Source organism: Lynx canadensis, chromosome A1 (genome assembly GCF_007474595.2).
Source record: "Lynx canadensis isolate LIC74 chromosome A1, mLynCan4.pri.v2, whole genome shotgun sequence".
NCBI lineage: Eukaryota > Metazoa > Chordata > Mammalia > Carnivora > Felidae > Lynx > Lynx canadensis.
The window spans coordinates 189,231,401-189,303,489 of NC_044303.2; the positions used below are offsets into that span (position 1 = coordinate 189,231,401).

Below are 72,089 nucleotides of genomic sequence, written 5' to 3' on the forward strand. Positions count from 1 at the left end.
CGTCCTGGCAGCCGGCCTCCGCGGTCGTGCGCAGCCCCTCCTCCTAGTGCAGGCCAGTGTGTGACCCGCTTCAGGGCTCTGCAGATGCTCGCTAATCTCCCCTGCCTCCTTTGGAAAGGAACACAAACCGCCTCTCCCCTGCCCATCGCCCCAGCTGACCAGGGGTCTTCCCTGGCTCTTTGCAAAAGGACCATTGCTAACCTCAGCATGGGGGGGTTCTAGAGAGCTGAGTGTTGTGTCAGTGACCCTGGGGGGTCACTTTGGAGGAGAGGGAAAGTTAGGGGACAAATCATAGTGTCCAGTGGGCTTCTTCCTTCCCACACCATCATCCAACACGCGCACACCAAACCCTGGTGGAGTGGGGGCCCCGGTGCCTGGGAGGATCCGAGGCACAGAGTGTGTGTGCACCTGGCTCTGAAGCAAGAAGGCCTGGGTTCAAATCCCTGCTCCCCACTTACCAGCTTTGTGCCCTGGGGCAATTCCTTAATCTCTCTGTGCCTCAGTTTCCTCGCCTCTAAAACAAGTACACTGGCTGTGCCATCACCTCCTGGGGATGTTGTGAGAATTTAAGGAAACCAGTTCCACGGCACCCAGCACCTAGCAAGTATACCTCCAAGGCCAGTTGCAGTTTCTGTTTTCATAAAGTCAAGCCCAAAAGGGGAAGCAGTCCTAATTCCTCCTCTTCTTCCCTCCCCATGTAGATGAGGGCCGGTTTTGGGACATGTACATAAGCTTTCAGTCCTGACTCAGAAATCTGTGTCCTCCCACCCACCAGCCCGCTCCTGCCAGCACACAGCAGTGACATCTCCCCCGGATCACAGCATACAGAGCGGTACTCCATGCCAGCAACTACTGCATGGCTCTCTGCTCTGCCTTACAAAACATTCTCTAGCCATGGTTGACCCCTTTCTCTGAAATCCCTCTGTTTGCACTTTTGGGTGCCTTAGAGGCTAACCAGACCAATAGTCTCCCAACTTGTTTGAGCCAGAATCCCTTTGCTCAAGTGGAATTCCTAAATGAAGTCCCACCATACACAGGCACCTGGGAGGATGGTGGCCAAAGGGACTTTAGTTTTATCAGCAATGCTCTAATTCTTTACAAGAAGAATGCATTATCATATTTCCTGCATGATTAAAAATTAATTTTTTATAAAGTCCTGTATGTAAAGCAGACAAAAGCAGAACTGCTCTGCCTGAAGCCTCCCACCCACTCAGCCCAGCCACCCTCCCTACTCACCCCTATAGCCCTGGGGCCCCACCTCGACACCCCCAAATTCTTCAGAGCCTAGTTTGAAAACCTCTCATTTTATAAGATGAGGAAATTGAAGGCCAGAGAAGTTTGGTGCCTTGCCCAAACACCCAGAGCCTGATTCTTGCCAAGGCTCAAACTTGAACCTGAGTCTCCTGACTCCCGTTTTGGCTGTTCCTGACATGTTAAGTAATAATTCCCAGAAGATTGCTATTAAACTGACCAGCCTATCCCTAGTGAGCAGCAGCACCTGAAAACCTAGGGGTTCCCATAAACACTTGCATACTAATTAGCTTCTTAAAATAGTTGCCCAGCTCCTTGGAATGTGGTGTCTGAAACCTTAACGCATCCTCTGCTTTACTCCAGGGAGAGTAGAAAAGAACCGGCAAGGACACGCACCCTACAAGACAAAGGAAGTCATAATTTGGGCTGCCACAGCACTGCTACCAGCCCTAAAGCACCTTGATGCAAATAAGAAAAAGGTATCTCTTCTTCTGGGCAGGCACAGCCCCATACCAGGGTACGTGACTTACTGAGTAGGGAGCAGGCTAGATTTCTGCTCCCTCTTGACCCCTCAACCAGGGACCCTTGTGCAGGACACAACCTGTCCAAACACACATGGCAACGATGGTCATGGTGAGAGTGGTAGGTGCTTGGAATAAAGGAAGTTGAAGGGGAGGGAAGGCTTTCATTCATTCATTCATTCATTCAGCAAATAATGACTTGGTGTTTACTGTTCCAGGCCCACAAGTGCAGAGAAGAATACATGAGCAAGGTGGGCAGGTATAGTGCCTCCAAGATCTTACAGCCTCAAGAGGGCTGAAGACAACAGCACAGACAATAAGAGTACAGTGTGGTTGAGTGTTAGCACAGGTAAGGAAAACTGTGGAGTTATTTGTGGGGATTTGCCTTCACAGATGCTTCAGGCTGCAGGTAAGGGAGACCCCATTAACAAGTGACTTGAGCAATAAGGAGCTGTGAGGGCACCTACAAGAAGTCTGGAGGTAAGGTATGGCAGGATGTAATTGGGCAATTTGATGACATCATCAAGAACTCAGACTCTTTTCAACTTTCTTCTCCACTAGCTTCAGTGTGCAAGCTTTTGTCCTGGTATTTGCCCTTCAAGATGGCTGCTGCAGCCATCATATCCTCATGTCACCATGCCTGAGGACTGGAAAGGCAGTTCTCTTCTAAAATTTAGAGGGTTTTTAAAAAAAAATTTTTAATGTTTATTTATTTTTGAGAGAGAGAGAGAGAGAGAGAGACAGAGTGCAAGCAGGAGAAGAGCAGAGAGAGAGGGAGACACAGAATCTGAAGCAGGCTCTGAACTGTCAGCAGAGCCTGATGCAGGGCTCGAATCCATGAACCATGAGATCATGACCTGAGCCAAAGTTGGACGTTTAAACAACTGAGCCACCCAGGCGCCCCTAAAGTTTGTTTTTAATCAGAGAAGACAGTCTTTCCAGAGCCCTTGGCAGATATGCTCATGCCTTACCTACCAGGAGGATGGGAAAGCAAGAACCTCACAATTTCTCTCTCTAAAGTGGGAGGCAGGCCCTGACAGCAAGGGAGGAGCTGAGTGGGAAATGGTTACTGTTTAGGCAACTAACAGTGCATGCTACAGGACTGCAAAGGATGACCCAGAACCTAGCTTTGAAGGCGGGCATCTGTGGTAGGCAAAATTATACACCCCTCCCCCAAGATGTCCATGCCTAGTCCTCAGAACTTGTGAATATGATGAGATCATCCCAGATGATCCAGGTGGAACGAGTGTAATCACATGAGCCCTTAAAAGTAAAATACGGTAGAGGGAGAAGTCACAGATGTATGAAGCATGGGAAGGATTTGACCTTCAAGCTGTTGCTGGCTTGAATACGAAGGAGCAACGTTTCAGAGAAATGTGGACCTCATTCCTATAGCCACAAAGAGCTGAATTCTGCAAGAACCTGAACGAGTTTGGAAACAGATTGTTCCCCAGAGTTTCCAGAAGGGAACACAGCCCTGCCTTGGTGAAGCACTAAGCAGAGAACGCATCCAGGCCCACCTGGACCTCTGACCTTTAGGTCTGCAAGATAATAAATGGGTATTGCTGTAGGCAGCTAAATATATGGTAATTTGTTGCAGCAGCAGTCAAAACTAAAACAGTTCCCAAATTAGAATGTATCACATGCTGTGACTTTATGAATTAAGAAGAATTACCAGGTAAAGGGAATAACATGAGCACAAATCTGAAAGAAAGACAAGTTGGAAACCAGAAAGCTCCTTTGAACTGAAGCATAGTGTGAGGAACAAAAGGAAAGGAGTAAGATAAAAAGATAAGAAATAAGAATGGGGGGGGCGCCTGGGTGGCTCAGTCGGTTAAGCGGCCGACTTCAGCTCAGGTCATGATCTCGCGGTCCGTGAGTTCGAGCCCCGCATCGGGCTCTGTGCTGACAGCTCAGAGCCTGGAGCCTGTTTCAGATTCTGTGTCTCCCTCTCTCTGACCCTCCCCCGTTCATGCTCTGTCTCAAAAAAATAAACGTTAAAAAAAAAAAGTTAAAAAAAAAAAGAAATAAGAATGGGGAATAAGGGAATAAGTAGGAACTAAATCCTACTAAAGTAAACCAAAGTAAGAGGGTCCTCAAGTGTCAAGCTTGGGCTTCACCGTGATGGCAACAGAAAGTCATCGAAGGGTTGAAAGCAGAAAAGTGATGGAGTCAGATTTTCATTTTTTCTGGATCGTTCAAGTTGCTATGTGAAGAATAGACAGGGAGAGAAGGCAAGTAGGCAAGGTAAAGGTCACAGTAGTGGTCCAGGTGAGAGATTATAACAGATTGGACAGGAAAAATGCTAGTAGGGATGAAGATTGGAGGATTACTTTGAAAGAAATGAAGGAGAGAATTGACTGGACCTATTCATTGGACATGAGTGGTAAGAGAAAAGAATCAAGAATAAAGCCCATTCATTTATTCATTCATTCAATACACCTTTGTTAGAACCTTCCACAGTACGTGGTCCAAGGACTGAGGGAGTCACAGGATGTTGCCTAAAAAACAGGCAAAAAGAGACATAGCCCTACTTACATAGAACTTCGAGATTTCTGATTTGATCACCTTATTCACTGAGAGAGAAGCAGGGTTGAGTGTGGAAGGAACAAAGATGAGGGACTAAAGACGATGAGCTCCCCTTATATCAGTGGACATATACATGGGACAACCAATGGTAATATCCAATAAGCCTTGGATATATGGGTTCAGAGCCCATGTGTGAAATTTGAGCTAGAGATAGAGAGCTGGGGATCACTGTTATATGCAAGAAAATTCCCTTCGGTCATTCAGAAGACAATGCCTTTGAGGAGAGGGGTTAAGAATTGGGAAATGGGAATATGCCTTCAAAAGCTTTCACTTCCACCTTTTTGCCTTGGGAACAACCCTGAATAAAATCTGGGACTGTCTTCTTCAAGTCATGCTGGCTGAGCTAGTACGAGGAAGCCCAGTGGTGTTCAATAGAGGTTAATTGAGTAAGGAATGACTCAAGAAGGCAAACAAATGAACCCCAGTGGGCAATTCTCTCTGGTTATTTGCCATCAAATGGAAGACACGTTTACTCTCCCCTTTTCCTAAGTATTTCCACTGCCCTAGGATGCAGTCCCCCATGATTTGAATGGCTGAGTTTAATTCCAGTATTCACTTAAATTATTTGCTCACTTCCAAAATGGAATCTCTCCTTGGATGACTAATGCAACTTTCTTGAGAGGACTAAGATGTTGGATGTTCAGGGTTTCCAAATAAGCATTTGATTTAATCATGCTGGGGTGATTGTAGAAAAACGGGTGGTTTTTCTACATGTGTACTTTACTATTTTTCATCTCTGGAATTTATATATGAGGTATAGAAAGAAACTAATCAAAGGCAACCATTTTGCATCCCATAAGAAACCTTTGGGATTAAAAACCAGGAGCAGTAAGAAGTATGGGCAGTCAAAGGGTGCCTGAGGGCGCAGTCGGCTCAGGTCATGATCTCACAGTTTGTGAGTGCAAGCCTCACATCAGGCTCTGTGCTGATGGCGCAGAGCCTGCTTGGGATCCTGCCTCTCCCTCCTCTGCCCCTCCCTAGCTTGTGCTCTCTCTCTCTCTCAAAATAAATAAATAAAAACGTAAAAAAAAAAAAAAAGAAGTATGTGTAGTCATTAGGAATATGCCCACGTCACACTGGAGAGGTTTTCACCTACTCAGCCATGTACTAGCTGTAGTTCCTTACCACTATACGCATCAGTTCTCCAGGCTACCAATTGGAAGCAATGATAGCAGTTCCTGCAAAGGGCAGAGTGAAGATGAAATGAAATAATGCATGTGAAGAGCTCAAAATAGAGCCTGGAAAATTGTGTATTCTCAATACATGTTAACTAGTGTATTTGTTTGCTAGGGCCAATTAACAATGTACCACAAACCAGGCGGCTTAAACAACAGATTTTTATTGTCTCACAGTTCTAGAGACTGGAAGTCCAAGATCAAGCTGTCAGCATGCAAGCTGTGAGGTTGAATCTATGCCTCTCTCCTGGCTCCTTGTGGTATGCTGGCTACCTTTGGTGATCCTTGGCTTCTGCTGCACTACCCCAATCTCTGCCTTAATCTTCCCCTAGCATTCTCCCTGGGCGCCAGCCTGGGTCCCAACCTCCCCTTTTTGTAAAGACACTGGATTAAGAGGCCACCCTCCTTCAGTATGACCCCATCTCAATTACATCTACAATGACCCTATTTCTAAGTAAGGTGATACTCTGAGGGTGTTAGAACTTCAACGTGTGAACTGGGGGAGGGACACAGTCCAACCTATACCAGTAGGTTAATATACAGTATTGTATAATAATATATACAGTGTATATACAATATTATGTAATAATAATAATAATAATAATATACAGTATTATTACTACTATCATCACTCCTATGCTCAGTTCAGCGTAGTTTACCAAGTAAATACATCTATCTTTGTTTTTAAGTTTTTATTTTGAATTCATTTCAGACATAGAAAAAATTGCAAACATAGTAAAAGAGCTCTCTTATAACTATTACTGAGCTTCCCCTAATATGAATATCATCCATAATCTTAGTAGTATCTAAATCAGAAAATTAATGTTGATACAATACCATTAGCTAATGCACAGACCTCATTTTTGCCAATTGTCCCACCAATGTCCTTTTTTGGCCCAGGATCCAATCCAGGATGAACATTGCATTAAATTTCATGTCCCTGTAATCACCTCAAATCGAAGATAGTTTCTTGGGTCTTTCTTAGTCATTTGTTATCTTGACATTTTTGAAAAGCAGTGATCAGTTATTTTGTAAAATGTCCCTCAATTTGGATTTGCTTAATGTTTCCTCATGATTAAACTTGGGTTCTGCATGTTTGTCAAGAACCCCACGCAAGTGACATCTTCCTGTTCTCAGTGGGTCCCATCAGAAGGTGCATGGAGTCAAAGTATCTCAGGGCTGGTGATGTCAACCTTGATCACTTGGCTTAGGTGATGTCTACCAGGTTTTCGCACAGGATATCTTCTATTTTTTTCCTTTAGAATTAATGTATCTGGTGGAGAGATACTCAGAGTATGTTAATATCCCCGTCATACTTTTACCCACTAACTTTAGCATACACTGATGATACTTGCCACAACAATAGCTTTGCCTGATGGCGATTTTCTATTTTCATCATTCTTTCTACATCTATTAATTCGGATTCTACTATAATGAAAGCTTTCCCTTCTTATATTCTTTTTAATAAAACATCCCTAAATCTGAGGTTATCAGAGGTCATTGTATTGACTCTCCCAGGATCCTTCTTGGATCTGATTCTTGGGTATACACAGTTCTGAGGTATTTACTTATATGCCTACATAAATGAAAAAAAATCTTCCTTATTTTGCATTTAAACTTCATGGTTTTAGTTCCCATTAATAGAATCTTTGAGGGAAGCATGCACTAAATGCTTTGCAGGATAAAGAGGATGTTTAAATTATTCAAGAGAAGTGCTTTTATACAATTTGGATGTACCCATTTACACATAAAAATTAATGCTAATTAGATATAATTTCCATTTATTCATTAAAACAATCCCAAAGCATTCCAGAAATCCTTAGTTAGCCTAACGTTATTTTAGGCACTTGAAAACAAAATTGCTTTTCTTAAAAAAGAAAAATCCTGACTTTGTCTTTTATGAAAACACTATTGCAGTAACAGTAGGGCCTTCTTGCTCCTCTTTTCCAGCTACCCTCCTCATTTCCTTCTCCTAATCCATCAGGCACTTGTTCCACAACCACTTCCAGAGACCCTACTGTGCGCCAGCCTCTTGTCTAAGTGAACAAAACTGACCTGAACCCCTGCCCTGTCAAGCTTCCAGATTCATGGAGGGAGATAAACCACAAACAAAGTAACAAATCCCCAAAGTGGTGGCTGCCTCAAAGAAACATGAAGCAGCGTAAGAGAAGAGAGAATAAGGGGCAAGGGAACCTTTAATTTAATTTAGGTAGAATGAACGGGATGACCCCTCAGATGAGGTAGATGAGTTCAAATGTGACAGAGAACTGAAAGATGTGAGAGAGAATCCCCGAAGCTGGGGTAGAGGGAGTGGGGGCGGGGGCGCTGGGCAGAGAACATTCCAGGAAAAGGAGTAGCAAGTGCCAAGTTCTTTATTCACAGAAATATATATATATATATTTGTGTGTTCTTCCCTGAACTGGTCTACTTTTGCTATATGCACACAGCCTTGCTTTTACTAAGGCTTAAGCTTGCTTTTTAGTGTCTTCCAAATTCCTCACCCCCATTTAATTTAACATGTAGTTTCAAGTATCTTTCATCATCTGGAAGACTATTGTATATATTATAAATAGATAGATAGATAGGTAGATAGATAGATAGATAGATAGATGATAGATAGATAGATAATAAGGATACATATACAGAGAGTGTCCAACTCCTTTTTTTTTTTTTTGGTGATTGACAGCTGACAGATTTAAGCCTCACCCCTCCCTCTTACCTCCTGACCCATACCCACATTAGGGCAAGCTGATAAGAAAGCCTGGGTGCTCCCTACAGCATCAGAACCAATTTTTTTGTGAAGATTCACAACACACACACACACACACACACACACGCTACATGTGGCTACTGAGCACTCGAAATATGGTGAGATGTATAATATATGTAAAATACACACTGGGTTTCAAAGATAGTATGAAGGAATGTAAAATACTCCATTAATAACTTTTATGAGCCACCTTTTATGTGGCTCAGTCGGTTTAGCATCCAACTCTTGAGATCCCAGGGTCATGGGATCAAGCCCTGCATCGGGCTCCATATTGAGCATGGAGCCTGCCTGGGATATTCTCTCTCTCTCTCTCTCTCTCTCTCTCTCTCTCTCCCTCTCTTTCCCTCTGTCTCTCTCTCCCCCTTGTGCTCTCTCTCTCAAAACATTTTTTTAAAAATAGCTTTAAATACATATATATATATAATTTTTATGTTGATTATATGTTGAAATGATCTTTTGTGTACATCAAGTTAAAATACTCTTAAAATTCATTTCACCTGTTTCTTTTAACTTGTGTTAGGGTGGGTACTAGAAATTTCTAAATTACATATATAGTTCATATTTGTGGTTCACTTTCTCTTCCTGTTGGAAAGCACTAATATACCAAGGTATTAACAATGGGTATATCTTAGGGTTTTAAAAAAATATCCTTCTTTCAGCTTCTCTGTATATTTTGAAAATGTATTTAAAAGTAAAAAGGTACTTTCATGCAATTCTTGTCAGTGGAGGTAGGGGGACTGTTTAACAGCCTAGGCGTGGAGAGATTGCCCTGCTCAAAAATTCCAGAAAGTGAAAATATTTTCTAATCAGTCATAATTCTAAAACTGAAGTCCATCCCCTGTCTGTAGGTGCTCTGTGAGGGATAGGCAGCTTCCTGTAAGCTTTGGAGGAAATGACATTCTAATGGTGATTATAGAGTTTGCAAATGCATTGATGCGCCCAGGCCTACAAGCCCTAGGTCCTTAGATGTAGGACCTGCTAAATGTGATGTGCTGTTGTCATAGGAAACAAGGCGTGGCTGGCCCCACTTTTTTGTATGTGCATGCCTGGAGTGGCCATTTGTAGCTGATCCAAACTCTGGTCTGTACAAACCTTCAGTATTCAGATCCTTCTTCACCGACCAGGAGGACCAAGCTTAGGATGGCTATCCAGGTACAGACCAACCTGATTTCCTGGGTAATGTTTTGGAACAAACTGCGCATACTTAGTCATGCAAAAATGCTATTGTTTTCAAGAGGCCAGAATTCAGAACATACTCGGCTGGTCCAGTGACTGAGTTTTTTATTGTCGCTGACTCCCAACCCAGCCCTTTGTACTTAGGTGGCCAGCTCTTTCTACCAGAAGAATGGATAGTAAGAGAAGAAGGAGCAGAGGAAAAAAAAAAAAAAAACAAATGGATTTAACTGAATGATCACATAAAAACTGTAAATTTCATGTCACTTTTCAGAAAAATTCACCATCTCTTTTCAATGATTTGTGATTTTGTTATTTGTCTCTTCTTTACACAAACACATTTAGAAAATTAAATCTGAGTAATTTCAATTCTGTAAATTTTAAAACTTCACTGGGTAAGAGAACTATTGAGTACTGAATCTCAAAAGACAAGTATGTATATACAAATAAGCAATTTGTGCTTTACATTTGGCCCTAGAGTCAAAAAAGGGAAGAATTTAACTTTGAAATAATGACAAAGTTATTTGAATATATACAAACAAACTTTCACTTTTGGATTCACTTTTTAACTCTATAGACTGAAGCCATCATTAGCTACTAGAATTTGAATGCCAAGTTTTTTTTAATAGTTATAATGAGTATAATTCACATATTATGCAATTGACCATTTAAAGCATATAATTCAATGGCTTTTATTATATTCACAAAGCTGTGCATTCATCATCACAATCTATTTTAGAATATTTTCAATATTCCAAAAGGAAACCCAGCACTCCTCAGCCATCAGGCTTCAATCCCAGCATCCCTCTCCTCCCCGAAAGCCCTAGGCAAGCACTGTCTACTTTCTGCCTCTGTGGGTCTGCCTATTTTTTACATTTTATATACCTAGAATTACACAATATGCAGCCCTTTGTGACCTCCTTCTTAGCACAATGCTTCCAAGGCTTAAACAGGTGACAGCTAGTATCAGTATTTCATTCTTTTTATTGCTGAACCATATTCCATTGCATCCATATGCCACATTTTATTTATCCATTCATTAGTTGAGGGACATGTGGGTTGTTTCTGCTTATTGGCTATTATGAATACTGCTATGAATATTCATGTACCTAAGACTAATTTTAGGCTTAAGTAATCCTTGCTTTATGACATGGATGCATCCAAGGAAAGTGAGTATAGAGCAAACTTCCGCAAAGCAAACTTTGCTTACCAGAGATTGCCAGTCATAAATCATGTTTTCCCAGGAAGACATCTAACAGCCTGATTTAGAAACATCAAGAAAGCCCCTCCTAAAGTTGTTTGGTCTTTTAACAGATTCGAACACATCGATATTTATTGCATAACTTCCAGATGCAACATGCTGTTTGTGGTGGATTAATAGTTTTGAGCTATTAAACAATGTTTTTCTGTGTATTTCTTTGCACCCCCTGTCCTGCTCCTCAGTCAGTCATTCACTGCCTCAGGGAATGGATAACTCAGAGAAGAGAAGAGAACAAAGTAATTGGCTTTTGGCTTTTGAATCTCAAAACCCAGGCAATAAATTTGGGAACATAGGTGATGAGTCAGATCAAAGCTTCCTGTCCCACTGCACCCCAACCAGATTAAGTTTTTTGAGAATTGAAGAAAAAGGAGTGTATGAGGAAAAATGAGCCCAAGAGGAGAATATGAAAGAACTCCATGAAGGTTTATGAGATCGTAGAGCATGGTGAAGGTGGGGCCCACAAGAGGTGCCAAGATCTCAGAGAAGAAATGGCTTCATGGTTTGTGCCTTGGTAGAGAACCTAGACGGCTTCATAGAGACTTCCTTTGGCTCATCTTCACCTTCTGAGAAGATGGAACGGTGACCTGATGCTGCAGAGAGTGGTCCTGAGGTAGCACAGGGTTTTAGCACTATACTGAGTGTCTCAAGCATGAGGGAACCACAGTTACTCTGTATGTTCAACACAAGTACAGACACAAAAAGTTGCCTCCTTTAGACCTGACTTGGAACAAGGGATGATGTAACAGAGACCTATATGGACCAGTGACGAAGGTCCAGCACAGATTTTGGAGACCTTAGGAGATATCAGCATGGCTAAATCACAACCAAAGACCAGACACCTTCTCCATCTCAATCCTGTGTCCCCAATGTCTTGGCATAACGTTAACACCATAGCACTTAGACTCAACACTGGGGAAAGGAGAGGGAACTTCAAATTGACCAAAATTAAGTTTTTACTACTCAGAAGAATAGGAACTCTTACAAGAAATTTAAGAAAAGTATATTTCTGAGTTAGTCATCTAAGATTTGTACACGTGGGTTTTTTGCTTTTTGGGTTTTTTTGTTTTGTTTTGTTTTTGAGAGTGCTTCAGTGAAACCAGGAATGTAGCTCCCATGCTGTCAAAGTTCTTATTCCCTGGATCATATGATTTTACCTCTTTTCTAGAAGTGGTCTATCTGTTGTTCTCCTTAGTCCCCAGAACTTTGCTACCTTTCTGTCCTTGGATCTGACCTTGCCTCGCCTCACCCTCCTCCTTATTATATTAGTTCTTCCTATAATATACATCCTATATTTGGAGTTATTTAATGCCTATAATGTTTAATGGACTGTAAGCTCCATGAAGGAAGGGACCATATCTATCTTACCCACCCAGAACTTAATATAATTTTGATCCATAATAGGTTTTCAATAAATGATTGAATAACTTTTTCCTATAGCAACACACAAATGCACAGAATACATGTAGAAGTATGTTCATTGCAGCTTTGCTGGCAATAATACTAAATGATTCAAACTAAGTGACCATCAATAGGGAAAGAGTTAAGTGAATTAGAGTAATTAGAGCACCTCTGTAATATGGAATAATGTGCCTAAGCAAAACTACCAGAGAAAGAAAAGAAATCTTACAATTTATTTCAAAGTCAAGTTAGATATTATTCCTTAATTATGTCCTGCCTTAGATAATCAATGCCTTTGCATTCCTCTCCATCTCACAAAGAGAACTGGTTTGATGCTTCCTTTTGAAAGACTCAAGTCCAAACTTGACATCCTCTGCATGATTTAGGAAGTTGAACATATTTATTAGGATATCCATTGGTTGTCACCAATGATTATGACCATCATCATCTCCGAAAATTTACTCAATCCTTACTATGTGCCAGGCACCATGCAAACACTCGATAAGTATTATTCATATTGAATCTAATCAACTTGTGAAGTAGGTATTTTTATACCAACTTTACAGATTAGGCTCAGGGATTGTGGCAGAGAAACCATAAAATAACCCTCAATGATGCTACCTCCTGGTGTGCACACCTTTGTGTAATCTCCTCCCCTAAGTCTGGGAGGAATTTGTCACTTGATTCTAACAGAATACAGCAAATGTGATAGGATGTCACTCCCATGATTACTTCATACTATATAAGACTAGCAGACTGGAGTCAGAGACTCCCCTTGAGACTTGGATGAGATAAGTAGCCATATTGGAGAAGTTCATGTGGGAAGGAATTATGGGAAGCCTCTAGAACCTGAGGGCAGTGACAGCCACTAAAAAGAAGGGGGACTTCAGTCATACAATCTGCCATACAGCCTCAAGGAAATGAACTCTGCAGACAACCTGAATGAGCAGATTCTTCCCCAGGTAAGTTTCCACATGAAAGCCAGCCTGGTCCCTACCTTCATGCAGCCTTGTGAGACCCTGAACAGAGGATCCGATTAAGCTGTGCTCATACTTCTCACCATGGACATCATTGAGATAATAAATGCATGCTATTTTAAATCATTAGGCTTGTGGTAATTTGTGATGCAGCAATAGAAAACAAATGCAGGGAGGTTACGTTTCTAATCCTAAATCCCCCAGAAGTTGTGGGACTGGCTGTCCGACCCAGGCCTGTTGTCTCACAAATGCAGGTTTATGGGGGCCATACCCTGCTTTGGCTCCCCCAAGTGGTGCTTTCACGATTGTGTGAACTCCCAGCCTGACTCCAAAACATGACTTAGCTGAGTTTCTCTAATCACTCAAAACAAAGGATCATCCCTGACCTGGATCACCTAGGGGATCGAACTATCTTTTCACATATGCTGAAGCTGCCTGATGCAGCAACAATAATATGGGTCCGTGTTGGGCCCTAGTCAAGAAATGTCATAGATCAGTGGCTCTGGAAGGACTTCCTCAACATGTGGGCTCTGATACACATTCACCGCACCTCATAGTGGGGCTTGATGTATAGACGCTTAGTTAGTTACTCAGTGAGCTGGATGGCAGCAGGCAAATTGTAGCACTTCGCTTTCAATGATTTGCTGTTCAGTAGCATCAGTATAACACCTATCAGTGTCCTATTAATCAGAATGGACAATCATCTAGTCTTGAGCTCCCAGAATTCCCTGAGAATATCAATGTATGAGAAATAATTATGGCATTAGATATGGTGCTGTGCACTTCTATTATTGTCTAGTGAAGGCATTTGTAAACCACATCAATTTACTACTACACTAAAGGCAAAATGTTATCTAAGAGATGGATGAAACTATCTCTTATATATTATGGAGACCTAAAACCATAGTAGTTCACTCATCCAATATCATCATATCAGCAACCAGAACTTACAAATTTCTTCTTTACTAGAAGCTCTCATGAAAATATTTTCTTTATTTGCTATATCCTCCTATTAAGGTGGATGGAGAAAATCAATACAGGGATTGATTCTTTTGCAGGGAAGCTAAATGAAAAGGGAAATAAATACATGTATTCTATTTTGTCCTGAGTCTTGTTACAGTTGGAAGCATTTCAAGAAGCAAATGTTAAAAATAATGACATTGAGTAAGTGCATATTTTATGGCTTGTTTATTTACACATTTATTAGTTTAACTCTTATTTGCCATGTATCTACCAAGTTCAGAAGCTTACTGTGTACCTGGAAAGAATACAAAAGTAATAGAAATCTGATCTCTGTTTCTAGAGGCTTTCAAATACATGGATCTAAAAATAACCACTCAGGCTAATTCAAGCACAAAGAGCCACTGAGACACGTCTAGCCATTCTTATAGACATATTTTATCAGTACACATGGACACAGAGAAAAGCCTGGAAGTAAGTACATCACAATGTCAACCATGGTTACCCCTCGATGGTGAGATTATACGTAATTTTTAAAAAGTATTTGTACTTCTTAAGTAAATAAAAATAGTCTTTAAAAATGAAAAGAAAAGGTCTTTCAAACCATTAGGTCTACATTAACTAAACAGATCCACCAAATCCACCAAAACAAGGATGCACATTCATTCTTCTTTTAGCAAAAAGCTATTTAGGGGTAAATAAAGAATATTCACGGTGCCATATTTTGTTAAATTTTGTCTTCTTAGAACTGAGTGATATCGACAATAGTGTTTAAGCATTCCTTCATTACTTTCCTCTCAGTAGAAGTTCAGGTTTAATTTATTATTTTGTTTTTGCTTTGACTAAAATTTCAAAAATTTTATAGCAGCACATGCTATGAAAGACCTGATTGTAACACAACACCTTTGAATAGTTTGCATGAGATAAGCCCCAGGAATGCTGGAGGAAGGGGTTCTTGGGATTGAGAGTTGAGAAAACATCTGGCAGCAGAATTCAGCCACAGATTAAGGGCACACATTGTAGCCCCGTTGGATGTTGGGGAGGAAGTGGTTATGTTGAGCACAAATGTAAAACACTCCATAAATGACTTTCTCTACTGCCCATGTATGAAATAGCTAGAAGGATGTTCTACACTCCCTACAACACCCCCCAGAGAAAAGGAGAGGGGTCTTTGATCTTTCTCCCTGACTGCTCCCCTCCACACTGTCACAGGCCATGCATGCTCATGCTGGACACTTCACCACGTGTCCAGCCTCTGGACAGCAATGCCAGCTGGAATCCCAGACGGCTTTTTCACTGTGGGTGTAGGCGGAGTGAGAAGGGTTCTTTATATGTTGACTTTCATATGTTGAGTTCTCTATTGTTCGAATTAAATACCTTAGCAATGGGTGAACCCCAGAGGGCTGAGTTTGCCACACTCAGTCCCACAGCTGCTTCTCCAGAGCAGGGATCACATCTGCCTTACTCCCCACTGGAGACCTGGTACCTCAAATAGTACCTAGCACATCACAGGGGCTTGATAGGTAATTCAAGCATTTATTTATTTATGTTTTTAGTTTTTATTTATTTATTTTGAGAGAGAGAGTGAGCAGGGGAGGGGCAGAGAGAGAGGGAGAGAGAGAATCCCAAGCAGGGTCTGTGCTATCACAGCAGAGCCCGATGTGGGACTTGAATCACAAATCGTTCATGACCTGAGGGGAAACCAAGAGTTGGACGCTTAACCAAATGAGCCACCCAGGTGCCCCTCAATAGGCAGTTCAGAAGTGATGTAGTGAAGGAGTGAAGGAGTGCAAACTTTCCCTTGGTCACTTTCGAAACCTCCCATCTGGAATAATAACAGTAACCTCCTAACTGATCTCCTCCTTTCTACTTTCGCCCCCTCTATAATCCATTCTCCACACCAGAGCCAGAATGATCTTTTTAAAAACAAATAAGATTCTAAAATTCGATCATGGTGATGGCTGAACAATTCTGTAAATATACTAAAACCATTGAAATGCACACTTCAAATGGGTGAATTTTAGAGTGTGTAAATTTTATCTCAATAAGGCTATGAAAAAATTGTCATTCCCCTACTCAAAATCCTCCACTGGCTCCCCCATTTCACTTAGAATTCACCAGATTACTTACTGTGACTTGCAAAATCCTATCCCATGGACTCTGCCTACTCTCCATCCTCATTTCCCACCAGCTACCACTTCCCTGCCACTAATCCCTGAGCCTGCCTATCTTGTTCCTGCCTTAAGGTCTTGCACATGCTTCTAGCTCTGCCCACACTGCTCTTCTCCATAATATTCTGAGTGATGCCTCTTATTCAGGTCTTCCCACTCTGGCCCATGCTATTGCCAACCACCACCGTTCAATTCCACTTTTCATCATACTAGGTTTTCATCGCACTTCTTACTCTTTGAAAATTATCATATTGTTTTTTTTTTCTTTATTGTTTCCTTTACTCAAACATAAATTCTGTGAGGGGAGAGACTCTTCTTGTGTTTACCTCTGAAGAACAATGCCTGAGACACATAGTAGGTACTAACAAATGTACATTAGATGTTGACTGACTGTTTCCCGCATAGACAGTTTATTCTGCCAAGCCTGCCAGGGAAAAATTAGTATCTACCTTAGTATATCTTTATAACTGCAATAAAGAAAAAATTCTCATTGCTTTGGAGTAATTTTTAATTTTTTTACATGCATAGCAAAACTAGCTAGCTTCTGTCTGGGAACAGCATTTCCAAAGTTAAAAGATTAAAATAATGTTAATATTCCACTATATAAAGATATGTTATAATGCTGCTAAAGTTTTAAACATATGTACTTTGGGGGGTTAGGAGTGGAGTCGGCAGGTCTTTCAGTCTGGACGATTACTAAAAGCAGCTGAGTACTTACAAAACCACCTAGACCGTAAGAAGTACGTCCTCATTCTACTTTCCTTGACTGTTTAGAACTCTCAGAAAACCAAGGTGATATTTGTAAAACATATGCGCAATTACAGAAAGTTTTCCTTTTAATTCTACACTGTAATTATAATTTCAAGAATGATACAGCTCAATCAGAGCCACACCCTCTGAACCACTTTTAGTAACATCTAACATTTACATAGCTTTAGTTGCTTCAAAGAACTTCCACATGAATTGTCTCATGTGACCTTTGCAACGGACTATGGGAAAGAGAAGTGTTATTATTAGTACTTTTTTGAGGAGGAAACCCAAGTTCAAAGAGTTAAGACTTGAGCAAGGTCTCACTGTTAGTAAGAAGGGATTCTTAGCCAAGTGTTATTCTGACAAATCTCTTGCCTTTTTTCCCTAAGGCCTCATTTGGGAAACCATAACTGTTCCTACATATTAAGCAACAAAAAGTGATAGCGATCAAAAATGCTGCAAGGAATTAATAGCTTGTAATAGGATTAAGAGAGATTTGTATTCAATGGTTTACTTCATTTTAATAATCTGTGTGTTCCTGAAAAGTCACCAGTTTGGCCTCTAGTATCACAAAGTGCACACATACACAATCTAACTTGTTTGTTGTAGCCCTATTGACTAATGGAAATATCACTAATGCTTAAGCAATCTGGCTTTTATATTTTTAATGATTATTGCCACTGTTTATACATGGTTTTATAAACCATAGGTTGAACTTTTAAAGCTTTTCATGAGGAAATCAGGTTTTAACAAATAATGCTTTATATCAGGAAGTAACTTTTTAGCAGCATTTAAGAAGTGCTTGCTTACTTTCAGAGTTTTTAAAAAATCTTTAGTATCAAGAGATTTGTAAGATTTTATATTCTACATGGAACCTCATTGACATTAGGTAATTGATGGCCTTTTTTAAACCCACAGGATGTCTGATATTTCTGTTCTAGTTCTTATCATGCATTAATTTCTCATAAGTCTTTGATAAATCTGTCAAGCTAATCTTCAAGGATTTTTCCTTAAGCTGTAACTACTTAGCATTCCCATCAAAACTGACACAGCTTCTCCAAAGCAATTCCAAAAACTAGTATATCCTTACATAAATATCTAAGTGTTTAATCCCTAGAGACACCTCTTGAGCTGCTATTCTAGTTAGTAAGAATAAATTTTGACGTATAAATACCTTAGGAGAAACTGTAACAATTCTTTCTTGAAAGTTCTGTTGATTACTTGGAATGAGAAAAACCCTCAACCAGTTTATTCACTATTCACGTTTTATTATTATTCTTGGCAACCAACTGTCATTTAGAAATCAAACTATACTCTAAGTAATTTGCATTTTCTTTTTTTTCCCATATCATTCTTTCCCAGTCCCTCTCCCTGCACAGCTCCACCTCCTCCACAAAACTGACAATTATTTTACTTTCTGTGAATAAAGCACATCTCAGTTGCCCACCGTAATGACCCATTTATCTATTCTTTGCCATTAAAAGTAACTCCTATAGGTATCATTAGTCCAATAAGTCATCTTCATGCAGGACCTGAGGGGCTACTGGATCTCAAAGTGCTCTCTTTGAATCAAAGGTTTAATGATGTTCTGCAGTTTTTAGATTAAATATATTTTATCAAGAATCAATTGCTTCAAAGTTTGGAACAGCTCTATCATAAAACTAACTTGCTATTTCATCAGCATATGTTTCTGAATTAAGTCATCTCCTGGTTCTGTTGTGTGAGCCACATATGTGGAGATCGAGAGATAAATCTGTTCAAGAAGACATGAGATGCAGAAGACAAAGTAAAAGTCTAATATTCTATGAATGTATTAATCACACAAACATGTGATCTCAGTAAGCTGACAGGAACAATGTTCTCCCAGAATTGCTAAATTTAGCATACTGGCTAATAAACTTTGGTTTGGGCACCACCTAACGGCAGAAAATGTTTCGTAAAAATCCTACTTTGGTTTCTGAGGCTTGCTCATTTTTGTATTTTATATTGATTCAGAAAATGTCTCTTCTTTATTGAACTAAACAGTTTTAAGTGTTCAGTTTTCTTAAAAAGATTAAGCCCTTTCCATGCCTATTTTGGAACAATGAACCACCTCTTACAAGGGGAAAATGCCCCAGTGAAATGAATATTCCAAAAACTGCTACTCCATCCTTATTTAAATTTAGCCTCACAATTTAGAAAGATGTTTTTAATTGAATCATTTTAATTATTTAAGAGTTCTCTAACACTTCCACACTATGTATCTTTATAATAACCTGTCACAAAGAAAACAGCTTATCTTCCTGAAAACATGGTACTTTGTAGAATCAAGTGATTTAACATATCTCATTAGCTGCTAAAACCAATTCTGAATGCATGAAAAGTGATATACACACTTTTAAACCATACATGTTTAGTGTTTTTCAAGAGGCCGTTGCCTGAACCTAATGTTTGTTTCGTTTTGTGATTCCACAAAGAGGCAAAATATTGGGGGTAGTACAGACCAAAACCAATGTTTTAAGAAAAAGTATTTATTATTTACACCACTGAAATAGTCCCGTAAGAACAATATACACCATGTTTATTTGAAAGGACCGGATTCCTTTCAAATACAAGATCTGTATAAAGCAATACTGTCAACACAAACAGTGGTCACATTACATATCTGCGGGCTTAGGCATTGCAAATAATTTTTTTTTTAATCTTATGGCTAAATATTTTCACTGAAACACAGTGTTTGCATTTGACAATATACAGCTGGAACAGAACAAAAACTTTTTGTTCATGCTTCTTAGGGCTGAACCAGTGATATGTCCCACTTAAAAATGTATTGCCTTTAATTGCTTTTATGACAATGGTTTTAGGCAGAAGTGCTTCTACTTAGCCACCAAAAAGACACTTTTGTTCCTTAGTTTTATTCTTCAGTCTTATGTTTTCTATTTCTCATACTATGAGACATACTTGTATCACAGCTGATGTTTTCCAGTTTTACTCAAAGAACACAGACATACATATAGACCAAACTGAGACAGATCAAAGTGTAGAGATGTAAATAGTGCACAGTAAGAAGAGAAATTGTGTCTACAACAAAGGAATAAAAAAAAAACTCTCAGTGATTTTAAGCATACCAAACTAGGTTCCTTACGCAAAAACTTTTTTTTTTTTTTTTTTTGGTTTTAAAGGGAAAAGCAGTAGCTTCAACATGGGTTTGGCCTCAGATTTAGTTAGACAACAGCACAATGAGACAAAACGCAAAACATAACTTGTTTCCAAAGCCACAAAATGACACTGTTGAGTATATATTTTTGTCCACTTTTTTGTGTGTGTGGGGAAAAAAACTCAGTACTCAATGCTGGAGAAAATATTTTTCAAGAGTAACAGTATATTCATATAGGGGGAAAAGGATTTTTTAAGCGTATTGCTATGATCTTCAAAAAATATAAAATTAAATTTACAAAAAAACTGGAAGACCAAGTATAAGCAGTCTGATATTCGCTGCAGTGTCCAGCACTATCATAATGATTTCTAGCAGAAAAGCAAGAAGTTCGTGATCTCAAGTATCCTCGGTAACTGCTCATGTAACTGGTAACTACTGTCCTTGCTTCTTTGACAGATACCTGCAAGAAATAAAATAAAGATGTCTACCCTGTATCACAATAAATTCACAATAACAATCTAACTCCTCCCAAAGGAAGCAGTTAATTTTAATAACAAAAATTTTCCAGATGAGTAATAATTGTTAATAATCACTAATACCTGTTGACTGTTTATGTGCCATCCACTGGTTTTGTTGTTGTTGTAGAGAGAGAGAAAGAGAGAGAGAAAGAATGAGCAGGGAAGAGACAGAGGGGGAGGGAGAGAGAATCCCAAACAGGCTCCAGCTGTCAGCTCACAGCCTGATTCGGAGCTTGAGACCATGAACCACCTGAGGCAAATCAAGAGGTGGACACTTAACCCACTGAGCCACGCAGGTGCCCCCCCCCTCCCCCTGGCAATGTTTTAAGTACAGGTATTAATTCGTTTAGTCCTCACAACAGCTCAATGAAGAGCTGTTATTTATTTTGAAAGAGAGACAGAGACAGAGGGAGCACAAGCAGGGGAGGGGCAGAGAGAGAGAGAGAGAGAGAGAAAGAATCCCAAGCAAGCTCTGCATTGTCAGCAGGGAGCCCAAAGCAAGGCTTGAACCCACGAACAAGGAGATCATGACCTGAGCCAAAACCAAGAGCTAAACACTTAACTGACTGAGCCACCCAGGCAGGCCAAAAGAGCTTTCTTTTAGAATGTATTCCTATTTTACAGACATGAAAAGGGTAAGCAATTTGCCTAAGTTCAACGAACTAGAAAGTGGCAGAGCTTATATTCAAAACAAGGCTCTGAGACTGCACTCTCTCCCTTTGTACTGTAAGACTTCCTAATGTGAAAGTGATATATTAACTAACACTGCAATTTTCATAAAGAATTTCACACTCATTTAAAGACTTTATTTTTCTTGAGTAAAGGCTGTGGGCCACAGATACTAAAAGACTCTGATCAAGAGTGTAAAGATGTGAAGATGTTAATTTACTAAGTAAACAATTTTTCCTTCACATTATTTTATAGGAATCTACCATTAAATTCAAAGTTTTATCTCTATTTCTTACATGTATAAATTACTATACTTAGTAGTATTGGGTGGGAAAGAGTTCTTAAAATCAGAAGACCTGGACAAGTCTTTTTGTTTTGTTTTGTTTTGAATATTTATTTTTGAGAGGGAGAGAAAGAGGGAGGGAAGGAGGGGCAGAGAGAGGCAGGGACAGAGGATCCAAAGCAAGCTCTGTGCTGACAGCAGCAAGCCCAATGCAAGGCTCAGACTCAAGAACCATGAGATCATGACCTAAGCTGAAGTTGGACGCTTAACCAACTGAGTCAAGATGCCCCAAGAAGACCTGGACAAGTTTTTATGGTGCAAAACGTGCTCAATTTGTAGCATTTATTATCTCCATTCCTTAGTTACACCATCTGTAATTTGGAGATGAGAATAAAAATGCCTGCTTTATCTTCCTAATAGAATTATGAGAATCATCTAATAAGAAGCTATATGTCAGCACAGAGCCCAATGCAGGGCTTGAAGCACTTGAACCCACAAAAGAAAGAGCTTTCTTTTAGAGTTTATTCCTGTTTAGCCTATTTTAGCCTATTACATGAATGGTTTCTTTTGTTGCTGTATTAATGCAACCAGATCTTTTAAAGATCTAATTCCAAAAAATTACTTGCAGTACACATAATCCTGTCCACTTCTCCAGAAGTTATCCCTGGTTCATTATCTTGATGTTTATATGCAGTCTATATGTAGATTTGTGCTTATGTAGATATGTTTGTGCTTAGAAAAAAGGCTAGAAGATCATAAATCAAGATGGTAACTGTGGTTCTCTTTAGAAAAGAAAATCATTAAGTAATTGTTTCTCTACTGGATTAAAGTTTTCAAATTTTTCTGCTATACAGAGCAATTACTTGCAGAGTGATTTTTAACAGAAAAAAATTTTAGTGTGTTTTATTTTATCCTGACTTTATTTTACATATAAGAACAGGGACTACATTCTCGTATGATTTATAAAAGGACGACCTATCTAGCGTCACAGAATTAATTTCCAAGTAGCATCACAAATGTGTACCAATCTCAAATCCTCTCTCCTAGAAGTATTAAAGACCCTAAGAGATGTGGGTTTATGAACAAGTTAGAGGTTAAGATGAAAAGGAAAAATACTTTTGGGGGAGATGTCACTGGATTAGAAAACAGTTTTAGAATTCACGCATCTTAAATAAAATTCAGAATTATGTGTATACCAGGGTCACCAGATAATTTTTTCATTCATTAATGTAAATAGGAAATGAATAAGAAATTAGCACTTACCTTTCCCAATATTTGTGATTTAGGTCCAAAAAGTCATCTAATTTTGCTATTTCCTTGAGGTACTGAGTTAATTTTAAAAGTTCCTTGTCTTTATCTCGATTTAGGTGCGCTTTCATAAAAGGCCTTATCTGTTAGGAAGCAAACATCCAACACTTCACATTACAATAAGGAAACTGGCACAAATCTACCCTACCCTCTCATTAGGATTCAGTAATGAGATTAAAATATCACTAAGAGGACTTTTGCACTGTCTCAGTGTAATAAACTGACAGTCACGCTATAATGTTCCTAATGCAAGTTAAGAGTTCTTCCACCTCATTTACCTTACGTTACCTTTTCAGTCTGAACCTGGCCAACACCAGCTTTCTTACGGCACTTGAACTCTACGTGGCTTCTCTACTTTGTAAAACTGCCAGACTTTTTCCTCTTCTATCAATCCAGCTGCTTCTTACCAATTAATTCATGCCACCTAACTCATAAAATGTTAATCCAAATACAAGCTTGATCTAACAGGGGAGTGAAATAAATTTTAACAATGATGATTTCCATTTCCGTGTTTTTCTATAAAATTTTACATAGCTATTGTATATTTATATAACATATTTTCTCTCGTTTTACCGCAAGTATTTTTATCATTAAAGTCCCCGTAAAAGTATTTTTAGCTCTGCGAGAGTTTTCCCATAAAAAGAAGTCATATTTTCCAGATTTTTAAGGTTGATATATTTTATGATGAGAAGCATTCATTTCAAAAGCATGAAAGTCAGGATGGTAGATAGGGTAGAGAACTGTTAACTAGTAAGGGATATTTCTATCTTGACTTGGTGGTAATTACATGTGCTATCTTTGTATCTATTTGTTAAATTATAAATTTTATGCACTTTTCTTTGTCACAGTTCCAATAAAGTTTTGTCTTTTTAGGTTATCAGTTCAAATATCTTTATAAAACTCAAGACAACCTTTCAACAATTTTTAATTAATTTTAGATGAAACGGTATGTCTGGGATTTGCTTTAATTACAGAGAGGGAAGTAGGTTGGGTACAGAGCAAACAATCATCTAAGAATTAATAAGTTGTTTAAACTGAATCATGCAAACACAGAAGTTCATTATATAATCCTATATAGTTCTATTTATATTTGGATTTTTCCATTTTATAAAAATTTTTTTTAAAATCATATTCTTAAAACACACATATAAGGAGAACTGAATAAATCACACTTAGTAAAGTATTAATATACCCTTATCATGATTTAGAGAAAATGCAAACTGCTTATTAGTTATTAATTTTACACAGTAAACTGAAAAACAGAGGACATTTAGTTCTGTCCCCTGTTAAGTACAATGAACCCAAAGAATCCATACCCTAACAAGAATAGGAAAGGTCTTAAATATTTTATATATATATGTATACTTTTTATATATATATATATATCTTTATATATATATATATACTTTATATATATATATATATATATATATATATATATATACTTTTCTTCTCTGTTATTGGAAAAACACACCAGCTTGAAATGGACAGAAGAAAATTTTCCCTATGTTCTACTCGCATCAGAACAGCTTGGTGTCAGGACCCCCATTAGTCAGTTAGGCTTCCACAACTTTAAGGGCACCAATCAGAGCTGTCAGGGGGAGTCTGCACAGATGCAGGCAGTTGTAGATTCTGCCCCCAAACAGGTAGAGTGGGCAGTGCTGTCTCACAGCAGCAGCTATGCTTGTAGGAGATCAGGAAGATTCTCTTCAAGAATCAGACCTTGCGTAAGCCCTGGGGCTGGGAGTAAAGAGGCATGATATCAGGATGTGATGAAAGGAGTTTCTACATAATCTTGGGCAATATTATAATGTTTCAAAGTATTCCTTCATTCAAGTAAAAAAAGATAACATGCTAACTTTTAAACTATTAACATACAATGTGCCAATGTGATTCCTAGTTTAACAGTAGGAAGGGATTTTGACTAAAAGACAAAGTACAGTTTCTGTGGCTGGTAAATAAGATTTACCAAGGTCCTGCTAAGTTAGGTTGACTTTCTAAACATTTAGCCTTAAGCACTATTAAACAGCAAAACTAAAATACTCCTATGACTCTGGATCTAAAAGTTAAACTAGTTAAGTGCAAAAAAAGTCTATTATCCACCCAACTTCACTTGATCTAGCATAATCATTTCTTTTTGTACCATTCTTCAAAAATGATCTCACTAACAGGACAGGCAACATATGTGACCACTACAGTCTCATATCAAAGAAACATTTTTAGGAACTTAAGATGGTCTAGATTATCTGCATTTTCTTATATCATCATTTCCTTGTACAAATAACAATATGAAGTTTTCAGAGTACTGATTTATCCATGACCAAAACACAAGTTTTGTTAGTTCAGTACTGTATTTATTCATAATTCACAATGCCTTCCATATCCCATGTCAAACCTTAAGATTGGCAAGCTTATATTATAAGTTTGCTCTTTTAAAAAGAAGCAGTCTTTAAGATCTCTGTGAAATCTTTTTTGAGACTTCTATCAAGAGCATTATGAAACCATGACAACAAAACACAGTAAGAATATTTCTCAATTTCAAAATGGCTTCTATGTCAATGTAGGCAGATCATTAATAATTACCTTCTTAAAAGAGGTTTTCAAAAGGAGACATGTGAGAGATTACCTATAGAATGTTTAAAAATATCTCTCCTGAATTAAAATTTGGGCAGTTTGGAGACTTAGGTATTTTTAGGAATTCATTCAGTGATTCTACAGAGTACCTTGTTTAAAAAAATAATAATAATCCTGCTCTAAACTAACATGAAGAACTAGAAGTTTATATCATCTTTGCATCCAGAGAGAAGTAGGGCCCAAATGTGGGCTGGAAAAATAAAGTTTCTTCTAAACACACATGAAACTAAGGATTATGTAATTTTTTTAAGTTAAAGCTTTCCTCAAAAATCACTCCTTGAACATCATGATGACTTCACTTCCTGTCCTGAGCAGGTATTAACCACTAGTTTCATTTGGTTTAGATCAAATGAATCTTTCCTCACGAATTTATTTCTGTACAACACCTGGTAAACTACGCACAAGAAAAACACTTCTTCCAAAGCCTCAAACAGACACCATTTTTAAAGAGGAACACAACCACCAATCTACCTCAAGTACTTTTCATCCAAGTCAATAGCTTTTATAATTGCTGCAACTCACTACTGAGATCAGCATTCTGTCTCTCAGCTATCCTCATACACTAAAGAGTACATCCAGAGTCTATAAGGAAAGCTTAAAAAATGTACTTTCTTCTAAGTTTTCTCTTTTAAAGTTATCAAGAACCCAACTTGTAGAAAGGTTCAGGACTGAGAATAAAAATATCTTAGGGTTCATATTTCCATTTCAGATTGAGATTCCACTTGTATTAGTATAATATGAAGCTATCTTTTCCATTTTCACATCATACTGACATTCAGGCAACCATAGGTACCAGAAATGTAAAGTTTCAAATTTTTCTCTTACCAATGTTATGCTGCCACCAGGATTAAATGTTACCATCATATCTGCAAAACTGCATCTGACTTCATGCTAAAATCACTGGCTTAGGAATCAAGTCACTTAGATTCTAACTCAAATTCTGTCATTAACCAGTCACATACATAACTTTGGGCAAGTTACAAATTTTCTGATCCTCCGATTGTTTACATAAAGTTAAGAAGATAGACAAAATGATTGAGATTCCTAGCTCTGGCATCTTATAACTCTAAGATCTCTACTTTTCCTGTATGAATTTTCAAAACCCTTAGTTTCAGTTTAAACAGGAAAAAATAAGCTTTTACTGCCAGCTTTCAAGCTAACATCAACTAACATCAGAAATTCTAAGATTTGTATCGCTAATAAAATGTCTGATGCTTTCACTTATGATGCTAAAAGTCAACAAAAGCCCGTATGTTGCTCCCCAAAGCTGATTAAAAACACCTGGATAAATTGGCAAACTAAGAAGATATCAATGTGGGAAACAGAATGTTCAACTGTAGATGAATTTTTCTAAATATGTAAGCTTTCTTGCCTGTGACCATAATATAGGACTTCTGAAAATTTATGAAACTCAACAGTGCTAAAGTTCTACCACAAATTCCAGATTACATAAGCATAGTAACTAAAATTATGTCTTACCTTTAACCCATTCTGTGGGTTCATTAGAAAATTTCTTCCAATGTCATCAAACATAATGGTGTTTTTTTTGCTGTAAAACTCCGAAAACTTTCCCCATATGACACCAAGAGGCTTTACCTTAGAATAAAAGTTTAGATTTAACTCAATTTTATCAGTAGTTCATCCTTTCTTAAAAGCAGAGATACCTCAAAATGCCCTGCAGAACTGCGTCAGAGCACTTGCTTTCTCCTATAGGATGCTGACAGCTGGCTACGTGAAAGGATCACAGCTGAGATGCAACACATTTTAAAACACAATGGATCTCACAATGTTAACATCTGAAAGGTCTGTTCATGTCTACCTTACCTCACTGTAAGACTTTCCATAATTTTAATGTGAAGATTGGAGGTCAAAGGAGGGGTAATTATTTAAAAAGAATCTGAAGTAATTGTCTGAGTAGTCACATGACTTCCTGAGCTAATACGTGCCCCTCAGAGCCTGAATGTCACATGGGGTCTGTTTTCAAAATTAGAAAACCTTAATAATAAACAATGTACCTGGCTCTATTAATACAGAACTTAAATATTTTGTAGAGGAAAGAAAATTGATTCTGCCTTTAATTTAGTGGCACAGGTGCACAACTTCTAGGGCAACTGCTTAACTTCAAATGCACTATAATTTGTAATCTCTTGCTTTTATTTCTGAGCTGTTGTTTTTACAGAAGGAGAGTAAGAAAGCACGTGACCGGGGGGAGAGGGGGAGAGGGAGAGAGACCGTCTTAAGCAGGTTCCACGCTCAGCATGGAACCTGACGTGAGGCTTGATTCCACAACCCTGGGATCATGACCTTAGCCAAAATCAAGAGCCAGATGGTCAACTGACTGAACCACCCAGACGCCCCTAGTTCTGAGTTCCTTTTTTTTTTTTTAAGTTTATTTATTTATTTTTGAGAGAGACAGAGACAGCGTGAGCAGGGGAGGGGCAGCGAGATAGGGAGTGAAAAATAATCCCAAGCAGACTCCATGCTGTCAGCAGGAAGCCTGATGCAGGGCTTGAACTCACAAAATGTGAGATCATGACCTGAGCTGAAACCAAGAGTTGGACGCTTAACCAACTGAGCCACCCAGGCACCCCTAGTTCTGAGTTCTTAAAATAAGTCTTCAAAAAGATAATTCCTTACACATTCCTATCTGTTGGTACTTGCATATATTCTCTATAAAACCACACAAGAATGTAGGAAGAGAAGACTAACTGGCTAGAGGGCCAGGTGGGAAGAGGACTTTTCATTACATACTTTCTTATTTTTGAATATCAATTTATTATACACATTCAGAAAATTTTTTAAATAAATTAATTTTTAGAAGTACTTTTTGCTGAAGACAGGAGTCTCATTTATGGTAATATGAGATTCTATGATAATAATATTATATGAGATTAAATGGTAGTATACAAATGACAACAAAAGTTGTCATTTAAAAATATTCTTTTTCACTTTCTAGAACATATTTTAATATGGAGAAAGACGTTTTTCTTCTTAGTGTCTTAGCTACTGCAAAGAATGATATTGAAATTACTTTACTATCTAAAATACTTTAATTTTATTTGCCTTAATTACTTTTTACTATTTGTTTACTACTGAAACACCCCCCAAATACTTCAAGACAAAGATGGAACTGACCCAGTAAGCTAATTCTTCATTTTCTTAGCTAACAAAAAGACTTAAGAAAGAGGACAAGAGCTCTGGTTTATGACACCCAGGGTTAGAAATCCTGCATCCTCTTAAATAGTGCTGTCACTTTCTAATTACGTCAAGTACACTCTGTTCCCTAAAACATGGACTACTTTGTTCTCAATTAAATACTGCTGACTATAGGAAAAAAACATGAAAACACAAAAAAGCACACAAGAACAGTTAAAATTACCTATAATCCAATCATTACCAAGGATAATAATTAGCTATTCTGATAATACTGTATTTGCCTCCAGTCTTTTTTATAAACATCAACAGCTTTTGAGTTCACAGATGTTTTAAGTGGGAACCTGAACCAAATAAAAGCTAAAAACTATTTCTAACAGTCTGCAAATACTGCCCTCTAAGTATTTTTTTCACTTTAATGACGTATCATGAAAAATTTTTCATTCACTAAATATTCTATTACATCATTCCATTACATGAACAAAAATTTTTATACCCAATTCCCTACTATTGGATATTGAGGATTTATTCACTTTTTTTTGAAGTATAATTAACATACAGTGTTTTAGTAGTTTCAAGTGTACAACACAGTGATTCAACAATTCTACACATTACTTGGTGCTCCCCACGGTAAGTGCAGTCACCATCTACATCACCATACAACGTCGTTACAACATTATTGACTATATTGCCTATGCTGTACTTTTCATCTCCATGACTTATTTATTTCATAACTGGAAGTCTGTACCTTTTAATCTCCTTCATCTATTTCACCCATCTCCTCACCTATCTCCTCTCTGGCAACCACCAGATTTATTTTTATTTCTAATTTTTAACTATTATAAACACTACTATGTTTAACACTTCCCAAACTCATTTTAGTGTTTAGATTTTATGAATGTACTATTTTAGTACATTATAATGTTTTTCCCTTCGTGTATGAAGTATTTCCTTTATTGAATAAATCTCCATCACTTAAATAAACCTATATATGATTTCAATGATTTCAATACAGTCCCCACTAGGCTTTCCTAGTTTGCTAATAGTTCTCCCCAATTCCTACTAGTTCATGAGCTTCCCAAAGCTATAGACTATGTCTCCTCATCTCCAACAGTGCCTTCCACAATATGTTCTAGTAGGAGTTCAATAATAGGACTGGTTACTTGATGAGTAAACAAATTAAAGAACTCTAATCTTTTTAGCCCAACCTTTTCTTCGGACAGTCTTGTTGCTCTTCTCTAGGGCTACACATACATCATAGCAAAGTACATGCATTATGGTATCTGTTTTTATTTATCAAATTTTATATGGCGCGGGGCGAGTATGTTTTGGTTTGCTTCTAGTGTTTTCCTTGATGACACCTACCCTGTTTTTAGCAACACTGTGCTGCCATCATCATGGAATAATTATCCATGACCGTTGACACTCCTGCCTCAAGATCCTTAATTCTATCATTAAAATTCCAATCTATTAGCCCTACCTACATCTTCCTATGTCAAACTCAACTGATGCTTTCTATCCTCTCAGATATACTTCCTAATTCTGTAGTTTATTCCATCAATATAAATACAAAAAGTACGCTAGAAGGGTGCCCAGTTGGCTCAGTCAATACAGCATGCAACTCTTGATCTCAGGGTTATGAGTTCAATTCCCACAATGGATGTAGAGATTAGTTACAAAAATAAAATCTTTAAAAAAAAAAAAAGGTACTCTAGAAAATAAACAAGTCTTTAAACAGAAGATGATTTTTTTTAAGTTTATTTATTTTGAGAGAGAGAGAGAGAGAATGTGCAAGCATGGGAGAGGCAGAGAAAGAGGGAGAGAGAGGATCCTAAGCAGGCTCCTCACTTTCAGCGGGGAGCCCGATATGGGGCCTGAACTCCTGAACCCTGGGATCATGACCTGAGCCGAAACTAAGAGTCAGTCTATTAACCAACTGAGCCACCCAGGTACCTTGGAAGTAAAATGATTTCTTACATCTATTAATCCTCTCCTTGGAGTATGTACTGTTATCATAGCAGCACTGTCCAACATGAAGGTAATCTTATAATTTGCATTTGTGCTCACTCCCAGCTCCTATAAATACAAATATTCATGTGGTTAAAACATAATAATATGAAAAATTCCAAGCTTTCTGAATACTCCAGCTACAATTTCCTACAATGCCAACTTTCTACCCTACTGGCCACCACACCTTGCTCAACAACTAGCAAGTTTTTTAGTTTCATTTTACTAAGTCAATAAATGAGTCCAAAGAAATTAAACTAGAAACAGACTACATCCCATTTTGTATTTCAGAAGAACATCACTTCTTTAAGTATTACAACCAAGGCAAAAGAAGGGGCGAAAAAGGATTGTAAATGGAGGATTAAAAAAAGGGGGAGGTGTGCTGTACTTTTTTTGAAAAAGACTTAATTGTTCAATACAGTCCACTATTGAACAGACTTTAAACACACCTCTATTCCTTTTTTTTTCAATATATGAAATTTATTGTCAAATTGGTTTCCATACAACACCCAGTGCTCATCCCAAAAGGTGCCCTCCTCAAAACCCATCACCCACCCTCCCCTCCCTCCCACCCCCCATCAACCCTCAGTTTTTTCTCACTTTTTAAGAGTCTCTTATGCTTTGGCTCTCTCCCACTCTAACCTCTTTTTTTTTTTTTTTTCTTCCCCTCCCCCATGGGTTTCTGTTAAGTTTCTCAGGATCCACATAAGAGTGAAAACATATGGTATCTGTCTTTCTCTGTATGGCTTATTTCACTTAGCGTAACACTCTCCAGTTCCATCCACGTGGCTACAAAGGGCCATATTTCATTCCTTCTCATTGCCATGTAGTACTCCATTGAACACACCTCTATTCCTAATAATGGCATTTGTTTATCTACTAAATGCCCTCTGATGAGATGAAATCAATTCAACTTGGAACTTCTAAAAAGACAAATGCAATTTCAAAACATTCTTAAATGGATTGTCTAACACTTACTTTCATTTTAGCTTCAATCCACTTCATATTTGTTGCAGCTAAAATATGAAGAATGATAATATGATACAAATGAAAAGCTTGGACTTCATTTAAAATTTTTTTCTTCTCTATAAGTAAGTTTTCTAAGCAAGATTAAAAGTTCAAATGCATCACAAATAAGAATTCCTAACATATTTATGGTAATTTTAAGTATTCTTAAAAATAAACTTATTTTTAGTGTGTCAACACAAAATAGAATTTTAACAACTCTTATCTAAAAGATACAGGTCACCAATGTTCAAAAGAATTTTGAATCTAGGTAATTCATAAATTAAAACCTAAACTCCTTTTTAAAAACAGCCCTAAAACTATTTTCTTATCAATGCAAACTTAAATATAGGGTGCCTGGATCTCCAATCTATTTCCACATTCCCACTGCCATGCAATGCATTGGTATCTATGTCAATATAAGCAAATCAGTGTTATGTGCCAAAAGTTGATGCCAAAGTTGACTGCTAGGTCTGATGAAAATTAGCATTTTGCCAGGCTCAGGAAACTTAGTGCTTATTCAGTCTAGGAGCTTTTAACAATGAGTCTGAGACAACTAAATTAATAAATTCTATCTATGTATCTGCTCATTGTGAGACACCAACCAGTTTCTCAAGATCACTGATATTAAAATTCAACCCTGTTTTATATGCCCTTCTGGTCCCAAGTTACTAGACTAAACTACATTTTAAACATTTTACCTAATTTTTTTTTAATTTTAAAAATTTTATTAAGTAAAATGCTTAAAAAGGAAACAAGTTTAATTATTTAAAGTGTGTATATGTGTATGTATGTATTTTTTAAAGGCAAAAGAGGTACCTGAGCTCTCAAAATAAAAATCTTTGCACACATATACAAAAACAGAAAGAATCACCTTATACACAAAACTGGTCAGTTGAACTAGAATTTGAGAGACTGATGTATCTACAATGACAACGATCACAAGATAGGGAAAAACAATTTTTTTTTAATTCAGTATCTATTTTGGGTCTATAATACCCAAATGAAAACAAAAATATTCATACCTAATAAAAAGGGTTTCCAATTAAGTAATTACTATACGACAGACATACTGACACTTTTATTCTTGCAACTACCCTGTAATATAGGTTTACTTATCTTCATTTCTCAGACAAGGAACTTAAGCTCAGAGAGATTAACTGACCTCCCCAGTGTCACAAAGTAAGGACCAAGTCAGAATTAAAACTCTATTTAGCTCTAAAGTAAAGTGCCTTTTTTAACATACGGCCACAAAAATATCATAATTTATAAAAATAACTTATTTTAAACCTATGATGGTAAAAAGTTCTCTAAATTTCTAAGTCTAGTTTAATAACATTTAGAGGAAAACCTTTTTTTCTCAAATGTCATCTTAGGTGTCAGTTGAACAAAAATATGTTCCCAGGAAGCTCTCTTCTCTGTACGTTATAAGCCAAGAAATTATGTATTTAACTATGTATTTAACCTTAATGGCTATGAACTCATATTAATACTGAACAGAAATTAATAATTTCCTCTGACTAAAAGGAAAAGTACAAAGGAAATTTAAAGATTGAAGTAACAACTATGGGGTCATCAAAAACCCAGTACAATTAAATGCAGCATCTTTAACTGATGAGATTTTATTTAATTCATAATCAAGATAGCTCATTTCTGCCTATGACTTGCCAAGAGGCAACGTTAAATGTTTGAGAGGTAAGATATAAATCAACGCACTGCTTCCCTTAGCAATAAAATCTTACCAGAAAAAAATGTCCACTGAACTAAACAGTGTGTTCAGTATGTAATAAATTTACTTTTTGGAGCAAACTGATCTTATTATGGACCTGTAAATTCCTGGAATGGGCCACCAACCACAATTTAAGCAATACTGCTTTAGTCCATCTATTAATTTCCCTTAAGTAAATTCACATTCCTTTACTTCTGAAGAACATCACTGTGATTTTTCTACACACATCTTTCTCCAAGTGTTTTGAAACTACAGTGATAAAGGAGAAAGCAACAATATCTGGAGTCTTCAGAGATTCTACAGTAAAGATCAGAAAGAAAAGTTCTCATCAAGGTGAGGTCTTACGGAAATAAGATCATTTTTGTTCTGACAGCATCATCTACTCTCTTTCTACATTTAACTATTTCAATGGTAATGGTAAATGTAAGTTTAAATTGTGTTGCAAGAAAGTTAAATATGCTTCATTAGAAATTTGCTAAAGCAAATGAAAAACGTATCATATTTAACCTGAGGTCACGTTAAGTCACTTTATAAAGCAGAACAACTTACAGAACAACATTACTTCCATAGAAATCTAAACAAAAAATATAGCTTACACCAAATAACAATGTCATAATCCTCATATGCAGATGTGAGGAATTCGTGAAGATATGGCCGCATTAATTCTACTCCAGTCTCTGCACAAGACCTATGGTCTAAAAAAAAATCAGTCACAGATGATTATTAGTTTGTTATCATAGATAAGTACGTGATATCAACGAAACTTATAAAATGTAATATAAACATTCAGATGCAAATTACATAAGACTGAATTACATTGGCTGATAAACAGAGGTCTTTCAAAGCACACAATTTAAAATCCTTGCAATCTAATTTTAATTAATCGACTTTAATTTGTGAAGAGCAATACCCAGAATTCAGGCTTATACAGTAAACTGTAAATTTATTTTTCACATAGCCTCTAAAATATAGATGTTATTTTGTGACATGGAAAGCAAACTAGAGCCACCTATACTCACTTTTAGCCATTCACCTTCCAGATAGAATCACATTTCTCCAAAATGACAGGCCCAATTAACTTAATTATCAAATTTTAAAATAAGTATACATTAATCTATGACCTGTACTTAAAGTTTAGGATGAGAGCTAAATAAATTCATGCTTGTATCAGGAGTTAACTAATCACTTCTTAGCAATATTTTTGGATGAAATAAACATCTTCTTTCTCTTTTTTTGACATGAGAAATTTTAAATTCAAGAATCTGCCCTGAACATAATTAAATGAAAAACCAGGGATAAAATATCAAAAATAAGTTTTAAATAATCCTCATAAAAATTTAAATGTTAATCAACAGGGAATACCTTGGTTAAATTATGATGCATCCATTAACTACAGTACTGTGTGACTAAAAACTATATACATTTAATTCACAATGAGTATATTGAATGACTGCGATATTCAATATATCATCAAGTAAAAGTGAAAAGGATATACATACAAACACACCCTGGAAGATACACACCAAATATAAGAATAGTTATCTTTGGGTTTTGGGGTTACAGGTAACTTCCAAATTTTCTATAATGAATGATTTACTTTTTATAATAAGAAAAGCTTTCAATATTTCATACTGGAAGAAAAAAGTAAACAAAAGGAAAAAAAGAGTTGTTATGGGTAACAGAAGATGAAGCACAATTTCAGCTGACTTACCAAATAACGTATAATCAACATCTAGTACCAAAAGCTTTTTCCCTTCCCTGGGAGGATTCAAAATCTCCACTTTGTACTCCTTCACTCTGCGGGAAATTTTCAATAGGTTTTCTTCCCTAGTAGAAAAATAAAATCAGATGAAACATTCACCTTTTTTTTTTTCACATTATAACCCATTTCCTTTGATAGTGAAAAGCACTTACCTATTTTCTACTTCAACTACTTCATCTTCAATATCAAAGTCGTTGACAACATCATCATTGTCTGGAGGTGGACCTAAGACATCTTCCTATTAAGATGAAAAAATGGTTTTGTTTTACCAGATTATCTTTAACATAACAAATGCATGCATAGCATAAAAAGCAAATAAAAGATACAAGCTGAGTTCAAGAATCTTTCAAAGATAGACTGTGAGAAAATTTCCACATTTTATACTTCATTATATATGTTCACTGGACAGATTTAACCATGTTAAATTTGACCATTTGCACTACACTTACAGCTAACTATATACTAACAAGTTCCCTAATAATTGTTTTCTGCTGAGTTAATACCACATACATTGGGAAGCTTTAATTTTTCACTGACTGTTAAACTGACAATTTTACCACAATTAAAATTATGATATAACAGTGTAATATAAATCATAATATCTTCAAAGGGACAAATGGTAACAAAAGTAAACATTTACCAAGCTCTCCTCACGAGTTCCCATCATCATGATTTTAGTATTTGGTTTCAGTTTGAGAGCTCCAAGCTTAACATCATTTTCTGCAGGTTTGCCTACAATACAAGCAAATGACTGTTTTCTCACTAAAGTTCAGGTGCTAGTTTCACTATCCCATTATATAAAACCCTAACATTAAAAGGTTTGGTACAGATTCCACAGCAGTTTCTTTTTTCTTAAATTAACAAACTGTCACTGCTGAATTAGCAATGTCTAACACACTAAGAAGTAACAACTAACACAAGATTTTTTTTCCCCAACTCCATCTAAGAGGAACACTTTTATCCAGCTAGCTAAATGAAACAAATTCATGTTATATTTTGCCATTCAAAATGAAGATGTTTTCCAAAAGGTCTTGAACATTGAGCACCTAAGATAAAACTAAAGATTTACTGCTACCCAAAATTCACCTTTCCATGATATGATAAACACAAACACTTTCAAGCTGTGTATGAACACTGCCTATAATTTTTAAATCATCATTTTTGAAGCAGCAAAGATAATTTAGGGAGAGTAGAAGAACCAAACTGTAATGAAAAAGCTGTGCTAGAACAAAGATGTCAGAAATTACGCTGTTTTACCTGAGGCTTCTGTGCCAAAGGTTTAACAAGCAAACACCAACTGTCAGAAGAATCAAAAGTAATCTTAATAGTGATGGTATTTTCAAGTAACTTTTAAAATTCACACTTTTACTATAAAACAATTTTAGGAATATCCTTATCAAAGAAATCTCCAGGGGAAAGACTTACTAAAGAGAAAAGATAATAGCTAATATAAAAAAATCACAAACATATCAATGCAAGAAGTTTAAAGCGAAGAGAGAATTACCTTTAACTTTGAGTCCAAGTAACTTTTGGCGTTCTGGTAGCACTCCTGTAAGGGTCTTAAGAAATTGCTTGAGATCTAGCACAGTATCATCTTCTGAAAGTGTGGTCACTGAATATTCCTGTCCACCCCATTTTACAATGATAGGGAGAGCCATCCTTGAAACATATGATCAAGCAGCTTTCACTCAGAAAAAGGTTCCTAAAAAGAGAGAGATATACAAGTAAATAAGTTAAAATAGATACATCAAAGATGTAGCCAAACTTGTAAATAAATTTTAGGAGCAATGTAGTTTGAGTCTTTCTTTACAACTTGATGGTGGAGAAACAAGATTTTCTCCTTACAGAAATGCTACCAGAACACCAAAAGTTATTAGGATTCAAAGTTAAAATTCCCCCTACCCTCCCAATTTTTGGCTTAAGTTACTACTTCATAACACTCAGATTCTGCCTGTCCAACCATTAAGCTGCAATGATAAGCTACCTATACCTTCGTCTTTGACCAGGTTTATGCTACAGGCAAGTTTCTCCACGATGGACCATTCATATTTATTTAACATTTGAGAAGTGGTACAGAGAGTTGTTAAAAGGGCAAACTCTAGAGTACCTGGGTTCAGATCCCAGCTTTCCCACTTACTAGCTATTTGACTTTGGGAAGTTACCAGACTCTTAGTGTCTAGGTTTACAGACTCTTAGTGTCTAGATAATACTACCTACTGTGGGGTTCTTATGAGGGTTAAATTAGCTAATATTTATAAGTCACATAGACCTGGCACATAGTAAGCACTACACAAATTAAGCACCGGCTAAATAAATTTTCTTAAAAACTGGAACTGAAGTATTCCAGGCACTGTGCTAAATAGCAAACAGCCATTATTTGTTTCATATTTAGTAAGTCGTACAGTTTTCATGCAATGTCATTTAACAAGGTTGATAAGAATTGTCCCTCTTTTACAATTAAGGAAATGAGAGTTCGGAGAGTAATCTTCGGAGAAGATACTTCGGAGAAGTATGTAATCTTTTCATGGGCACATAGGTGGGAACACAACAGGTCTTCTGACTAAGTTTCATGTTTCTTCTCCTACATCACAACTGTGTCTCTTGAAAGATCAGTAAATACAAAACCCACAGACACAGATATAAGCAAACAAAATTATACAGCAGCTACTATTCTTATCAACCATTAACATGTAGGTCTCTTTCCTCTAAAAGCTTTCTACCAGTTTTCCTAGGTGCATTTCCCTCACATGTCAGAGAACAGAATTTCCTAATTTCAAAAGTATTGGTCTTTACAAATGCTATCACTTATTTAATGAAATATTTGCTTGCATTCTTCCTGAATTATGACCAACAGCAAGGCAGCAAACTGAATCATGTGAAAATAATTTAGAAACTTAAACTGTCTTCACCATGTCCACTAGAAGATAGCACCATAAATTCACTTAATACTTACTCTCTTATGTTTACAACCTACACTACTGAAATTTAAATAAAGTGTGTTAATTTAGGGCAATGTAATCCATTTTAGAGATAACTTGCTAGCAAATGTTATGATCGTCAATAAAGCGCCAAACAGACCTCTTGAACCAAACTGAAATATGGTTTAAATACTATTTTTCTGTGAAGGTGGGAATAAAAATGAAAATTCACAAAAGCTAGGAATGCAACCAGTACTAACAGTTTATGTTGTGTTGAGGGGAGCATAGAGTTCGGAGTGAGGTCACCTGAGCTCCAGATGAGTTTAGACAAGTCACCTCTAGACCAGCATTCTCAAAGTGTGGTCTCAGACCAATGACAGCATGACCCTACTTGGTAACTTGTTAAAAACATAATTGGGGCTGGAGAGAAAGGACCTAGCAATTTGTGTTTTAACAGTCCCTGTCCCAGCCTCCCCCAACCCCACCATTTCTGAGGCACACTTAAAGTTTGAGAGCCAATACTCCAGACTCCTCAATTTTCTCGGCTAAGAAAGAAAATACGCTGAATGGCATGGGCTCTTATGCTTAATAAAGTAGTATACAAATGTTATACATCACCTATACCACTAGTGGGAATTCCAAGTTAGCAAGTACTCTAAAGGACCAAGCATAACAAAACAAATACCATTAATATTTTTAAATTCATAATCCTAAAACTACTTTTCAACTTCATTTCTTCAATAGTGAGATCATTCACAATGCAACAACACAATGCAAACGCATGAGTCATTTTGTTTTCACATTTAACCTTTCTCACACAATTCTAATACAGGAAAACCTTGGATTCTGAGTAACTTGTTGTGCGAGTGTTCTCCACGATGTGCAAATTTTCCTAATAAACTTTAACTTGATAAACGAATGATGTCCTGCAATAGTAGTATGTGACGCTACATGATCACATTTAAATGATCCCATGATCACAACTAAGCCAATGGTTCTTGAAATTTGCTTTGATATACGAGTACTTTAGATTACAAGCATGTTTCCAGAACAAATTATGCTCCCAAACCAAGGTTTTACTGTACTTTGTATCTTTCTAGGCCCTATCAGATTTATAAACTGAAAAAGGATTTGGGAGGGGGGGGGGTCAATTAAACCCAAACAAGTAAGTAAGGTTCACACCTTTCGGGTGAACCTAGAGTCAGGAAGAGCTGTTTGGGTTAGCTCTTCTGCCTAACATACTGTGCTGACTTGCCTAGTCAGTTCCAAAATTCCTGACCCCAAATGAGGTAATCAAGATCTACTTAGCAAGAACAGTGCTAAGGATGAGATAACACCCTGACAGCACTTTGTAAACTGTAGAGAGGAAGACAAATGGTGGAGATAACAGAACAAGGCCAGCACGCTAAACAACTTAATTATATCACTTAATCTTCACAATCCTGAACAACTATTGTCTTCATCATAGAGATTCAAAAACTGAAAAAGAAAGAAAACATCTTGTCCAAGACCACACAACTAACATGTGGCAAAGGTGGAATTTTGAAACTAACAGCAGCAGAAGTTAACACCTTGGGAACTGGGAGTAGGTTAACTTTTCAACAAGCCTACAGCACAGCAGCAGCAACTGCGTGGTAGTGCAGAGGCAGCAGCCCTGGGACAACATACAAGCATAGTCCATACTCAAAAACCCCGGAGGCTGGGATGCCTTCAATAGGAAGGAGGAGGAGAGATGATCAAACCCCGGAGGAGGGAGGAATGAAGTTTGGGGACGCAAAACCCACTGGGGGACGGGAAGCCCACGACATAGACAAGGCCGGATGGGAGGGCGGTGGCCCCTGCGACGAGCGGGCCGGGGCCGGAGGCCTGGGCCGCAGACTAGGGCAGACGCGGCCCAGGGCGCCCACAAGCAGCCTCCAGCCCTCCAGGGCCGACCGCAGGGGAGGCCCGCCGCGCCAACAGCAGGGCTGAGCTTCGCCCCCTCGGCCCCAACGGCCTCTCAGTGGGCAACGCACCGAGGTGCCCCGCGTCCCCTCACCTGGAGCGCGGCGGAACCGGCAGCAGTGGACGCAAGAACCGGCCGCGGCGGAACAGAGGGTGACCGGAAGTGAAGACGGACCGGAACCGGCTAACGAACCGGAAGTTCAAGTTTGAAACGGAAACGCGCCGGAGACCAGACGGCTGCTTCTCGTGTTTGTCTTTGGTGAGGCTAATCCTATATAGCTGCTATCAGGGATCTCCTCACCTGGCGACGGAGCCAGGCCTTTCCGAGACAGTTACCCCCTGTTCAGATACCTACGATCCCTGGATGGCTGCCCGCCCTCCCCCGTTCTGCGCATGCGCCCTCTAGTGGGCGCAGAGCTGGCGGGTGCTTCAGGGATTTGACGTCTTTGGTATTGTTTCGCCAAAGTCGGAGGTGGGTCAGTGGTGTTGCGCTGGCTTCCCGGGGGGTGCTGAGACCTTCGTAGGACTCTGCCGGAGGACTCGTGTGGCTGTGTCATGTTCCGGATGAGGGCTAAAAGGTGACCTTTGATGACTGAAGACTTTAGACTCCCTCCTTGGCATCAGGGGCTACCTGCACTAGTGATTTTAGGAGCCTAAACTTCTACCCATTTTATCCAGTGTAAGGGTAAATTGAGGACCGTCAGGAATGGGAAGGGGCAAGCCTAAATCGCTCAGAAAACCAAGGCAGCGAATCTCAGTATGAGAGCTGCCATCGAGGTTACTCCAGTATAGAATTTTGCCTCCACCTGCCCATCCCCGCCCCCACTCCATTTTTCCCTCTGAATTCGAGGTAAGCCATTTACAAACCCTGACAAAAGAACTGTAGATTTTAATGGAAATTCAGAGCAGTTCCAATCTGATTCATACAATGAACTCCCAACGTGCATCACTTGATGGCAGACAGGAGGAAACAAAAAAATAAATTGCCACTAGATTGTTGTATATGGCGCCAAGCAAAACTTAAAATTTTGAAAAGGAAGGGAAAATGAGCATATTGGCCTCACATAAGCACCAGTCTTTGAATTATGTATTTTTTTTCCTTCTAATTGTCAGTGATGTAACTGATTCAGGTTTCCCTTTTGGCTGTGACCAAGAGAAGCAAAGAACCAAGTTTTGTGTCCTAACAATTTTTTAGTTAAGGCAAACACTATTTTATGTTCTCCTTACCTCTCTCTTTTGGTAATTTTTATTGCACTAGTAATGCATGAAAAGTCTCTCATTTTTAAAAATGAAACATTTTCAATAAAAGGAAAAAACTATATACCCTCTTTCTTTAAAAAAAAAAAGAGGGGGGGCGGGGGGAGAGAGAGGAAAGGAAAACCCCAAATTAAAAGAATTTGTACAAGAATCACACATTAACAGTCCAGCCAAAGAGATGGTCAAAAACCAGGGATTGAACTCTAGAATGAATTACAGTTTTCTTTCAACCCAGTCTATACCTTGTTCATGTGCTAACCAGTTGCTTGGCCACTTTATATTTTTTTGCTGTTATTAGAGAAGCTTGTTTTTGTTCATCATAAATGTCAACTAAAGCATTTTAAAGTTTAATTCTAAGCAACAGGAATCATAAAGAGATTCTTCTTTTTAATAGTAAAATAGCCATTAAATGAAAGGTCTGATAAGTTTGGTGTTCCCAGAGTGTGGATAACTTAATAATTCCTAATTGTTGAACAGTGGTATTTCTCAGAGAATAATGGTAGCAAACTATTTTGGACAGAGTCCATCTAACAGATGATTTACCCATATGTCAGTTCTTCCAAGTCCATTTCTATTAAGGTAAACATTCATGAAATCAAAAATTATGTTAAGAATAAAGGAGCTGGATTCCTGGTAACTAGGAATAAATACAAAATGGACTTTTAAAAAGTGCTCATAGCAACTCACAAGTGCCATTAGGAAGTGAATAATTAAACTTCTGCCTCTTGTTGCTCACTAGACCCTCTCTTCTAATGTACTTGTGCCTCACTCATAATTCGTTGAAGCAACTAGAGGCCTGGGAATTCCGAGAGTTTCAGTAGGTTGTTGGGTCTAAGATACTAAAAGAAACATGGAACCAATTTCATAAAATCTGATGTTAAACTGCTGGTATCACTGTGATCGTGTTTGGATTGTGAGGCTAAAGGACATTGCTGCACCCCAGCCAGACATCCACTACCACCTTGCTTTTACCTCCATGTTCCCCTGACCTGTTTACTTCCTTCCCCTTTCTCTCATGCCATTTTCTTTCTCTCCCCCCCCAGTTGAAAAATACTTCCCTTCTTTCTTTCTTGTTTTCTTTCTTTTAAATTTTAGTTACTACAGCACTTTATTTCTCTCATCTAGAATCTGTTCCCTTGACCTTTCTCTGACTGCAGTCAGTGTGCTGAACATGGTCAGAATCTGGCCCATATGGCAGACTCCACAGTATCTTAACTTGGCCTGGCAAGTTTACTTTCTCTATTTAGGTTGCTTTTCCAAATGGCAACTGAAAACCACAACTGTCTTTAAACCTCAGATCTTCCAGTTTACATCCTGTTCTTGGCAGATGACTTTCTCTTATATTTTTGATAAGAAAATAGAAGGTCTCAAAAAGGAATTGCTTCAACTTCAGACCTCTGAATCTATAAACTAAATTATATCTGTACTTGTCTTTGCCTCTTTTGCTTCTATTTCAATGTGGTAGTTTCCTTCCACCTGAAGCCAACCCTTATACTTGTGCTCTGGCTCCTTCCTTCTCAGCTTTCTTTAATTCTGTTATCCTCTCTCACACCTATATTTTTAACCTTTCTCTCTACTGGTTCATTTCTATCAATGATAAACATGCTTTGATATCTGGCCATCAAGATACCTTTCCTTTCACAGCTGAGAATTTCAAAAAAATTTTCTTTAATGTTTATTTATTTTTGAGAGAGAGGCAGAGTGCAAGCAGGGGAGGGACAGAGAGAGACAGAATCAGAAGGCGGCTCCAGGCTCTGAGCTGTCCCACAAACCGTGAGATCATGACCTGAGCCAAAGTCGGAAGCTTAACCAACTGAGCCACCCAGGCAGCCCTGCTGAGTATTTCAAACATTGTTTATATTTGTGTGTGTAAACTTGACACAAACTGTAATTGTGTATTTATCTCAAAAAAATTGTTTAGTGACAGTCTGTCACTATATTGTAAGCTTCGTGAGGAAACAGACCATATCTGATTAATTCACCATTATATTTTTGGAGTCTAGCATTGATGTTGGCTAAAGCAGGTAATCAAATATTTGCTGAATGGATGAATATTAATGAAGAAAACATCAAGTAATGAGAGCTTGTTATACAATAATACATATTATGCATAGAATACTGCATATCCATGAATGATGATAATTTGTATATGACTCTAGATGCACGGGAAAGTTCTGACATACACACTGAAATGTTAACAGTTCACGGCACCATAGGATGCACTCAGTATCTGAGTATACTGAGTATACTGAGTATCTCAGTATTTAAATGAGTGAATTAAAATTCTCTCTTGATGGCATCATAGAGGAAGTGATTTTCATCTTGTTTATATTTTTCTATATTTGGATTTTGAAATGCAATAACTTTGCATTTTTTAAAAAATTCAAATAAAAGAGATATATCCTTAACACATAATTTTATGCCTATCTTTGCAAGTCTTTTCTATGCTGTAGACGTTCACCCATTTGTATGCACAGTTTATGTGTAATTAAAAAAATAATTACAGATTTACAGGCAGTTGCAAAAAGGGAGATCATGTGCACCCTTCACTGAGTTTTTTTTCTAATGATTATGTCTTGCACAGCTATACTGCAGTATCAAAACACTAACATTGGTACTTGTGTTTACATATAATTCTATGCCATATGTTACACGTACAGATTCACATAACCACTACAGTCAAGATACGGAACTCTTCCATCACCACAAAGATATCCTTGTGCTGCCCTTTGTACCCACCCACACCCCCATTCCTCCTCCCATTCCTAACCCTTGGTCACTAATTCGTTTCCCATCTTTATGCTTTTGTCATTTCTAGAATGTTATGTAAATGGAATCATACAATATATGCCTTTTTTAAAAATGTTCATTTATTTATTTTGAGAGAGAGAGTGAGCATGAATGGGGAAGGGGAAGAGAGGAAGGGAGAGAGAAGAATTCCAAGCAGTCTCTGCCCTGCCAGTGCAGAGCTCGACTTGGGGCTTAAACTCACGAACCATGAGATCATGACCTGAGCCAAAATCAAGAGTCAGATGCTTAACAGACTGAACCACCTAGGCGCCCCAAACATATGTCTTTAGAAATTTTTTTTTTCATTCACTGTAAGACACTTGAGAGCTATTCAAACTATTGTTTGTAGCAACTCCCTTTTGTGGCTGAGTAGAATACCCTGGCATGGATTTACCACAATTTGTCTATTTATTCACCAGTTTGGAAATTTTGGGTTTTTTTTTTTTTTCAGTTTTTGGCTTTTACAAACAAAATAGACCATTTATAGGTAATGTAATTACTGATATGTTAACGCTTCAGTCTGCCAATTTATTGTTTGCTGTTCCTTCTGCTTTTGGTTTTTCTGTTTTCTTTTTCATGTCTTTCAGCTGGTTACTTGAATACGATTTTACAATTCCATTTTGATTTGTCTGTAATGTTTTCAAGTATATCTTTTTGTATAAATTTGCAATGGTTGCTCTAGGTATTACATTATGTATACATAACTTATCACAGCCTACTGGAGATGGCGTTTTATTAGTTTGAGTGAAATATAAAAACCTTAACTCCATTTGAGTTTCTTTACTCTCCCCAGTTTGTAATTTTTTTTAAGTTTGTTTATTTATTTTGAGAGAGAGCACGTATGCAAATGTGCATGCATGGGAGCAGGTGAGGGGTGGAGAGAGTGAGAGAGAATCCCAAGCAGGCTACGTGCTGTCAGTGCAGAGCCCAATGTGGGGCTTTATCTCACAAACATGAGATCATGACAAGCCGAAATCAAGAGTCAGACACTTAACTGACTGAGCCACCCAAACACCCCCAGAAATTTTTTCTTTAAATACTTCTTCAGGTCTACCCTCTTTCTCCTCTCCTCCCAGGACTCTAGTGGCACAAATGTTAGATCTTTTAGTATAGCTCACAGGTCCTCAAGACTGTTATTTTTTTTTAAATCCATTTTCTTTTTATTGTTCAGATTGGATCACTTCTATTATATATCTTCAGGTTTACTGATTCTTCTGTACTCCTCTATTCTTCTGTTGAGCCCATCCACTAATTTAAAAAGTTTTTTACTTTAGGATATTGTAATCTTTCAGTTCTAAAATGTCTGTCTTTTCTTTATGTCTTTCATTTCTTTGCTGAAACTTTTTGTTTCAAGCATGTTCATAATTGTTTATTGAATCATTTTTAATGCTGGCTGTTTTAAAATCCTTATCAAGTAATTCCAACATCTGTGTTCTCTCAGTGTTGGCATCTGTTGTCTTTCTCATCCAAATTGAGATTTTCCTGGTTGTCAGTATGAAAAGTACCTTTCTACTGTATCCTGAACATTTGGGGTATTACATTATGATACTCTGGATCTTATTTAAATCTTCTGTTTTATCAGGCCTTCTCTGACACCACAGAGTGGGGTTACGGGGATGACACCTTATAACTTCCTGGTCAGGGTATAAGTTCATATCCCCATTAGGCATTCTTTGTCACCCCATGTGACAAAGGGGTGTATAGGAGTGGGAGTTCAGGTTCTCCACCAGACTTCAACTGAAAGCCCCCATAGTTGGGAGGTAGAAGGATGCCTCATCGCTACTCCCCACATGGCCTCCACTGACATTATGGGAGATGGGGTTGCGGGAGGACCACATTTCCATTAGAAAATGGTAAAAGTTCTGGCTTCCCACTCAGCTTTCTCTGACACTATCCTGGTAGAGGGTTGGGGTACCTCATTATAGTCTGGCATGAGTGAAAGTCTACATTTCCCACTGGGCTATTGCTTACAGGGGTGGGGGTGGGACCACCACTTTTTCTGATACTTGGTTGGAGTATGGCAGTATGTTGGGCGTCTCCAAGAATACTCTCATGTTCAGTGATACAGCAGGAGTACTCACAGGACTCAATGTACAGTTGTATTCCTCAATGATACTTTCAGTAAATGTTACAAAGCATAATCAGCAAAGGAAAATTTTTGTGGAGTGAAGTCTAGAGGAAACCAGGCACAAGATTCTAAGAGTTCTCCCCCAGTAGAATTGCCCAGGATGCACTTAATTTTTCCATCAGTGAATTGTGAGAATGGGTATAACATGTTGTCTTCCAGGGAAGTTCATTAGAAACTCAGTGCCCAAGGTTTTTTGGTCTGGTCATATAGGTACCCACTGCTTAGCACCAATTCCAGACCCTCAAAAGGAAAGCAGATGTACAGTTTAAACCCTATCATTTGCATGAACAGTCAAGGCACAGTGAAGCATCTGTATCATTTAAGGAAAGTTTAATAATCGGTGTCGGGAACTATTTTTATCAGTGAAGTTCCCAGAGGCTAGCCAAAGGCCCACCTTGCAAGCAGGACGTTCTATGGCTCAGGCCTCTCAATGTTAACCTTTTTCTGCATGAGTGGTTATTAACTGAATGTTTCTTTCTTGCTAGGCTCTTCCTTTCCTGGTGCTTTGTCTAGAGAGAGCAGGCTTTTGGGGCCTTTTTTGTGTCTGAGCCTGCTGGCATTTCTAGGTTGCCTGCATCTCCAGCACCCAGTCTGAGAAATATGAAGCAAAAAGAAAACCCAGGGAATTCACTGCCATGTCTTTCAAGGTAACTAGCCAATCTGCCTTTCTCCATCTTTTCAGAGTTTTCATGTATTTGTTTCATAATTCCATCCAGGGTTTTAGTTGAACTTAGCAGGAGGGATGGGGAGAAGTGCAGCTACTCCACCTCGTCCCAGACCTGGAAGTCTCTGTGTTACTTTTATAATTAGGAAAAAAGTGAGTTTTAAAATTTTCATTGTGTTCATTGAAAACAAAATATGTATATCACATAGATTTAATTGATTTTATTGAATTAAGAACGCTTAACCTGAGATCTATCCTCTTAAAAAAAGTACCATATGGTATTGTTAACTATGGGCACAAAGTTGTATGGTAGATCCCTGGAACTTAGTTTTAAGCCTGAAATTGGTAGGCTTAGTTTAAATAGAGGGTCAAGGGGTGCCTGGGTGGCTCAGTCAGTTAAGTAAGTGTCTGACTCTCTGATCCACTCAGCTCATGACCTCACGGTTTTGTGAGTTTGAGCCCTGCATCGAGCTCTGTGCTGACAGTGCAGAGCCTGCTTGGGATTCTCTCTGTCTCTCTCTCTCCCCCTCTCTCTCTGCCCCTCCCCTGCTCATGCTGTCTCTGTCTCTCTCAAAATAAGTAAATAAACTTAAAAATAAATAAATAAATAAATAAATGGTCTAGAAATTACCAACTATAGGGGAAAAAAATCATGACTTGATTGCACTTATTCTAATAGTAAAGTTTATTTCTCCCAATAATGAAAATAATGTGTATTCATTATAGAAAATTGATTTTACTTTATTTAGTAAATGGAATGAAAATGTTAAAGTCAATAAAAATTACAGGGTGACAGAAGATCCAGATTCATTTAACTTTGCCATCATTTTATAGGGAAAATATCAAGAGGAGAAATTTTCCTATAGTTGAAACAGGCCCCCATAGATGGCCCTATAGCCAGTTTTCCATGCCCAGTGTTAACTGCAAAACTTGTGCTTCTTGTATATATCCAAAGTTGTGCATTGGAGGTTGTATCTTTTCAGTTGTGGGAGAAATAATTACAAATGTCCCTATCCACAAATTCTAGACTAATGAACTATTTCTGAAATGAAAATTTTAGTATAATATATTGCTAACTAATCAACATTCAATTTGAAATCTTAAACAAGAACATCAAATTGTTATTATGTTGCAGCATTTCACATTATAATGGCAATTTCATTTATTTGTTTTCTTTATCCATGGTGACTCATAAGTGTATAAATTAATATCTCCCATTCTTTAAGAAATATTAATGAAATGTCTAGACTGTTACAATTTAAACATTTACAGCATGACAAAGCAAGCTTTGATCACCAACAAGCTATCTGTAATGAATAGGCTACCATTATTTTATTCATTAGATTTCCAGTTGTGAGGAAACATTTCTTTAGCAATGTGTTTATGTCCAAAGAGCATTAGATAGGGTTCTAATGCAGCCTTGCCTAAAATTATCGTCCTCGAAGTGATCAATTTCTCCTGACCTCAGTCCCTGTTTATAAAAATGAGTTTACTGAATAATCAAAAGATTTTTTTTTAATTCTATATTTCAGAATCTCTAGGGTTTCATTCAGTAGTTCCCAAATAACAGCGTGTAGACCTGTGACATAGTTTCCATCAGTTTTCCACTTGCAAAATGACAAATAAAAAGATCATGTAGTACATTGGAAAAATCATGTTCTTTCTTTTTATTGAAAACTAGTATTGCCTCTCTCTTGTTCACATTTATCTTTGCTGGAATTTCCAGAGCTTCATTATTCACATTGAAATAAACTTCACAGAGAATTTACATTTTTAGTACTTAGAATTTCATTGATAATGTGAAAGTGGTACTGTTTTTGATGCTGTATAAATATTACTTCAGATGATTTGTTTTGAAATATTTTTCCTAATTTTAAATAACGGAAACTTAATCAGGCTGGGTTGAGCCAAAAAGATGGGGCTGGGGAGGAAGGGAGGCATCAGGAGGGCATGGTACCTGACCTAGGGAATTCGTTGAGTGTTGTTGAAGCAGGAGCCAAGGCAAGTTTAAGGTCGTTAACAATAAATCTACAGACCTTATTTACCCCTAGAGTACTGCTATGAATATGACTCTGACTCCCAGTCTATCATTCAGGTCCAAATCCCCAAGTCCTGAGATCTACTCTTACTGGCCTAACTAGGTCACATTGATTCTGGACCCATCAACTCCTCAAAGTGCATCAGGTTCTGCCTGAGCCTGCCCCTGTCTCCTGGGGAGGGTTCTTAGAGAAGAGGCCTCTCTGTAAGGCCAAGCAGCCACTCCTCAGGTGTCCTCTACATTGACAGTTAATGGTGTTAATTCTCTTCCTGACAGCTCTCAGTATTACTTTTTCTCTTCTTAACATTTTAGCTAATTCAGTGTTCATTTATCCACTCTTTTGTTTAACGATAATCACATCTTATCAATAAACAAGTCATTCATTTTCTTTTTCTCCATCCATGTCACAGCTCTTCAGATTTACATTAACTTTAAATTTTGCCACCTACAAATTTATTTTATGCCATCACTATTACTAGCCTTTATAAGAAGTATTAAACAGTTCCAAATTAGTTCATGGTTCTCAAATATTGAAATGTTTCATAATTTAAATTAATATGAATCCATTATTTTTTTTCTTAAACTTGCTCCCTCTGGATTTGATTACATTTTAAGAACTCCAATTATGACACTAGTCAAGATTATTATTCTCCTTTTGGTATAGTGAATCTAACCTGTAACTTTTTTCTCTTCACTGCTTTCCACCATATTTCTAATTGGCAGTAATCATGATAGCAGCTGTTATTTATTCATGCAAGCACCATAGATGTGTTATTTCATTTAATTCTCACAACAGCCTTATGGATGTTAGGTTAAAATTTTTTTGTCCCAAAACACAAAAAAGGGCAAACTCTGCATTCTGCATTTGGCCCATGGTTTGAGAAAATCATTGGCAGCAGTCTGTTTAAAACTAGAATCTGTTGCTTGGTGCTCTACCTCTGACCTTGGTTTAACTCAATTTCTGCTTCCTCAACAGGGCTGGGGAATGCAGCTTCAGGACTCCAATAGCATATCACTGGCATTGCTTTTTACATGTATTGATTTGTATTTCCAATCAATGATTAGCACATCTGATGTCTGATACCATTCCCTCCAGAGGTCTTCTGTAACAACTGATATGGACATGATACTTTGACGACAATGTTACTGGGGAGTTTAAGTTAAACAATTGAAATACTATCTTCAGACTATCTAGAAACAGTGAAAATGACATTCACCTTTAAATAAATTTATAAACACTATCTTAAAAATTACAGTTCTGCTGAGCTTCCATTTGAGCAATTGTGTAATCACATAATGACAGGAGAAAGACTAAAGAAGAGCAAATTGAAAAATAGTTTAGGAGACAAAATTATTATGTTTTCCTGGATCAGTAGAAGAGACTTGTTTAATAGCAATATCAAAAATAATATACTTTTTGTAGAAATTGAATAAAATGGAAGCAATTTACTAACAAAACTCCTATTTATGTGATGTATATTTATGAAACATTGTCCTGAGAACTGTAATTCTATAATGTTTCCATTTGAGCACTTGTATACCACTTAACTAATAGCAATAAAACTAAAAAGAGAAAACACTGAAAATTATTTTATTAGGCAAAATTCTTGCTGTGTTCCTGGATTATTTTAGTGGACTTGTCAACAACGACGACAAAAATACTGTAAAAACCATACCTACAAATAGCATAAAATGGAAACAATTTCCTTTTAAGAATCATGTTTAAATAATATACAGTAATAAAACAGTGTCTTAAGAATTATAATTCCATCTTCCATTTGAGGCATGGAATGATCACTTAATATAGGTGAAACTAGGAGAAAATATCAAAAGGTACGTCAGGAGAAAGCAAAAATGCATTTTTCTTATGATTCTGATCTTTAGAAATAGGCTCATTAGAAGCCTAGACCAATTCTGAAGGTGCCTCACTTCTGTTTTAATGTTGTGTGAACAGAAAAACCAAAATCCAGCACTTGTTTGGAGATGTTTCTTGTTGCCAATGAAGAATGTGCTGGGCCAAGGACATCCCTCTGTGGAAAAGATTCTTGAGAGGTCCAAACTGGCTTTCTAGAGAAAAGAACATGACAGGAGGTCCTCTTGTCAGGAACTATTTCCTGGGACCCATCTGTGCTTTCTGACCTCTGACAGGAGGATGACTTAGAACAACAGAGCCCAGGGTCAGCTGCCTTCCATTCAGGTGAGAGGATTGAATCTGGCATAATTAAATGACCAAGGTCATTCATGGTGTCATTCCTATTGGCCTGTATTTCTGCAAGTGCATGTCTTAGAGTTGTCAAAAGAAGGTCTTGAGGATCCTCCAGCACGGAGAGCACCAGAACAACTTGTCTTGCTGTTGTGGAGGAAATGCTGTGTCAGGATGCAGTCGGCCTGAGGACTGTGGTCCACACAGGCACAAGATCCTGGATCTTCAAGCCATCCCAACTTAATGGACCTCTTTCCTTGTACCAGGGAGTTTCAGCAGCTCCTGAGCCTCTGCCAAATGCCCATTTTGGGACATCAGGGACATAAAGATACTTTTTGCAAAGTCGAGATTTAAATTCTTCCTAAATCACTTATTTCTCTGAAGTATGGATTTGATTTTCTTACCAACGTTTTTTTCAGCCAACAGATATCTCACCAAATATAAGCCTTTTTCCCTCATGATAATTGATAATCAAAGACCCAATGGTTCTTTCTGATTTTAAAAAAAATTTTTTTTTAATGTTTATTTATTTTTGAGACAGAGGAGACAGAGCATGAACAGGGGAGGGTCAGAGAGAGAGGGAGACACAGAATCTGAAACAGGCTCCGGGCTCCAAGCTGTCAGCACAGAGCCCAATGCGGGGCTCGAACCCACGGACCATGAGATCATGACCTGGGCTGAAGTCGGACGCTCAACCGACTGAGCCACCCAGGCGCCCCGTTCTTTCTGATTTTCTAAAAGGATTTGGCTTGTATTCTATAAGTATCCACATCTTCACATGCACAAAGGATCTTTTCATCTGCTATGGACAGATTCTTTTCTTCCTTTCCATAGTAAATCACTTGAAGTGGACTGCTTCATAGTCCATTTCCTTCATTGGTACAGTTTAGAAATGACTTTAAGTTTCTGCTGAAACTCTGGAATCTCACTTTAAAACTGGATCTCTCTGACTGCAATGAAGCTTGTGAGTTTTTGTGACTAATATGATTTGTAAGTACATTTAGTGTTTTTACTTCTTCAGATGATTCAGTGTATATTTGGCTGCTTTTTTTTTTCTTTAATTGGCTTTAAAGACATATTTACTTTAGCTACATAAATCCGTTTTTTTCAGAACTCCATTAGGCTAACATAAGTAAATCTTCATGGCCTTGGATTAGGCAATGGTTTCTTAAATATGATGCCAAAAGCATCAGCAACAAAAGGAAAAATTGTTAGGTCACATTTTCCAAAAAGTAAAAACTTTATGCATCGAAGGATATTATCAAGAAAGTGAAAAGACATTCCACAAAATGTGATAAAATATTTGAAAATCCTGTACCTCAGAACCAAAGCATACCTATCTTATCCTTTGTGGGATATACAAAGAACTCTTACAACTCAACAACTTAAAGACAACTCAATTACAAATGGGCAAAGGATCTAAATATTTCTCCAAAGAAAGATTGAGTCTCATAATATCAGCCCTCAGCTCAACTTGCTCCAAATCCTTTGATAGCTCTTCAAAGTCTCTCTTATAGCCCCAAGTGAAGAGTTGGATATTTCCAGGTATTTATGAATGGCCACAATTTTTGTATTGATGATTTTGGTCTCAAGTCTGGTTTATGTTAAAGAAGAATGAGAGCCTCCAGATTGTCTCAGAATAAGGCTCATTTTCTAAAAATATTGATGTCTTTTCTGCACAAGAGCAGAAACTCCAATGGGCAGGCTTTTTTGTTTTTATTTGCATAAAATTATATTTTTAATAAAAATCTATGACTGGAAATACCATTATATTTCACAGCTACTGGTGGGGCTCTGTGAGAAGCACTGTTCTCATTAACTCTTTCTTATTCTTCAGCTATCAGCTCAAATGCCCTTTCCTCATGTAGGCTTTTGTGAACTCACAGACTAGGTCAGGTACTTGATTATGAACTCCAGAGAAACATAATCCTTTCCTTAAACTTACAGTTCATAATCACATTCCCCATTTCCACCTAGAAACAGCCATCGTCCTGAATTTGGTGTTAAGCATGACCTTTGTTTTAAAGGTTAATACATAGGTATATACCTCTAACATGAGGGGCGCCTGGGTAGTTCAGTCGATTAACCATCGATTTCTGCTCAGGTCATGATCTCCCAGTTTGTGAGTTTGAGCCCCGTGTTGGGTGGGCTCTGTGATGACAGCTCAGAGCCTGGAGCCTGCTTTGGATTTGGTGTCTCTGCCCTCTCTCTGCCCTGCCCCCACTCCTGCCCTGTCTTTCTCTGGCTCTCAAAAATAAACCTTAAAAAAAATTACAAAATGGTGTGCCTGGGTGGCTCAGTTGGTTAAGCATCTGACAGGCTCAGGTCATGATCTCGCAGTTCTTGAGTTTGAGCCCCATGTGGGTCTCTGTGCTGACAGCTCAGAGCCTGGAGCCTGTTTCGGAGTCTGTGTTTCCCTCTCTCTCTGCCCCTCCCCCCACTCATACTCTGTCTCTCAAAAATAGATAAATTATTTAAAAAAATGTTTTTAATTAAAAAAAATGTTATTCAGGTTTGTCTATTAAGCTACATCAATTAAATCACATATGGCATTCTGTGATTACTTTCACACTGTTATGGGATTCGGCCATTTTATGTGTGTGCTTGTATTAATTTTCACTGCTGTATTAAAAATCCGTGACATAGATACATCACAATTTTATCATCCATTTTATTGCCAATAGAAATTTGAATCTGGCCAAAGTTTTTGCCTATTGGGACTCTTATAAGCTATTTTACATTGGAGTTTCTTATAGTGTTTTTTGCTTCATGTGTGCACAGATACTTTAATTTTATCTTTAGGAATAGAATTGTTTGGTATATGATCCGTGCTTATATGACCCTACCAGGGGATGGTAAATTGCTTTCCAAAGTTATGCCAAATTATATCTCCATGAGGAATATATGAGTTTGCCCTGCTCGATACTTTTTTTTAAATTAATTAATTTATTTAGAGAGAGCACTCGCGTATGTGCAAATTGGGAAGGAACAGAGAGAGAGGAGAGGGAGAGAATCCCAAGCAGCCTCCACACTGTCACTGCAGAGCCTGACACATGCCTTGCACTCAGGAACCGTGAGATCAGGACCTGAGCTGAATTCAAGAGTTGGACGCTCAAGCGACAGAGCCCCTACCTGGCTTTACATTCTTGTCAAAACCTTAGTACTGTATGATTTTTACATTTGTGCTAGTCTAGTGAGTTGAAATGATTTCTCATTATGGTTTTAATTTTCACTTCCCTGACTACTGATGAGATTAAGCTTTTTTTTTTCCATTTCTGGGCATTTGGATTTCTGTTTCTGTCAAGAATCTTTTTGCTTATTTTCTGTATGGTTGTTTGTCTTTTTCTTAGTGGTTAGTAGGAGTTATAGATTCTGGATACTAATATTTTGTGCATTATATGTGTTGTGACTATTTTCTTCCAGTTATGCTTTTCATTTTCATTCTCTTTATCATGTCTTGTTGAACAGAAGTTCTTAATTCTGAGTATGTTTAATGTTTTACCTTTTGCTTTATGGATTGCTCTTTTTGTATCTTCTATAAGAAATTTTTCCCTAGCACAGATCAGATATTCTGTATTTTATTTTGAAGCTTCCAAATTTTTACTATTTATATTTGATCCATGGAAATTAAATTTTGATTGTGGCATTAGCTAGGAATCCATTTTTACATGGGCTTGTTTTTCTCTTGTGTAAAACAAGTCTGAAGATAGCAATCTAGCAATTTTACTCCAAGGTGTTAGAAAGAGACTATTGGACAGACGCACCAGGAATCATATGAACAAGTTAATTATAACATAAGAGCAGCAACAACAATAAAAAATCTGGAAATAACAAGGAATTTAAGGTGGAGAACTAGTTTTAGAGCTTTGGCAGAGCTGAAAATAAGGTGAGGCATCTCAGAAATCGACAACTGCAGGGAACTGCTGCCATCTCTAGGAAAGAAGACAAAAAGAAGAGCTATAGTATGATTGGAGCCCAGGAACCAGGGTATGTGGCAGGACCCGGAAGTTAGAGGAGGAGCCTCCAGCACCACTGGATGGACTGTGCAGCCAGAGCTGGAGCCATGGTAGAGTGTGACCAGCAAGAACTGGACTATGGAGTAGACGCAGTCACTGCCTGAGATGCTGCCCTCTAGTCTACCATCTGTGCCTCTATTGGCCAAACCTAACCAGAAGCCAGTGGCCAAGACATCCTGAGAAATGTGGGCTACCAAGGTCAGCATCCTGTGATATAGAGGTAAGCAGGGAAGGTCAGGGAATGGATTTGAGCACTAACAGACCAGTGACAGGCATAAGACACTCTCACATCTGGCCCTAATGTACCTTCCTTCTCTCATTTCTACCACTCCTTTCTCTCTTGTTTTGTCTCAGCCATGTCAAGTTATTGGATATTTCCAGGCTATGCTATGTATATTCCCATTCTTTGGCTCTTTATTCAAACCATCCCCTCAGCTTGGAATTCTTCCTTGTCTGCCTTGAAGTCTTACTCATCCTTCCAACTATTAGTTTATGTCCTCATCCTTGAAACCTTGAAACCTTGAAACCTTTCCAGTCACATTCGTAAGTTTCTCACCCTCCAAATACCCTTTAAGTATTTGGGTCCCTAAGATTCTGTCCTTGATCCTCTTTTAGCTCATGTCACTGGGTGACCTTAGTGGGTGATTTCGTCCATCCCCATGACTCTCAACTTCCACTTAAGTAGTGATGATTCACAAATTGTGTCTTTCCTAAACGCCAGACCCACATATATAGGTACTGATTAGACATTTCCACTTGCCTTTTTCATAATGCCTCAGATTCCGTATGTCTGAAACTTAACTACCAAACTCCCTCTCCCAGTATATTTGTACTATATTATATTCAATTGCCCATGGGCCATATTTAGAAATTACCCAGTGCTACTCCTTTCTTATGATCCCTTCCCCAGTTATAATCAATCATACCAAATCCTGTCAATGCTACCTCATTTACATCTCTCAAAGATGCACTCTAAAACTTTGGAAACATATATTAAAAGTCTTAAAGATAATGTTATGGGTTGAATTGTGTCTCCCTGAAAATCATTTGTTGGAGTCCTAACATTTAATACTTAAGAATGTCATTAAAAAAATTTTTTTAATGTTTATTTTTGAAAGGGGGGGGCGCACTAGTGGGGGAGGGGCAGAAAGAGAGGGAGACACAGAATCCAAAGCAGGCTCCAGGCTCTGAGCTGTCCCCACAGAGCCTGATATGGGGCTCGAACTCCTGAACCACAAGATCATGACCTGAACCGAGGTCGGATGCTTAACCAACTGAGCCACCCAGGTGCCCCGAGAATATCATTTTATTTAGAAATCAGGTTATTGTAAATGTCATACTGGAGTAGGGTGACCCCCTAATACAATATGACTGGTGTCCTTATAAAAAGGGAAATTTTGGGCACTATAGGCAAACAGGGAGAATACCATGTGAAGATAAAGACAGAGATCAGGGTAATGCAGCAGAACACAAGGATGGCCAATGATGGCCAGCAAACCACCAGGAGCCAGGAGAGTGGCATGGAACAGATTCTCACTGCCCACAGAAGAAATCAACCTTCTAACAGTTTGATCTTTACTTTCTAGGCTCCAGAACTGTGACAATAAAATTCTATTGTTTAAGCCTCCTGGCTTGTTCCAGCAGCCTAGAAAGCTAATATAAATATGTGTACTCTTTGACCAGAATTATCACACCTACTAATTAATCCTATGAAAATAATTGCACAAGTGAACGAAGGACAACTATAGTGTTCATAATAGCATAATCAGAAATAACCTAAGTGTCTTAACAGTGGGACACAGTGCATCATTTATGGTATATTCAAACAGTGGAATGCCATATAGCTTTTAACAGTGAGGGTGTATGTATAAAGCTTGAAAGAAAAGGACTTTCACAATATAGTTGTTACTTAAAAGGGGCTATATGAGTTATGATGTGTGTTTTTTTGCAGCTTAAACTTCTGTGTATTATAAATGCATAGGAAAAAGTCTGAAAATATATCAACATATTTACAATAGTAGAATTTCAGGTAATTCACATTTTTATCTTTTTGCTTATCCATCTTCTCTTAGGAGCTGTGGCTTAAAAATTAACCAGTGTTTCTAGTTTTCTTCCCCCGCTAGCCTCTTCTCTTTGCCTGGGTAGATTCACAATCCCTCCCTATCTTGGAAAGCAGGACAAAATAAAGAATAGGAGGGGGAGAGGAAGAAGGAAAGGGAAGTCAAGCTGATTGAAGATCTAGAACAGAAAAATTAGGAATTTAGAAAGCAAAATTATCAGTGTGACCTGTAGGAGGAAAAGTTTTGGGGAGGTATAGTTAAGAATGAGAGAATCCAGTGTAATCTTGGTTGCAGAGAAATGTGGAAGAGAGAAAAAGAACACAGGAAAAGTGTTCCTGTGGGTTAGAAATGAGACCCTGTGGGGGCTCCTGGCTGGTTCAGTTGGTGCAGCATGTGACTGTTTATCTTGGGTTCATTGTGAGTTCAAGCCCTGCATTGGCCCTAGAAGCTTAATTTAAAAAAAAATTTTCTAGAAGAATAACAACAATAAAATACTTACTAAAAAATAAATGAAATCCTCTGTAAAGATTGTTGAGCAATGCAAGTTAAAGCTCAGAATTTCATTTCATTTTTAAATAATTATTACCTATTTAGACTGTACTTTTTAAAAATATATATATATTTATTTTGAGAGAGAGAGAGACAGAGAGAGAGGGAGAATCCCAAGCAGACTCCATGCTGTCAGTGCAGAGCCCTATGTGGGGTTGATCTCATGAACTGTGAGATCATGACCTGAGCCAAAATCACAAGTTGGACACTTAACTGACTGAGCCACCCAGGTGCCACTACACCATACTTTTTTAAATGCAGTGTCCATATAGAGAAAAGACCCAATTGAGTCTAGGATTTATAGGTTATGGTTTTCTGTAATAAACATATAGACTGCAATTCACAAACTGAAATTTGCAAGAAATATAACTATTTTTCTATCTTTGAACTTAACTTTTATTTGGGGATGGGTAATTATTCTATTAGGGGGAGAAGATGAGCCTCAGACAATGCAAGTTTTCTGAGGTAACATTTAAGTGGAGGTAGGGGGTAAACATAGGCTTAGTTAATGTGAGTCACATGGAGAAGCCATCTGGGCTTCAGCTCTTAGAATGATAGCATCTTTTGAGATGTGCATCTTCCCATAAGGTCTTTGGTCTTTTGTCCACCCATGTTCCTGTCTTTTCTGGTTTGATGAGTCTCTTTGCTAGGGCCATGCTTTTTTTGAGGCAAGAAGGACCCTCACTGGGTCTGTTTTATTTCCTGAACCACACTGGGTTTCCCTGAACCACACTGGGTTGTGGGTAAACTCTGGGGTCTTGTCACCTTCAGAGCTTAATATGGGACTGGGTTATGGGCCCATAAATGCACTTAAACTACCAGATGAGTCTGTCACTCTCAATTCTTGCTAGGGTTTCAGCCATTACATCGTCAACCCCCTAGCTACCTCCCAGCAGGTACCATGATTTCTTCCGATTTCTTCCTCATGGACACCTACTGATATTTATCTCTTTTGCATTATCTCCAATTCTCTCTCTCCCCCTTGGCCTTGGGAAGTCTTGCCACAGTTTTGTGCTATCTAGATTTCTTAGGCTTCTGAGCATCCCTTCACTCTCTATTTCTTAGACTTTTGTTCTGTCTTCTGTCCATGAAGTAGTCAGCTACCCAGTATTCCATCTATGGCCCACTTGTCTTTTCCCAGGTTCTCTTCCACTCCCAGAGAATTAACTACCACTTCTGTGTTGACTCCTGAATGTACAGTTCCAGTCCAAAATCAATGCCCAGTTGCTGTATCTGTCTTCATGATCTCCCATAAGTCAATAAAAACTTATCTCAAATTCTAAGGGGATGCAAAGAAAGGATCTCTCATTTAGATATAACTGCAGCTGGCATCTCTGTATCTGCACAGCTCAGGAACTTGATCATGTCACTTCCTTGCTCCACATCTTGAGGAAAAACATATAGTGGTCTACTCAGGAGCATGGCCACTTGACAGAAGGGATCATTTTATCATTGTTTAGAATTGTTGGCAATGTAATCATTCTTATTATTGTTTTCAAATACTCCACAGACAATGCCCCCCGTCTTTGTCTACACCCAGGGTGGACCGTTCCAGTTGCCTTCTCTTTGGTGTGCCACTGAGAACTGTAGGTCTCCAGCCTCCTCTCCTTATTTCCCTTCTGCCTTGCAAGTAAGGATCTAAAGAACGCTTTGCTGTTTCTCACTTCTGTGTTTTTTATCATGCTCTCCCCTCTGCCTGAAATTGCCCCATTCCATACACATACATCATCTGGCTTCCCCCCTACTCTTTAAAATTCAGCTTAGTGTCACTTCCCCCAGGAAGCCGCCTCTGCTCACTCAACTCTGAGTTATGTGTCCCTTCTTGGGCTTCCATAATGTCTTCTAAATACTGAACCTCTTCATTGTCCACATTGTACTCTAATCTGTTCATGACTCCGTCTTCCTCAGTTATTATGCACAAACCCAAGGTAGTCCTATTCATTTTTATATCTCCAAGATCTAGGGAAATACTTGTCTCTTAGTATGCCTTCAACAGAGGTTTACTGAAAGAGTGAAAAAATGAAATCATTATTTTATATTTCACCTATATTGATTAAGGTTTAACACATTTAGTGTTTCTGAACTATTAGATGTACATGCTGATAGTAAAGCGTGTTTAGTATTATTCTTAGGATGTAAGTTACAAATTCTACAGAACACTTATTTTCATGAAAAAAATGTTTATTTAGTAATCTCTTAGTATCTTCTTTCACTTCCTTTCCTGATGCCCTTTAGAAACCCTCATATGAACTTTCCACATATTTACTTAAGGCCTGATTAGTCTCCACACAAGCTGCCTTGATTCTGCACCATTCACAGATCGAAAGACATTTTTGAATTTTAAAGAATGTTCTTCTCTAGATCTCTACAGATCTTTTGTTGTAGTGAGACAGTTATGCTCAGTGACTGAGAGTTTGGGATTCAATTATTATTCCATTCATTTAACTACACCAATAAATGGCGATAGAATTCAGAATTCTGAGCTACAATAAGGTGGAGTTTTAAGAGGCACTTGAAATTCTTGACAGCTGAAGTAGGGCCATTTTAAAATACACATGATGGGAAACTCAATTGTGAAATGTTCTCTTTGCAGTCTTCTCCAAAGAGATGCGTCTGGAAATGACTTCTTTTTCCAGGGGAGAAACTATAATCTGCTCCTCTCTTCCCATCACTGCCTTTAATAAACCATCAAGTCTTACAGATTTTTTTTTCCTCCCAGTGTCTCTTATAACCATCCCATTTATTTTAACTGCAGCAGCCTTATGAATGTTCCATCACTTACCATATCTTATGTAGTGATTCTTTAGTGTTGAAATATTTTTAAAAAGCTGGAAGCAGTGGTGTACTTGTAAATGTATCACAACCAGCTCTTTGGGTACAGAAGCTCTGTTTGTAGCACTTGCCAATTTCCTTGGTGTAAATACTCCCACCAAGGCAGATTTCAAGCTATCAATTTGATGTCACTGAATAAAGAATTAGAGAGAGATGTACACACTCAGCTTTCATGAGCCAGTGCAGAGCTGCTACACGTCTGCTCCAGCACACCACTGGCTAGAAGATTAATGTTTCTCAAGCACCATTAAGTAGACTACTCCCAAATTCAGGAATCTACCTGGACCTCTAATGCTAACTGTGGAAACCACAAATATGGTCTGTTCACTCTTCTCTATCACAAGTACTATGCTAGGCTACTTGATTGAAGACTGCAATAGCCATTTAAGTGATCTCCCTGCTTCCACTCTGGCCCTAGAATTCTCCACATAGCACACAGACTGATATTTTTAAAATCTTAATTTGATTATGTCACCCGCAGGGAGGCAATGTGCCACACCAGGGACTATGCCTACAGTGTTTCATGGAGTTATATAGTGCCCAGGCTGTATAATCAGCCATACCTAACACCTCTGCCCTCTGCTTAAAATCCTTGGTGGTTTTTTCACAACACTTGGGATTTGTATAATATTTATACTTGTGTAACAGATGGTGTAACATGGCCTCCGAGGGTCTATCTGATCTGACCTGAGCCTCTTCTCAATCCAGCTCCATCTGTTCTGTTCTAGCACATCCAGCCCTTCCCAGGGCCCCACTGGGAACTCTCCTCTCCTTGTTCTTCCCTTGGTAATCTCATTTTCTGAAGTCTCTGCTCACAAGACACTTTCTCAGAGAGGCCTTTCTTGAACCCCTAATCTAAATTAAGTCCTCTCAATTAGTCTCGTTTTTCTTCTAGACAAAGACTATTTATTAAAAATATTATTTTTATATTTTTTTATTTTCATAACAATGCTTTGTAGTTTACTGTCATCAATTCTCACATTTAGGTCAAAATGAATACAGGGGTCCCTGGATGGCTCAGTCAGTGGAGCCTGTGACTCTTGATCTCCAAAGCTAGAGCAAGATTCCTGTTACTTATGTATTGGATTTCACTGTATCATACCTTTTCTGAGTCATTACATACAGAATACTGAGATGAATGGACGGGTAAGGGCCAAAGGGAAACAGTACTAGGGACAAAATCACATTGATTAATGTTACCAAAATACTAACCCAGCACACACACTTTGGCAGTTTGTTTGGCAATTCCAAATGTTTATGGAATATTAATATTTGATGTCAGCCTTCCACTAGATTATAAACACCATGAGGGCAGAGATCATGTCGTTTTGGTTTATTTTTATATTAAAAAGTACCTAGAATAGTACCTGGCACATAGTAGAAACTGAATAAATATTTGTTGAAGGCGTAAATAAATTTAAACCCCTTAGGATGACATTCAATATGTTTAACCAAATGATGATAACTCCTTGCTCTAAGAAGCTAATTTTACTTCTGTATTGACCGACTTTCCATGTCACCTGAAGTGGTATAGTTATTGCCTCTGTTTGTCACTTATTCAAGACTATATCACTTTTTTTTTTTTTTTTTTTCTCAACGTTTTTATTTTTGGGACAGAGAGAGACAGAGCATGAACGGGGGAGGGGCAGAGAGAGAGGGAGACACAGAATCGGAAACAGGCTCCAGGCTCTGAGCCATCAGCCCAGAGCCTGACGCGGGGCTCGAACTCCCGGACCGCGAGATCGTGACCTGGCTGAAGTCGGACGCTTAACCGACTGCGCCACCCAGGCGCCCTGAGACTATATCACTTTTTTGAATATTTTGTTTTCTTGCTAAAAATATTCTTTCTCTTCTCTAATCATCTTTTCTCCTTTCAAACTGACCTTTGAAAACTGGCCATAAAACTGACCTCCAAACAACCTCCTGTGATTGGCCTTGCTTGTCTATTCACTTAGTTTCATTCATTCCTCCTTTGAAAAATATTAAACAGTCACTGTGTATTGCACATCATTTTGGGCATTGGAGACATAAATATAAATAAGACAGAGAAAGTCTCTGTTTAAATAACCAACTACATAATTAAAGTATCTCCAAATAGTGGTGAATGCTATTCAAACACAAATATAGGATGATGTGTAAGAAAGTGATTGGGGCAGAACATTAGGTAAGGATTTAGGAAAGGACTTTTGAGGAGGCAGTGTTTGGTCTGATGTGAAGAAGATGTGAGAATAGAGCATTTCCAACAGCATTTCTGGCATGAAGGTGAACAGGTACATGGACCTGGTGCAGGCACAAAGCATTCCTGGAAAAGCGGGGGTGAGATCATGACTGGAGCTACCTGAGCGAGAAAGAGAGTGGTAGGAGTAAGGGTAGAGAGGCGGGCAATGCCAGATCAAGCAGGAACCTGTAGGCTAAGAACAGGAGTAGGGATTTTACTGTAAATGTAAGGGGGTATTTTAGAAGCTTTGAAACTTGGGCATGTCATGGCCTGATTTATGTTTCAAAAGACTCATTTGGCTGTTGGGTTGGTTATATACATCGACTGCAAAAGTGAAAGCAGAAAGACCAGGAAGAAAGTAATTGCACTAACTCTAGAGATGATGATAGCTTAGCATGAACTAGGGTGGTAGTGAAAACGGAGCAAACAGGGATATGTTCTAGAGGTAAAGCTAATAGGCATCCTTGGATTTGTTGGGGGTGGGAATGGAGGCTGGGGTGGATGTGGAAAGAACAAAATCAAATTTGATTATTAGATTTTTTTTTTTTTTTAATTTGAGCAACTGGGTGTTGATGGTACCAAATACTAAGATGTAGAAGCAAGGACAAAAAGATTAAGGTGGGAATGGAGATGGGGTGGGGAGTGGGAGTCAAGCATTCTATTTAGTTCTTGTAAGTGCAGATGTTAAGTTTGACCTTGAGAGCATGAGCCTAGAGCCCAGTGGAAAGCCAGAGCATGTAGTGGTCAAGAGAGGAGGCTCTGGACCCATCTTATGCAGCTTCAAATCCTGGCTCCTTCTCTCTATGTGGGCTTGAACAATTTACTTAACCTCCTTGTGCTTCAGTTTCTTCATCCATACATTGGGGATAAAAATAGTACCCCATAAATTTGGTGTAAGGATTAAATTAACTAATACACAGAAAGAATTTACAATAGAGTCTGGCACATAGGAAGCATCCAATAAGTTTTAACTAGGATTATCAATATGGGTACAGGTGAGGGCTAGAACCTAAATTTGGGAGTCATCAGTGGAATTTTAAAACCATGGGATTAGATGATATACCCTCAGGAGAGAGTATATTTAATTTTTTTAACTTTTTTTTTTTTTTGAGAGAGAGAGCACAAGCGGGGAAGGGACAGAGAGAGAGGGAGACACAGAATTCAAAGCAGGCTCCAGGTTCTGAGCTGTCAGCACAGAGCCTGTGGTGGGGCTCATACCCACAGACCAGGAGATCATGATCTGAGCAGAAGTCGGACACTTAACCCACGGAGCCTCCCAGGTGCCCCGAGAGAGTGTATTTAAAGAAGGCAAGGGGCAGGGAGTACCCAGATTCACGTCATGATCTCGTGATATATATATATATATAGAGAGAGAGAGAGAGAGAGAGAGAGAGAAACATTTAAAAACAGAAGAAGAAGGCAAGGGGCCCTGGGCCAAGCCATGGGTCACTGCAACATTTAGAGTTGAATTAGGGGAAGCAAAGTAGCCCCAGAAGGAGAGTGAGGGGGAGCTGCCAGGGGGAAGGAGGAAACCAGCAGTGTGCAGTCACAGGAGTTATACTGAGTTGAATCCTGTCCGCCCAGAATTCATGTCCATCTGGAATCTCAGAATGTGACCATATTTGGAAATATGGTTTCTGCACATGCAGTTGGTTAAGTTCAGATAAGGTCATACTGGATACTGATGAGCCCAGAATTGAATAACTGATAATCTTATAAGAAGGCCATGTGATGATGGAGGCAGAGATTGGAGTGATGCATCATCTGTAAGACAGGAGTGCCAAGGATTTCTGGGAGCTGCCAGAAGCTGGAAGAGGCAAGGCATGGTTCTTCCTTAGAGCCTTCAGAGGGAACACGGCCCTGCTGATACCTTGATTTTGAACACCTAGCCTCCAGAACTGAAAGAAAAAAAAATTTCTGTCGTTTTTAGCTTCCCAATTGTGGAACTTTGTTACAGCAGCCCTAGGAATCCAGTGCAGAAATCAAGAAATGGAGATGTTTTTGGAAAGAAGGAAATGACAGATTCTTTGAAATGCTACTGGTAGTAGTAGTAGAATAAGATGAAGACTGGCAAGGGACTGTTGGACCTGACAATGAGGAAGTCTTTGATGATCTCACTGGGAATGGTTTCAAGGGGTATTTGGGGTGGACTTGTAAGTGGAGTGGGTTGAGGGGCAAATGGAGAGTGAGGAAATTGAGATAGCGCTATAGACAACTTCTCAGAAAATCTTCGCAGTGATATGGGGGGTGATGGTTGCAAGGCATGAAGGGAGGGATTTTTTAAAGACTGCCATCCTGAGCATGTTTGTATGCTAGTGGTAGTTATCCATGAGAGAAGGAAGAGAAGTTGATGGTATGGGGGGGAGAGGGAAGGGGAATTATTATAGGTTCTAAGTCCTTGAACAGCAAGAGAGGCTGTGATCCAGATCTCTAGTGGAGGACATGACCTTTTACAGAAGCAGGGAAACTTCTCCCACCTGAGGGGAGTGAAGACCAAGAATATCACCACCAAGCTGGTAGATCATGGAAGAAAGTTGAGGAACTTGATCGGTTGCATCCATCTTCTCAGCTACTCACTCAGCTGAAAGTGAATGGAGGAGAGAAAGTAGGTGGTATTGGAAGTTTGAGAAGAAAGCAGAGTGAGCCACTCTGGGGAGTCGAGAACAACCTCACTAGAACAATGCAATGGTTCTGTGTAGCAGCACTGAAGGCTAAGCTTTGAGATTCATGGTTGCTTGTGTGGTTTGTCCAGTAATCTCAGCTGCTCAAGTGCAGGTGCTGAGCAGATGGTGGGAAGGAAAGTTAACATTTATAAATGAGACATTTAAATGGTAGACTGTAGAATCTATGCTGGGTAAAGAAAGAGGTAAGACATAAGAAAGGTATGTGAAGAATTGGTAGGGTCAGTGGATTGGAAGCTTGATGCTAAGAAGAACACACGAGTATATTTTTAAAAAGAATCAATATTTGTAGGAGTGATCACAGAGAAAGATGCTCAAAATTGAAATTCTGGAAGTTGATGTTAATGACAGTTTGAGAATTAACTATGATAACAAATGGGTGGCAGGAAAAGATCATTTACACGAGAATGTTAAATGAAATTAGGAAGGGGATTAGGAGAAAAAACTGCTTGACAGGCAGAGGGTTCCCTTTGGGGGCAAAGAAAATGGTTTAGAACTAGGTAGAGGTGGTGTTTGCCCAATATTGTGAATATACTAAATGCCACTCAATCGTTCACTTTAAAATGGCTAATTTGGGGGGCTCCTGGGTGGCTCAGTTGGTTTAGTGTCTGACTCTTGGTTTTGGCTCAGGTCATGATCTCACATTTTGTGGGTTAGAGCCCCATGTTGGGCCTGCTTGGAATTCTCTCTGTCTCCCTTTCTCTGCCCCTCCCCTACTTATGCTGTCTCTGTCTCTCTCAAAATAATAAATACATTAAAAACAACAACAACAACATGTGGCTAATTTGATGTTACATGAATTTCACCACAACTTAAAAAAAAGAAAAAGGAAAAAAATCCCACATGGATTATCTATGTTGTTGAAGTCACAAAAAATGGGGGCACAAAAACTCTATGAGGTGGATAGGACAATTATCTCCATCCTAAAAAATGAAGGAACAGAGGTATAGAGAGGTCAAGTGATTTGCCCAGTGTCACACAGGTAGTCAGGGGTAAAGCTTAGGGGGGGAAAAAAAAAACAAGAGTAAAGCTTAGAGGAGGTGCCTGAGTGGCTCAGTCGGTTAAGCATCCAACTTCAGCTCAGGTCATGATCTCACCGTTCTTGAGTTTGAGCTCTGAGTCAGGCTGTGTGCTAACAGCTTGGGGCCTGAAGCCTGCTTCAGATTCTGTGTCTCCCTCTCTTTCTGCCCCTCCCCCATTCATGCGCGTGCTTGCTCTCTCTGTCTCTCAAAATTGAATATTAAAAAATAAATAAAAGAACAAAGCTTAGATTTAACTGAAATTTGGGTTCTGGACTCAGAGACGTGTCTCTATGAACAAACTCATTACCTTTTCTGGTATATGGCTAGACCGACAGGAAGCAGAGCACAATGTGATAATTCATTTAAACTACCTAGTATAGAGCCTAGAACATAGTAAATGCCCAGTAACTATTACTGTCCTGTGCTAACTACTCAGTATTGCTTCATTTCCTGTTAAAGTCCAGACTCCTTAGTATGCCATGGAAAGTCTTTCCTCAGCTCCTGAATAGAGCCCAGTTTACTTCATCTCTCCCTACATTCCCTCTGGAAATCTGAGATCAAATCATAATTATACTGCTTTTCATTTCTTGCATGTACTTTACACTCTGGGGGTATCTGATTTTGTTACCTACTAGCCGTCAACATTTTTATTCAGAAAATTTATTTTATTTTATTTATTTGCCCTGCCCTCCAAAGCAAACTTGGGCAGATCCCAAGACTTCTTAATGGATGCGCAGTCCTACTCACTTTAAGTTACAAATCACAGTCTTGGTTCGGTAATTAGAATGTGTCCAGTCAGAAGATTAATTAAATGCTTCAATCTCCCTTCAGTGAAAGATCTCTCCATATGTGAAGTGGTGGACTTCTGCTCTGTCCCCACTGCCTTCCTTCCAGTGTACCAGCAACTGCATCAGACCCTACCTGGGTGGAGACCGCTCGAAGCGGGACAGGTCAGGGATGGGGAAGTTCATACTTGTTGGGGGTCTTCAACTTCGCTGGGTCTGGCAGATGGCTACACTTGAAGCTTTCTCTTTTAGTACCTAGTGCACTTTTTTTTTTTTAATAGCAGTTGATTGAAAAGACACAGGGATAATACAACAAAAAGTGATTTGCTAATAGCCCCAGGATGCTAGTCCACACAGTGACTTAGAAGGGGGACCTGGTTGCAAGAGTACTTAGGCTGCTTCCACATTGGTTGCTGGTTACTTTGTAGAATCTGAACGGTCAGCACCGGACTGCTACTGGTCTATCAACTAGGAGAAGCTAGCTGGCTTTTTATAACTGACCAACTAAGGCAAGCTGGTGGCTCTCCATGGGTTGTTTGAAGATTCTTCTTTTTTTTAATTTTTTTTATGTAAAAAAAATTTTTTTAATCTTTATTTATTTTAGAGAGAGAGAGAGAGAGAGTGAGCAGACACAGTGCAAGTGGGGGAGGAACAGAGAGAGAGGGAGACACAGAATCTAAAGTAGGCTCCAGGTTCTGAGTTGTCAGCCCAGAGCCCAATGCAGGGCTCGAAGTCATGGGCTGAAGTCGGATGCTTAACCGACTGAGCCGTCTAGGTGCCCCAAAATTCATTTTTTTTAAATGTTTGTTTATTTATTTTGAGAGAGTCCCAAGCAGGCTATGCACCCTCAGCACACAGCCCTATGTGGGGGCTCAATCCCATGAACTGCCAGATCATGACTGAGCTGAAATTGATTCAGAATCTTCACTGACTGAGCCACCCAGGTACCCCTAGAAGATTCTTAATTCTTCAATGACCTGGGTGGATGCATCCTTATTCTAGGTGATCACATGTGGCCCTAGGAATTGGATTTTTATCTCCAACTTCTTACTATCAGTCTCCTCTGTCCTTCTATTTGGTCCTATTGTACAGGACTCCAGATAACTGGGGCCATGTGGTGCACATCTGCTCCTTGGGAAACACCCACACACCTTTTGCTTCCTTTGATAAACTCTGATAATGCTCATCCGTCCCAAGACAGCCACACTGTCTTTTACTCTCTCAGTCTTTTGCAGAGAACATATTTCAGCTTCTGTGAATGGTCTCATAGAAGATCTCTCTACCATCAGACCTGAGCAGAAGGAGGTAGTGTCCCCCATGATGCTTCCTTTGCTTGGTACTGACAGCAACAGCTCTCTCCAGAGAAACTTCTCTCAAATCCCCTCTCTGCTCACGCTTTTACACCATTATCTGGATAAATGGGTCCAGGAGCCTTGGAACTAGTTTGCTCACATTCCTTTTGTAAACTATGCCCAGGGAGAATTTACTTCACACCCATGCTGACATCCCATTATATTGTTTTGGCAACTCCCTGAGGCAGGACGTGTCCCATGTTAACATCCTGAAATGTGTATGTAAAATGTGTGCTCTTCCCCTCTTTGCCTCAAGTCTTTACTCACCAGGTGACTCCTTATCTATTTTTCAACAATTAGAATGCCTTTTCCTAGCTTCCACCCTGTAACCCTACAGAATGCGCTAATCCATCCCATTTGTATTTCCATGGTAAACTTTGCCTACCTTATCATAACCAATTCATTTAGCTTTATATTAAAACCATTTATGGGTCTGTCTCCAAACCCAAGAGACTGAAAGTTCCCAGGGACAGGGACTCTCGAGATTTACTCTTTCATATTCAAAGACTAATATAAAATGTAAATTACCATTAGTAGTAGCATCAAAAACATAAAATCTCTAGGAATTAATGTAATAAAAGGTAATGCAAGACCTCCATGTGAAAAACTAAAAATCTGAACTAGATTTTAGGAAACTTGACAAGCCAAAATTCCAAATTTGATTCCAAAATTGATAAAGAAATGCAAAGAGCCAAGATTCTCTTGAAGAAAAGAAAACAAAACAAAAGAAAGAAATTCAGGGGAGAGGACTTGCTCAACAACCTATCAAGACTTCTTATTTAGCTAGAGTAATTGAAACAGTTTGGTATCCACATCAAGGTAAACAAACCAGTGGAATGGAATAGTAAGTTCAGAAACAAACTTACTCAAATATACACACCTGACTTACAATGGATGACACTGTGGAGCAGGGGGGAAACAGGCTTAAAAGAAGCATTTAATATAAATTAAATTAAGAATTTATGTTCATTAAAAAATACCATTTAGAGAATGAAAAGGAAGCTATGGAACAAGAGAAGATTTTTGCAGTGTATATAATTGACAAAGGGCTTACATTCAGAATATAAAGGATTATAAAACAAAAAGCAAAAGATAAACAACCCAGGAGAAAATTGGGTAAGAGACTTGAACAACTCACAAAAGAGGAAGTCCAAAGGCCAGGAAATACGTGAAAAGGTACTCAACCTCATAAGCAGTTGGGGAAATGCAAGTTACAAACTCACTAGAGTGGTTAAAATTTGAAAGACTGACAACGTCAATTGTAAGCTAGAATGCAGAGCAATGGGAACTCTGAGGGATTGCTGCCGGGAGTGTAAATTGGTGCAAACACCTCTAAGTTGAATACTTCCAGACTATGGCCCAGCAATTCTTTTCTAAAGAAATGTGTGCCCATGTGCACTGGGAGACAAGAGCAAAAATGTTGATAGCATAATTTGTAGCAGCCCCCAACTGGAATTTGGGTGTTCATGAACCCAAATGCTCATATATAGCAGAATGAATAAACAAATAATATTCTATGCATGTGATAGCATTCTATACCGCAATGAAAATGGCTGAACCGCAGTTTCACACAAGAATATAACTGAATCTCAAACACAACGTTAAGCAGAAAAATCTGGTCATCAAAGAATACATACTATAGGCATCCATGTATATAAAATTCAAGTACAGGCAAAACTAAACTACAGTATTTAGAGATTCACACTTGGGTGGTTAAACAAAGAAAAGGAAGTGACTATATTAAAGTCAGAAAAATGGTTACCTTTGTGGTGAGATAGTTGTGATGGGAAAGAGTATGTGGGGCTTTTCTGGGGTATTAGCAAGCTTCTATTTCTGGAGAGTGATTAAATAGCTTTGTTTTATAATTTGTTAAGTTGTACAATTGTGTTTCTATTTATTATTTTTTTAAGTTACTTCCTTCTGTTTGTAACAGCATATTACACTACAGATTAAAAGGATTGAATGCCTTAGGACTCTTTTAACTGCAAATAATAGAAAACTCACCCCACAGTAGCTAAGCAAAAGTAATGTATTGGCTGATATGAAGAATAGAAGGTGGACATGCTGGCTTCACATGAGGCTTAGAACAGGACTCATACACTGTGACCAGGTCCTGGTTTCTTTTTGTGTTGCAGGTTCTTTGACCTGCTTTGAGACATTTTCAGGCTGGCTCTTACCTTTTGGATCCGAGATGACTGCCCGTAGTCCTTGAAATTATGGGATTCCTTTTTTAGATCTAGCAGGAAAGAGAAAGCTCTGGTCAAAAGCTCTGGTGTTGAGTCTTGTCCTGATTGACTTGGGTCATGAGTCCTTCCCTGGACTAATCACTAAGGGAGATAGGGTAAAGTGATTAATTCACAATAGACTGCATGGCTAGAATGTTCAAGATGATATTAAAAAGAGAAAAAGAATAATAGATATTGGGAAGGTAACTAACAAATGTCTATGACAATCAGTACCCATTCTATTTAGCTAATATCATCATGCTTGAAAAGCAACACACAATTTTGCATTACTAGCCATCTCTGTCTTAATCAGAATTAAACAGAGAAAGTGGCTGGGTAAAATAGAGGTACACCAGCAGAGCTTAAATCTGAAAATGATAGCAACAATACATTTTTCCCTCCTGCTGATGTTAGAGATTCCAAACAGTCCACAAGTACTCAGATGGATTAAAAGCAAAACTGGTTTGTAATACATAAAACTAAGGCAATGGGTGAAACTTGAGTGGATCTTGGTTAGGAAAAATGTTACCTGTGAAAGATATTTTGGGGAGAAATGTGAAAATTGGAACATCAGCCGGATAGTAAAAGATTAGGGAATTATCATTTATTTTCTTAGTTGTGGCAAGATCATTTGGTAATATTGGAGAAAGCTGTTATTTTTAGAAGAGGCAGCCTGCAGTATTAAGGGGTGCAATGTGTTGATGTCTGCAATTTACTCTCAAATAGCTTAACAAACAACACATACATATGAAGCGAATACTCAAAACGTTAACAATTGCTGAATATAGATGAGCATATGAGTGATGATTGCAATTTTTTAACAATTCTGTGTATTTGAAGCTCTACAAGATAAAAAGAGTTGGGAAAATAAAAAATGTTTTGGGGGAAAATCTGAAAAATCCAAACCAAACAAAACAGGACTTGTTTCTATATTTTTTCCCTCCGTAGCCTCCTGTAGACCTTAGGTCTACGGGAGGTAGAAGAAGATAAATTTATTTTGTTATTAAAACAGTGTAAGTTCTATTGCTTTTCCAATTATCCATTAAAAATATTTATTCAGCACCAACCATGTATATGCATTTCTTATTGTTAATAGGCAGTTATAATTTTATCTCTGTCTGACTTTATTACAGAATAAATGTTGCCAACCGGATACCAAAGACAGAGGGAACTACTAACAACATATATACTGAGGGCTTACTTTGTA

At 38.3% G+C, this 72,089-nt stretch overlaps 1 protein-coding gene and 1 long non-coding RNA gene across 3 annotated transcripts; one reads left to right on the forward strand and one right to left on the reverse strand.

Annotated features, from left to right (window-relative positions):
• Window positions 1–5,889: 5,889 nt before the first annotated feature.
• Window positions 5,890–40,257, reverse strand: UBLCP1 (ubiquitin like domain containing CTD phosphatase 1). 2 transcript variants are annotated; one of them, XM_030328375.1, is made up of 11 exons: window positions 40,157–40,257; window positions 36,705–36,902; window positions 35,841–35,932; window positions 35,353–35,438; window positions 35,150–35,265; window positions 34,035–34,133; window positions 31,683–31,720; window positions 30,675–30,773; window positions 27,024–27,140; window positions 22,866–22,993; window positions 5,890–6,809 (listed from the first exon to the last, which is right to left on the reverse strand). In XM_030328375.1, the coding sequence occupies exons 2-11, from the start codon at window positions 36,856–36,858 to the stop codon at window positions 6,782–6,784; spliced, it is 957 nt and encodes a 318-aa protein (XP_030184235.1). In that variant the 5' UTR covers window positions 36,859–36,902; window positions 40,157–40,257; the 3' UTR covers window positions 5,890–6,781. The 2 variants fall into 2 exon arrangements, with proteins under 2 accessions (XP_030184235.1, XP_030184227.1); XM_030328367.1 differs by lacking the exon at window positions 5,890–6,809 and adding an exon at window positions 19,486–20,592 and having other exon boundaries at window positions 40,157–40,253.
• On the forward strand, window positions 40,249–50,397 carry LOC115522776. The gene is made up of 3 exons (XR_003971584.1): window positions 40,249–40,321; window positions 46,723–46,884; window positions 49,916–50,397. It is a non-coding gene; the product is annotated as an uncharacterized LOC115522776 (long non-coding RNA).
• The last annotated feature ends 21,692 nt before the right edge of the window (window positions 50,398–72,089 follow it).

Coding starts and splice junctions, on each gene's coding strand:
- UBLCP1 (XM_030328375.1), bottom strand. CDS start 36,858: ATGGCTCTCCCTATCATTGTAAAATGGGGTGGACAGGAATATTCAGTG. Junction 30,774..31,682: donor GGATTGAAGCTAAAATGAAA/GTAAGTGTTAGA, acceptor TTGTATTTATAG/GAGCTGGGAGTGAGCACAAA. Junction 22,994..27,023: donor ACCCACAGAATGGGTTAAAG/GTAAGACATAAT, acceptor GCTTCCTAACAG/ATAAGGCCTTTTATGAAAGC.